Genomic DNA, 72089 nt, shown 5'->3' on the forward strand with positions numbered 1-72089 from the left:
TCACGTTGATTTTTGGTTAAATTTCACCCGAAATCCACAACAATTTGTCCAGATACTCCTGGATGAAAACAAAATTATCTGGTGATTTGTAGCTATCACAATCCCAGATCTTGCTACAGCCACTGTGTGTGTTTGTGTTTTCTGGACATTCTCTATGGACTTTATGGTTTTGAATGCATTTTAGCTTGTAAGTTTTTGTTTTTAGCTGCCAAACGCTAATTGGTTCCACCTGGAGTCAAATACTCCACACATTCCAGTTTTCTAGGAAGAAAGCTTCAGAAACCTGAGAAAACATGATATTTTTATTTGAAAACATGACATTGGAATCATTTGCTGAACAGGAAGATTGTGCTTTTCTCCAAAACCACTTTCACGGTGATTTTTTAGTTAAATTTCACTTCAAAACTACAACAATTTGTCCAGATACTCCTGGATGAAAACAAAACTATCTGGTGATTTGTAGCTATCTCAATCCCAGATCTTGCTACAGCCTCTGTGTGTTTGTGTTTTCTGGATATTCTCTATGGACTTTAAGGTTTTGAATGCATTTTAGCAGGACCCTTTTTGTTTTCTGCTAGCAAACGCTAATTGGTTCCACCTGGAATCAAACACTCCAAACATTCGAGTTTTCTAGGAAGAAAGCTTCAGAAACCTGAGAAAACATGATATTTCTTTCTGTAAACATGACATTGGATACATTTGCCGAAAACAGGAAGATTGTGCTTTTCTCCAAAACCTCTTTCATTGTGATTTTTATTTAAACTTCACCCGAAATCCACAACAATTTGTCCAGAAACTCCTGGATGAAAACAAAACTATCTGGTGATTTGTAGCTATCTCAATCCCAGATCTTGATACAGCCTCAGTGTGTATTTGTGTTTTCTGGATATTCTCTATGGACTTTAAGGTTTTGAAAGCATTTTAGCAGGACCCTTTTTGTTTTCTGCTGGCAAACGCTAATTGGTTCCACCTGGAGTCAAATCCTCCACACATTCGAGTTCTCTAGGAAGAAAGCTGCAGAAACCTGAGAAAACATGATATTTCTTTCTATAAACATGACATTGGATGCATTTTTCGAACAGGAAGATTGTGCTTTTCTCCAAAACCACTTTCACGGTGATTTTTTGGTGAAATTTCACTTCAAAACTACAACAATGTGTCCAGATACTCCTGGATGAAAACAAAACTATCTGGTGATTTGTAGCTATCTCAATCCCAGATCTTGCTACAGCCTCTGGTGTGTTTGTGTTTTCTGGATATTCTCTATGCACTTTAAGGTTTTGAATGCATTTTAGCAGGACCCCTTTTGTTTTCTGCTGGCAAAGGCTAATTGGTTCCACCTGGAGTCAAATCCTCCACACATTCGAGTTTTCTAGGAAGAAAGCTCCAGAAACCTGAGAAAACATGATATTTCTTTCTGTAAACATGATATTGGATGCATTTGCCGAACAGGAAGATTGTGATTTTCTCCAAAACCACTTTCACGGTGATTTTTGGTTAAATTTCACCCGAAATCCACAACAATTTGTCCAGATACTCCTGGATGAAAACAAAGCTATCTGGTGATTTGTAGCTATCTCAATCCCAGATCTTGCTACAGCCTCTGTATGTGTTTGTGTTTTCTGGATATTCTCTATGCACTTTAAGGTTTTGAATGCATTTTAGCAGGACCCCTTTTGTTTTCTGCTGGCAAACGCTAATTGGTTCCACCTGGAGTCAAATCCTCCACACATTCGAGTTTTCTAGGAAGAAAGCTCCAGAAACCTGAGAAAACATGATAATTTTATTTGTAAACATGACATTGGAATCATTTGCTGAACCGAAGATTGTGCTTTTCTCCAAAACCACTTTCACGGTGATTTTTTAGTTAAATTTCACTTCAAAACTACAACAATTTGTCCAGATACTCCTGGATGAAAACAAAGCTATCTGGTGATTTGTAGCTATCTCAATCCCAGATCTTGCTACAGCCTCTGTATGTGTTTGTGTTTTCTGGATATTCTCTATGCACTTTAAGGTTTTGAATGCATTTTAGCAGGACCCCTTTTGTTTTCTGCTGGCAAACGCTAATTGGTTCCACCTGGAGTCAAATCCTCCACACATTCGAGTTTTCTAGGAAGAAAGCTCCAGAAACCTGAGAAAACATGATAATTTTATTTGTAAACATGACATTGGAATCATTTGCTGAACCGAAGATTGTGCTTTTCTCCAAAACCACTTTCACGGTGATTTTTTAGTTAAATTTCACTTCAAAACTACAACAATTTGTCCAGATACTCCTGGATGAAAACAAAACTATCTGGTGAGTTGTAGCCATCTGAATCCCAGATCTTGCTACAGCCTCTGTGTGTGTTTGTGTTTTCTGGATATTCTCTATGGACTTTAAGGTTTTGAATGCATTTTAGCAGGACCCTTTTTGTTTTCTGCTGGCAAACGCTAATTGGTTCCACCTGGAGTCAAACACTCCACACATTCGAGTTTTCTAGGAAGAAAGCTTCAGAAACCTGAGAAAACATGATATTTCTTTCTGTAAACATGACATTGAATGCATTTGTCGAACAGGAAGATTGTGCTTTTCTCCAAAACCACTTTCATGGTGATCTTTGGTTAAATTTCACCTAAAATCTACAACAATTTGTGCAGATACTCCTGGATGAAAACAAAAAACTCTCTGGTGATTTGTAGCTATCTCAATCCCAGATCTTGACATGCCTCTGTGTGTGTTTGTGTTTTCTGGATATTCTCTATGGACTTTAAGGTTTTGAATGCATTTTAGCTTGTAAGTTTTTGTTTTCTGCTGGCAAACGCTAATTGGTTCCACCTGGAGTCAAATCCTCCACACATTCGAGTTTTCTAGGAAGAAAGCTCCAGAAACCTGAGAAAACATGATATTTGTATTTATAAACATGACCTTGGATTCATTTGATGAACAGAAAGATTGTGCTTTTCTCCAAAACGACTTTCATGGAGATTTTTGGTTAAATTTCACTTCAAAACTACAACAATTTGTCCAGATACTCCTGGATGAAAACAAAAGTATCTGGTGATTTGTAGCTATCTCAATCCCAGATCTTGCTACAGCCTCTGTGTGTGTTTGTGTTTTCTGGATATTCTCTATGGACTTTAAGGCTTTGAATGCATTTTAGCAGGACCCTTTTTGTTTTCTGCTGGCAAACGCTAATTGGTTCCACCTGGAGTCAAATCCTCCACACATTCGAGTTTTCTAGGAAGAAAGCTCCAGAAACTTGACAAAACATGATATTTGTATTTGTAAACAACATTGGAATCATTTGCTGAACCGAAACATTGTGCTTTTCTCCAAAACCACTTTCACGGTGATTTTTTAGTTAAATTTCACTTCAAAACTACAACATTTTGTGCAGATACTCCTGGATGAAAACAAAACTATCTGGTGATTTGTAGCCATCTGAATCCCAGATCTTGCTACAGCCTCTGTGTGTGTTTGTGTTTTCTGGATATTCTCTATGGACTTTGAGGTTTTGAATGCATTTTAGCTGGACCCTTTTTTTTTTCTGCTGGCAAACGCTAATGAGTTCCACCAGGAGTAAAATACTCCACACATTCGAGTTTTCTAGGAAGAAAGCTCCAGAAACCTGAGAAAACATGATATTTGTATTTATAAGGATTCCTTGGATTCATTTGCTGAACCGTAAGATTGCGCTTTTCTCCAAAACCACTTTCACGGTGATTTTTTGGTTAAATTTGACTTCAAAACTACAACAATTTGTCCAGATACTCCTGGATGAAAACAAAACTATCTGGTGATTTGTAGCTATCTCAATCCCAGATCTTGCTACAGCCTCTGTGTGTGTTTGTGTTTTCTGGATATTCTCTATGGACTTTAAGGTTTTGAATGCATTTTAGCAGGACGCTTTTTGTTTTCTGCTGGCAAACGCTAATTGGTTGCACCTGGAGTCAAATACTCCACACATTCGAGTTTTCTCGGAAGAAAGCTTCAGAAACCTGAGAAAACATGATATTTCTTTATGTAAACATGACATTGAATGCATTTGTCGAACAGAAAATTGTGCTTCACTCCAAAACCACTTTCACGGTGATTTTTGGTTAAATTTCACCTAAAATCCTCAATAATTTGTCCAGATACTGCTGGATGAAAACAAAAAATTATCTGGTGATTTGTAGCCATCTCAATCCCAGATCTAGCTACAGCCTCTGTGTGTGTTTGTGTTTTCTGGATATTCTCTATGGACTTTAAGATTCTGAATGCCATTTGGCAGGACCCTGTTTGTTTTCTGCTGGCAAATGCTAATTGGTTCCACCTGGAGTCAAATCCTCCACACATTTGAGTTTTCTTGGAAGAAAGCTTCAGAAACCTGAGAAAACATGATATTTTTATTTGAAAACATGACATTGGATACATTTGCAGAACAGGAAGAATGTGCATTTCTCCAAAACCACTTTCACGTTGATTTTTGGTTAAATTTCACCCGAAATCCACAACAATTTGTCCAGATACTCCTGGATGAAAACAAAACTATCTGGTGATTTGTAGCTATCACAATCCCAGATCTTGCTACAGCCACTGTGTGTGTTTGTGTTTTCTGGACATTCTCTATGGACTTTATGGTTTTGAATGCATTTTAGCTTGTAAGTTTTTGTTTTTAGCTGCCAAACGCTAATTGGTTCCACCTGGAGTCAAATACTCCACACATTCCAGTTTTCTAGGAAGAAAGCTTCAGAAACCTGAGAAAACATGATATTTTTATTTGAAAACATGACATTGGAATCATTTGCTGAACAGGAAGATTGTGCTTTTCTCCAAAACCACTTTCACGGTGATTTTTTAGTTAAATTTCACTTCAAAACTACAACAATTTGTCCAGATACTCCTGGATGAAAACAAAACTATCTGGTGATTTGTAGCTATCTCAATCCCAGATCTTGCTACAGCCTCTGTGTGTTTGTGTTTTCTGGATATTCTCTATGGACTTTAAGGTTTTGAATGCATTTTAGCAGGACCCTTTTTGTTTTCTGCTAGCAAACGCTAATTGGTTCCACCTGGAATCAAACACTCCAAACATTCGAGTTTTCTAGGAAGAAAGCTTCAGAAACCTGAGAAAACATGATATTTCTTTCTGTAAACATGACATTGGATACATTTGCCGAAAACAGGAAGATTGTGCTTTTCTCCAAAACCTCTTTCATTGTGATTTTTATTTAAACTTCACCCGAAATCCACAACAATTTGTCCAGAAACTCCTGGATGAAAACAAAACTATCTGGTGATTTGTAGCTATCTCAATCCCAGATCTTGATACAGCCTCAGTGTGTATTTGTGTTTTCTGGATATTCTCTATGGACTTTAAGGTTTTGAAAGCATTTTAGCAGGACCCTTTTTGTTTTCTGCTGGCAAACGCTAATTGGTTCCACCTGGAGTCAAATCCTCCACACATTCGAGTTCTCTAGGAAGAAAGCTGCAGAAACCTGAGAAAACATGATATTTCTTTCTATAAACATGACATTGGATGCATTTTTCGAACAGGAAGATTGTGCTTTTCTCCAAAACCACTTTCACGGTGATTTTTTGGTGAAATTTCACTTCAAAACTACAACAATGTGTCCAGATACTCCTGGATGAAAACAAAACTATCTGGTGATTTGTAGCTATCTCAATCCCAGATCTTGCTACAGCCTCTGGTGTGTTTGTGTTTTCTGGATATTCTCTATGCACTTTAAGGTTTTGAATGCATTTTAGCAGGACCCCTTTTGTTTTCTGCTGGCAAAGGCTAATTGGTTCCACCTGGAGTCAAATCCTCCACACATTCGAGTTTTCTAGGAAGAAAGCTCCAGAAACCTGAGAAAACATGATATTTCTTTCTGTAAACATGATATTGGATGCATTTGCCGAACAGGAAGATTGTGATTTTCTCCAAAACCACTTTCACGGTGATTTTTGGTTAAATTTCACCCGAAATCCACAACAATTTGTCCAGATACTCCTGGATGAAAACAAAGCTATCTGGTGATTTGTAGCTATCTCAATCCCAGATCTTGCTACAGCCTCTGTATGTGTTTGTGTTTTCTGGATATTCTCTATGCACTTTAAGGTTTTGAATGCATTTTAGCAGGACCCCTTTTGTTTTCTGCTGGCAAACGCTAATTGGTTCCACCTGGAGTCAAATCCTCCACACATTCGAGTTTTCTAGGAAGAAAGCTCCAGAAACCTGAGAAAACATGATAATTTTATTTGTAAACATGACATTGGAATCATTTGCTGAACCGAAGATTGTGCTTTTCTCCAAAACCACTTTCACGGTGATTTTTTAGTTAAATTTCACTTCAAAACTACAACAATTTGTCCAGATACTCCTGGATGAAAACAAAACTATCTGGTGAGTTGTAGCCATCTGAATCCCAGATCTTGCTACAGCCTCTGTGTGTGTTTGTGTTTTCTGGATATTCTCTATGGACTTTAAGGTTTTGAATGCATTTTAGCAGGACCCTTTTTGTTTTCTGCTGGCAAACGCTAATTGGTTCCACCTGGAGTCAAACACTCCACACATTCGAGTTTTCTAGGAAGAAAGCTTCAGAAACCTGAGAAAACATGATATTTCTTTCTGTAAACATGACATTGAATGCATTTGTCGAACAGGAAGATTGTGCTTTTCTCCAAAACCACTTTCATGGTGATCTTTGGTTAAATTTCACCTAAAATCTACAACAATTTGTGCAGATACTCCTGGATGAAAACAAAAAACTCTCTGGTGATTTGTAGCTATCTCAATCCCAGATCTTGACATGCCTCTGTGTGTGTTTGTGTTTTCTGGATATTCTCTATGGACTTTAAGGTTTTGAATGCATTTTAGCTTGTAAGTTTTTGTTTTCTGCTGGCAAACGCTAATTGGTTCCACCTGGAGTCAAATCCTCCACACATTCGAGTTTTCTAGGAAGAAAGCTCCAGAAACCTGAGAAAACATGATATTTGTATTTATAAACATGACCTTGGATTCATTTGATGAACAGAAAGATTGTGCTTTTCTCCAAAACGACTTTCATGGAGATTTTTGGTTAAATTTCACTTCAAAACTACAACAATTTGTCCAGATACTCCTGGATGAAAACAAAAGTATCTGGTGATTTGTAGCTATCTCAATCCCAGATCTTGCTACAGCCTCTGTGTGTGTTTGTGTTTTCTGGATATTCTCTATGGACTTTAAGGCTTTGAATGCATTTTAGCAGGACCCTTTTTGTTTTCTGCTGGCAAACGCTAATTGGTTCCACCTGGAGTCAAATCCTCCACACATTCGAGTTTTCTAGGAAGAAAGCTCCAGAAACTTGACAAAACATGATATTTGTATTTGTAAACAACATTGGAATCATTTGCTGAACCGAAACATTGTGCTTTTCTCCAAAACCACTTTCACGGTGATTTTTTAGTTAAATTTCACTTCAAAACTACAACATTTTGTGCAGATACTCCTGGATGAAAACAAAACTATCTGGTGATTTGTAGCCATCTGAATCCCAGATCTTGCTACAGCCTCTGTGTGTGTTTGTGTTTTCTGGATATTCTCTATGGACTTTGAGGTTTTGAATGCATTTTAGCTGGACCCTTTTTGTTTTCTGCTGGCAAACGCTAATGAGTTCCACCAGGAGTAAAATACTCCACACATTCGAGTTTTCTAGGAAGAAAGCTCCAGAAACCTGAGAAAACATGATATTTGTATTTATAAGGATTCCTTGGATTCATTTGCTGAACCGTAAGATTGCGCTTTTCTCCAAAACCACTTTCACGGTGATTTTTTGGTTAAATTTGACTTCAAAACTACAACAATTTGTCCAGATACTCCTGGATGAAAACAAAACTATCTGGTGATTTGTAGCTATCTCAATCCCAGATCTTGCTACAGCCTCTGTGTGTGTTTGTGTTTTCTGGATATTCTCTATGGACTTTAAGGTTTTGAATGCATTTTAGCAGGACGCTTTTTGTTTTCTGCTGGCAAACGCTAATTGGTTGCACCTGGAGTCAAATACTCCACACATTCGAGTTTTCTCGGAAGAAAGCTTCAGAAACCTGAGAAAACATGATATTTCTTTATGTAAACATGACATTGAATGCATTTGTCGAACAGAAAATTGTGTTTCACTCCAAAACCACTTTCACGGTGATTTTTGGTTAAATTTCACCTAAAATCCTCAATAATTTGTCCAGATACTGCTGGATGAAAACAAAAAATTATCTGGTGATTTGTAGCCATCTCAATCCCAGATCTAGCTACAGCCTCTGTGTGTGTTTGTGTTTTCTGGATATTCTCTATGGACTTTAAGATTCTGAATGCCATTTGGCAGGACCCTGTTTGTTTTCTGCTGGCAAATGCTAATTGGTTCCACCTGGAGTCAAATCCTCCACACATTTGAGTTTTCTTGGAAGAAAGCTTCAGAAACCTGAGAAAACATGATATTTTTATTTGAAAACATGACATTGGATACATTTGCTGAACAGGAAGAATGTGCATTTCTCCAAAACCACTTTCACGTTGATTTTTGGTTAAATTTCACCCGAAATCCACAACAATTTGTCCAGATACTCCTGGATGAAAACAAAACTATCTGGTGATTTGTAGCTATCACAATCCCAGATCTTGCTACAGCCACTGTGTGTGTTTGTGTTTTCTGGACATTCTCTATGGACTTTATGGTTTTGAATGCATTTTAGCTTGTAAGTTTTTGTTTTTAGCTGCCAAACGCTAATTGGTTCCACCTGGAGTCAAATACTCCACACATTCCAGTTTTCTAGGAAGAAAGCTTCAGAAACCTGAGAAAACATGATATTTTTATTTGAAAACATGACATTGGAATCATTTGCTGAACAGGAAGATTGTGCTTTTCTCCAAAACCACTTTCACGGTGATTTTTTAGTTAAATTTCACTTCAAAACTACAACAATTTGTCCAGATACTCCTGGATGAAAACAAAACTATCTGGTGATTTGTAGCTATCTCAATCCCAGATCTTGCTACAGCCTCTGTGTGTGTTTGTGTTTTCTGGATATTCTCTATGGACTTTAAGGTTTTGAATGCATTTTAGCAGGACCCTTTTTGTTTTCTGCTAGCAAACGCTAATTGGTTCCACCTGGAATCAAACACTCCAAACATTCGAGTTTTCTAGGAAGAAAGCTTCAGAAACCTGAGAAAACATGATATTTCTTTCTGTAAACATGACATTGGATACATTTGCCGAAAACAGGAAGATTGTGCTTTTCTCCAAAACCTCTTTCATTGTGATTTTTATTTAAACTTCACCCGAAATCCACAACAATTTGTCCAGAAACTCCTGGATGAAAACAAAACTATCTGGTGATTTGTAGCTATCTCAATCCCAGATCTTGATACAGCCTCAGTGTGTATTTGTGTTTTCTGGATATTCTCTATGGACTTTAAGGTTTTGAAAGCATTTTAGCAGGACCCTTTTTGTTTTCTGCTGGCAAACGCTAATTGGTTCCACCTGGAGTCAAATCCTCCACACATTCGAGTTCTCTAGGAAGAAAGCTGCAGAAACCTGAGAAAACATGATATTTCTTTCTATAAACATGACATTGGATGCATTTTTCGAACAGGAAGATGGTGCTTTTCTCCAAAACCACTTTCACGGTGATTTTTCGTTAAATTTCACCTAAAATCCACAACAATTTTTCCTGATACTCCTGGATGAAAACAAAAAACTATCTGGTGATTTGTAGCTATCTCAATCCCAAATCTTGCTACAGCCTCTGTGTGTGTTTGTGTTTTCTGGATATTCTCTATGCACTTTAAGGTTTTGAATGCATTTTAGCAGGACCCTTTTTGTTTTCTGCTGGCAAACGCTAATTGGTTCCACCTGGAGTCAAATCCTCCACACATTCGAGTTTTCTAGGAAGAAAGCTCCAGAAACCTGAGAAAACATGATATTTGTATTTATAAACATGACATTGGAATCATTTGCTGAACAGAAAGATTGTGCTTTTCTCCAAAACCATTTTCATGGTGATTTTTGGTTAAATTTCACTTCAAAACTACAACAATTTGCCCAGATACTCCTGGATGAAAACAAAAGTATCTGGTGATTTGTAGCTATCTCAATCCCTGATCTTGCTACAGCCTCTGTGTGTGTTTGTGTTTTCTGGATATTCTCTATGGACTTTAAGGTTTTGAATGCATTTTAGCAGGACCCTTTTTGTTTTCTGCTGGCAAACGCTAATTGGTTCCACCTGGAGTCAAATACTCCACACATTCGAGTTTTCCAGGAAGAAAGCTCCAGAAACCTGAGAAAACATGATATTTATATTTGTAAACAACATTGGAATCATTTGCTGAACCGAAAGATTGTGCTTTTCTCTAAAACCACTTTCACCTTGATTTTTTAGTTAAATTTCACTTCAAAACTACAACAATTTGTCCAGATACTCCTGGATGAAAACAAAACTATCTGGTGATTTGTAGCCATCTGAATCCCAGATCTTTCTGCAGCCTCTGTGTGTGTTTGTGTTTTCTGGATATTCTCTATGGATTTTAAGATTTTGAATGCATTTTAGCGTGTAAGTTTTTGTTTTCTGCTGGCAAACGCTAATTGGTTCCACCTGGAGTCAAATACTCCACACATTCGAGTTTTCTAGGAAGAAAGCTCCAGAAACCTGAGAAAACATGATATTTGTATTTGTAAACATGACATTGGAATCATTTGATGAACAGAAAGATTGTGCTTTTCTCCAAAACCACTTTCACGGTGATTTTTGGTTAAATTTCACCTAAAATCCACAACAATTTGTCCAGATATTCCTGGATGAAAACAAAACTATCTGGTGATTTGTAGCTATCTCAATCCCAGATCTTGCTACAGCCTCTGTGTGTGTTTGTGTTTTCTGGATATTCTCTATGGACTTTAAGGTTTGGAATGCATTTTAGCAGGACCCTTTTTGTTTTCTGCTGGCAAACGCTAATTGGTTCCACCTGGTGTCAAATACTCCACACATTCAAGTTTTCTAGGAAGAAAGCTCCAGAAACCTGGGAAAACATGATATTTCTTTCTGTAAACATGACATTGAATGCATTTGTCGAACAGAAAGATTGTGCTTTTCTCCAACACCATTTTCATGGTGATTTTTGGTTAAATTTCACTTCAAAACTACAACAATTTTCCCAGATACTCCTGGATGAAAACAAAAGTATCTGGTGATTTGTAGCTATCTCAATCCCTGATCTTGCTACAGCCTCTGTGTGTGTTTGTGTTTTCTGGATATTCTCTATGGACTTTAAGGTTTTGAATGCATTTTAGCAGGACCCTTTTTGTTTTCTGCTGGCAAACGCTAATTGGTTCCACCTGCAGTCAAATACTCCACACATTCGAGTTTTCTAGGAAGAAAGCTCCAGAAACCTGAGAAAACATGATATTTGTATTTGTAAACAACATTGGAATCATTTGCTGAACCGAAAGATTGTGCTTTTCTCCAAAACCACTTTCACGGTGATTTTTTAGTTAAATTTCACTTCAAAACTACAACAATTTGTCCAGATACTCCTGGATGAAAACAAAAGTATCTCGTGATTTGTAGCTATCTCAATCCCAGATCTTGCTACAGCCTCTGTGTGTGTTTGTGTTTTCTGGATATCCTCTATGGACTTTAAGGTTTTGAATGCATTTTCGCCGGACCCTTTTTGTTTTCTGCTGGCAAACGCTAATTGGTTCCACCTGGAGTCAAATCCTCCACACATTTGAGTTTTCTAGGAAGAAATCTCCAGAAACCTGAGAAAACATGATATTTGTATTTGTAAACATGACATTGGAATCATTTGCTGAAGCGAAAGATTTTGCTTTTCTCCAAAACCACTTTCACGGTGATTTTTTAGTTAAATTTCACTTCAAAACTACAACAATTTGTCCAGATACTCCTGGATGAAAACAAAATTATCTGGTGATTTGTAGCCATCTGAATCCCAGATCTTGTTGCAGCCTCTGTGTGTGTTTGTGTTTTCTGGATATTCTCTATGGATTTTAAGATTTTGAATGCATTTTAGCGTGTAAGTTTTTGTTTTCTGCTGGCAAACGCTAATTGGTTCCACCTGGAGTCAAATACTCCACACATTCGAGTTTTCTAGGAAGAAAGCTCCAGAAACCTGAGAAAACATGATATTTGTATTTGTAAACATGACATTGGAATCATTTGCTGAACAGAAAGATTGTGCTTTTCTCCAAAACCACTTTCACGGTGATTTTTGGTTAAATTTCACCTAAAATCCACAACAATTTGTCCAGATACTCCTGGATGAAAACAAAACTATCTGGTGATTTGTAGCTATCTCAATCCCAGATCTTGCTACAGCCTCTGTGTGTGTTTGTGTTTTCTGGATATTCTCTATGGACTTTAAGGTTTTGAATGCATTTTAGCTTGTAAGTTTTTGTTTTCTGCTGGCAAACGCTAATTGGTTCCACCTGGTGTCAAATACTCCACACATTCAAGTTTTCTAGGAAGAAAGCTCCAGAAACCTGGGAAAACATGATATTTCTTTCTGTAAACATGATATTGAATGCATTTGTCGAACAGAAAGATTGTGCTTTCCTCCATAACCACTTAAAGGTGATATTTGGTTAAATTTGACCTAAAATCCACAACATATTGTCCAGATATTCCAGGATGAAAACAAATCTAACTGGTGTGTTCTGGCTATCTCAATCCCATGTCTTATTACAGCCTCTGTGTGTGTTCGTGTTTTCTGGACATTCTCTATGGACTTTACGGTTTTGAATGCATTTTAGCTTGTAAGTTTTTGTTTTTAGCTGCCAAACGCTAATTGGTTCCACCTGGAGTCAAATCCTCCACACATTCGAGTTTTTAGCAAGAAACGTTCAGAAAGCTGAGAAAACATGATATTTGTATTTGTAAATATGACATTGGATGCATGTGCTGAACAGAAATATTGTGCTTTTCCCCAAAACCACTTTCACGGTGATTTTTTGGTGAAATTTCACTTCAAAACTACATCAACTTGTCCAGATACTCCTGGATGAAAACAAAAATATCTGGTGATTTGTAGCTATCTCAATCCCAGATCTTGCTACAGCTTCTATGTGTGTTTGTGTTTTCTGGATATTCTCTATGGACTTTAAGATTTTGAATGCATTTTAGCAGGACCCTTTTTGTTTTCTGCTGGCAAACCCTAATTGGTTCCACCTGGAGTCAAATCCTCCACACATTTGAGTTTTCTAGGAAGAAAGCTTCAGAAACCTGAGAAAACATGATATTTCTTTCTGTAAACATGACATTGGATGCATTTGTCGAACAGGAAGATTGTGCTTTTCTCCAAAACCACTTTCACGGTGATTTTTGGTTAAATTTCACCTAAAATCCACAACAATTTGTCCAGATACTCCTGGATGAAAACAAAAAACTATCTGGTGATTTGTAGCTATCTCAATCCCAGATCTTGCTACAGCCTCTGTGTGTGTTTGTGTTTTCTGGATATTCTCTATGGACTTTAAGGTTTTGAATGCATTTTAGCAGGACCCTTTTTGTTTTCTGCTGGCAAAAGCTAATTGGTTCCACCTGGAGTCAAATCCTCCACACATTTGAGTTTTCTAGGAAGAAAGCTCCAGAAACCTGAGAAAACATGATATTTGTATTTGTAAACATGACCTTAGATTCATTTGCTGAACCGAAAGATTGTGCTTTTCTCCAAAACCACTTTCACGGTGATTTTTTAGTTAAATTTCACTTCAAAACTACAAGAATTTGTCCAGATACTCCTGGATGAATACAAAACTATGTGGTGATTTGTAGCCATCTGAATCCCAGATCTTGCTACAGCCTCTGTGTGTGTTTGTGTTTTCTGGATATTCTCTATGGACTTTAAGGTTTGGAATGCATTTTAGCAGGACCCTTTTTGTTTTCTGCTGGCAAATGCTAATTAATTCCACCTGGAGTCAAATCCTCCACACATTCGAGTTTTCTAGGAAGAAAGCTTCAGAAACCTGAGAAAACATGATATTTGTATTTGTAAACAACACTGGAATCATTTGCTGAACCGAAAGATTGTGCTTTTCTCCAAAACAACTTTCACGGTGATTTTTTAGTTAAATTTCACTTCAAAACTACAACAATTTGTCCAGATACTCCTGGATGAAAACAAAAATATCTGGTGATTTCTAGCCATCTGAATCCCAGGTCTTGCTACAGCCTCTTTGTGTGTTTGTGTTTTCTGGATATTCTCTATGGACTTTAAGGTTTGGAATGCATTTTAGCAGGACCGTTTTTGTTTTCTGCTGGCAAACGCTAATTGGTTCCACCTGGAGACAAATCCTCCACACATTCGAGTTTTCTAGGAAGAAAGCTCCAGAAACCTGAGAAAACATGATATTTGTATTTGTAAACATGACCTTGGATTCACTTGCTGAACAGAAAGATTGTGCTTTTCTCCAAAACCACTTTCACGGTGATTTTTTGGTGAAATTTCACTTCAAATCTACAACAATTTGTCCAGATACTCCTGGATGAAAACAAAACTATCTGGTGATTTGTAGCTATCTCAATCCCAGGTCTTGCTACAGCCTCTGAGTGTGTTTGTGTTTTCTGGATATTCTCTATGGACTTTAAGGTTTGGAATGCATTTTAGCAGGACCCTTTTTGTTTTCTGCTGGCAAACGCTAATTGGTTCCACCTGGAGACAAATCCTCCACACATTCGAGTTTTCTAGGAAGAAAGCTCCAGAAACCTGAGACAAGATGATATTTCTTTCTGTAAACATGACATTGGATGCATTTGTCGAACAGGAAGATTGTGCTTATCTCCAAAACCACGTACACAGTGATTTTTGGTTAATTTTCACCTAAAATCCACAACAATTTGTCCAGATACTACTGGAATAAAACAAAAAACTATCTGGTGATTTGTGGCTATCTCAATCCCAGATCTTGCTGCAGCCTCTGTGTGTGTTTGTGTTTTCTGGATACTCTCTATGGACTTTAAGGTTTTGAATGCATTTTAGCAGGATCCTTTTTGTTTTCTGCTGGCAAAAGCTAATTGGCTCCACCTGGAGTCAAATACTCCACACATTTGAGTTTTCTAGAAAGAAAGCTTCAGAACCCTGAGAAAACATGATATTTGTATTTGTAAACATGACATTGGACGCATTTGCCGAACAGGAAGATTGTGCTTTTCTCCAAAACCACTTTCACGGTGATTTTTGGATAAATTTCACCCGAAATCCACAACAATTTGTCCAGATACACCTGGATGAAAACAAAAAACTACTGGTGATTTGTAGCTATCTCAATCCCAGATCTTGCTACAGCCTCTGTGTGTGTTTGTGTTTTCTTGATATTCTCTATGGACTTTAAGATTCTGAATGCACTGTAGCAGGACCCTTTTTGTTTTCTCCTGGCAAATGCTAGTTGGTTCTACCTGGAGTCAAATCCTCCACACATTCAAGATTTCTAGGAAGAAAGCTTCAGAAACCTGAGAAAACATGATATTTCTTTCTGTAAACATGACATTGGATACATTTACAGAACAGGAAGAACGTGCATTTCTCCAAAACCACTTTCAAGGTGATTTTTAGTTAAATTTCACCCGGAATCCACAACAATTTGTCCAGATACTCCTGGATGAAAACAAAACTATCTGGTGTGTTGTGGCTATCTCAATCCCATATCTTGCTACAGCCTCTGTGTGTGTTTGTGTTTTCTTGATATTCTCTATGGACTTTAAGATTCTGAATGCATTGTAGCAGGACCCTTTTTGTTATCTCCTGGCAAATGCTAGTTGGTTCTACCTGGAGTCAAATCCTCCACACATTCAAGATTTCTAGGAAGAAAGCTGCAGAAACCTGAGAAAACATGATATTTCTTTCTGTAAACATGACATTGGATGCATTTGACAAACAGGAAGATTGTGCTTTTCTCCCAAACCACTTTCACGGTGATTTTTGGTTAAATTGCACCTGAAATTCACAACAATTTGTCCAGATACTCCTGGATGAAAACAAAACTATCTGGTGTGTTGTGGCTATCTCAATCCCATATCTTGCTACAGCCTCTGTGTGTGTTTGTGTTTTCTGGACATTCTCTATGTACTTTAAGGTTTTGAAAGCATTTTAGCTTGTAAGTTTTGTTTTCTGCTGGCAAACGCTAATTGGTTCCACCTGGAGTCAAATCCTCCACACATTCGAGTTTTCTAGGAAGAAAGCTCCAGAAACCTGAGAAAACATGATATTTCTTTCTAATGAACATGACATTGGATACATTTGTCGAACAGGAAAATTTTGCTTTTCTCCAAAACCACTTTCACGGTGATTTTTGGTTAAATTTTACCCGAAATTCAAACAATTGGTCCAGATACACCTGGATGAAAACAAAACTATCTGGTGATTTGTAGCTATCTCAATCCCAGATCTTGCTACAGCCTCTGTGTGTGTTTGTGTTTTCTGGATATTTTCTATGGACTTTACGGTTTTTAATGCATTTTAGCAGGACCCTTTTTGTTTTCTGCTGGCAAACGCTAATTGGTTCCACCTGGAGTCAAATACTCCACACATTCGAGTTTTCTAGCAAGAAAGCTTCAGAAACCTGAGAAAACATGATATGTGTATTTGTAAAAATGACATTGGATACATTTGCGGAACAGGAAGATTGTGCTTTTCTCCAAAACCACGTTCACGGTGATTTTTTTGGTTAAATTTCACCCAAAATCCACAACAATTTGTCCAGATACTCCTGGATGAAAACAAAACGATCTCGTGATTTGTAGCTATCTCAATCCCAGATCTTGCTACAGCCTCTGTGTGTGTTTCTGTTTTCTGGATACTCTCTATGGACTTTAAGGTTTGGAATGCATTTTAGCAGGATCCTTTTTGTTTTCTGCTGGCAAACACTAATTGGCACCACCTGGAGTCCAATACTCCACACATTTGAGTTTTTTAGGAAGAAACCTTCAGAAACCTGAGAAAACATGATATTTGTATTAATAAACATGACCTTGGATTCATTTGATGAACAGAAAGATTGTGCTTTTCTCCAAAACCACTTTCACGGTGATTTTTTGGTGAAATTTCACTTCAAAACTACAACAATTTGTCCAGATACTCCTGGATGAAAACAAAACTATCTGGTGATTTGTAGCTATCTCAATCCCAGATCTTGCTACAGCCACTGTGTGTGTTCGTGTTTTCTGGATATTCTCTATGGACTTTAAGGTTTTGAATGCATTTTAGCAGGACCCTTTTTGTTTTCTGCTGGCAAACGCTAATAGGGTCCACCTGGAGTCAAATAGTCCACACATTCGAGTTTTCTAGGAAGAAAGCTCCAGAAACCTGAGAAAACATGATATTTGTATTTGTAAACATGACATTGGAATCCTTTGCTGAACCGAAGATTGTGCTTTTCTCCAAAACCACTTTCACGGTGATTTGTTAGTTAAATTTCACTTCAAAACTACAACAATTTGTCCAGATACTCCTGGATGAAAGCAAAACTGTCTGGTGATTTGTAGCCACCTGAATCCCAGATCTTGCTACAGCCTCTGTGTGTGTTTGTGTTTTCTGGATATTCTCTATGGACTTTAAATTTTGAATGCACTGTAGCAGGACCCTTTTTGTTTTCTGCTTGCAAACGCTAATTGGTTCCACCTGGAGTCAAATCCTCCACACATTCGAGTTTTCTAGGAAGAAAGCTCCAGAAACCTGAGAAAACATGATATTTGTATTTATAAACATGACCTTGGATTCATTTGCTGAACAGAAAGATTGTGCTTTTCGCCAAAACCACTTTCATGGTGATTTTTTGGTGAAATGTCAGTTCAAAACTACAACAATGTGTACAGATACTCCTGGATGAAAACAAAACTATCTGGTGATTTGTAGCTATCTCAATCCCAGATCTTGCTACAGCCTCTCTGTGTGTTTGTGTTTTCTGGATATTCTCTATGGACTTTAAGGTTTTGAATGCATTTTAGCAGGACCCTTTTTGTTTTCTGCTGGCAAACGCTAATTGGTTCCACCTGGTGTCAAATACTCCACACATTCAAGTTTTCTAGGAAGAAAGCTCCAGAAACCTGGGAAAACATGATATTTCTTTCTGTAAACATGACATTGAATGCATTTGTCGAACAGAAAGATTGTGCTTTTCTGCAAAACCACATTCACGGTGATTTTTGGTTAAATTTCACCTAAAATCCTCAATAATTTGTCCAGATACTCCTGGATAAAAACAAAAAAATTATCTGGTGATTTGTAGCTGTCTGAATCCCAGATCTTGCTACAGCCTCTGTGTGTGTTTGTGTTTTCTGGATATTCTCTATGCACTTTAAGGTTTTGAATGCATTTTAGCAGGACCCTTTTTGTTTTCTGCTGGCAAAAGCTAATTGGTTCCACCTGGAGTCAAATCCTCCACACATTCGAGTTTTCTAGGAAGAAAGCTCCAGAAACCTGGGAAAACATGATATTTGTATTTATAAACATGACCTTGGATTCATTTGATGAACAGAAACATTGTGCTTTTCTCCAACACCATTTTCATGGTGATTTTTGGTTAAATTTCACTTCAAAACTACAACAATTTTCCCAGATACTCCTGGATGAAAACAAAAGTATCTGGTGATTTGTAGCTATCTCAATCCCTGATCTTGCTACAGCCTCTGTGTGTGTTTGTGTTTTCTGGATATTCTCTATGGACTTTAAGGTTTTGAATGCATTTTAGCAGGACCCTTTTTGTTTTCTGCTGGCAAACGCTAATTGGTTCCACCTGCAGTCAAATACTCCACACATTCGAGTTTTCTAGGAAGAAAGCTCCAGAAACCTGAGAAAACATGATATTTGTATTTGTAAACAACATTGGAATCATTTGCTGAACCGAAAGATTGTGCTTTTCTCCAAAACCACTTTCACGGCGATTTTTTAGTTAAATTTCACTTCAAAACTACAACAATTTGTCCAGATACTCCTGGATGAAAACAAAAGTATCTCGTGATTTGTAGCTATCTCAATCCCAGATCTTGCTACAGCCTCTGTGTGTGTTTGTGTTTTCTGGATATCCTCTATGGACTTTAAGGTTTTGAATGCATTTTCGCCGGACCCTTTTTGTTTTCTGCTGGCAAACGCTAATTGGTTCCACCTGGAGTCAAATCCTCCACACATTTGAGTTTTCTAGGAAGAAATCTGCAGAAACCTGAGAAAACATGATATTTGTATTTGTAAACATGACATTGGAATCATTTGCTGAAGCGAAAGATTTTGCTTTTCTCCAAAACCACTTTCACGGTGATTTTTTAGTTAAATTTCACTTCAAAACTACAACAATTTGTCCAGATACTCCTGGATGAAAACAAAATTATCTGGTGATTTGTAGCCATCTGAATCCCAGATCTTGTTGCAGCCTCTGTGTGTGTTTGTGTTTTCTGGATATTCTCTATGGATTTTAAGATTTTGAATGCATTTTAGCGTGTAAGTTTTTGTTTTCTGCTGGCAAACGCTAATTGGTTCCACCTGGAGTCAAATACTCCACACATTCGAGTTTTCTAGGAAGAAAGCTCCAGAAACCTGAGAAAACATGATATTTGTATTTGTAAACATGACATTGGAATCATTTGCTGAACAGAAAGATTGTGCTTTTCTCCAAAACCACTTTCACGGTGATTTTTGGATAAATTTCACCTAAAATCCACAACAATTTGTCCAGATACTCCTGGATGAAAACAAAACTATCTGGTGATTTGTAGCTATCTCAATCCCAGATCTTGCTACAGCCTCTGTGTGTGTTTGTGTTTTCTGGATATTCTCTATGGACTTTAAGGTTTTGAATGCATTTTAGCAGGACCCTTTTTGTTTTCTGCTGGCAAACGCTAATTGGTTCCACCTGGTGTCAAATACTCCACACATTCAAGTTTTCTAGGAAGAAAGCTCCAGAAACCTGGGAAAACATGATATTTCTTTCTGTAAACATGATATTGAATGCATTTGTCGAACAGAAAGATTGTGCTTTCCTCCATAACCACTTAAAGGTGATATTTGGTTAAATTTGACCTAAAATCCACAACATATTGTCCAGATACTCCTGGATGAAAACAAAACTATCTGGTGTGTTCTGGCTATCTCAATCCCATATCTTATTACAGCCTCTGTGTGTGTTCGTGTTTTCTGGACATTCTCTATGGACTTTACGGTTTTGAATGCATTTTAGCTTGTAAGTTTTTGTTTTTAGCTGCCAAACGCTAATTGGTTCCACCTGGAGTCAAATCCTCCACACATTCGAGTTTTTAGGAAGAAACGTTCAGAAACCTGAGAAAACATGATATTTGTATTTGTAAACATGACATTGGATGCATGTGCTGAACAGAAATATTGTGCTTTTCTCCAAAACCACTTTCACGGTGATTTTTTGGTGAAATTTCACTTCAAAACTACAACAACTTGTCCAGATACTCCTGGATGAAAACAAAAATATCTGGTGATTTGTAGCTATCTCAATCCCAGATCTTGCTACAGCTTCTATGTGTGTTTGTGTTTTCTGGATATTCTCTATGGACTTTAAGATTTTGAATGCATTTTAGCAGGACCCTTTTTGTTTTCTGCTGGCAAACCCTAATTGGTTCCACCTGGAGTCAAATCCTCCACACATTTGAGTTTTCTAGGAAGAAAGCTTCAGAAACCTGAGAAAACATGATATTTCTTTCTGTAAACATGACATTGGATGCATTTGTCGAACAGGAAGATTGTGCTTTTCTCCAAAACCACTTTCACGGTGATTTTTGGTTAAATTTCACCTAAAATCCACAACAATTTGTCCAGATACTCCTGGATGAGAACAAAAAACTATCTGGTGATTTGTAGCTATCTCAATCCCAGATCTTGCTACAGCCTCTGTGTGTGTTTGTGTTTTCTGGATATTCTCTATGGACTTTAAGGTTTTGAATGCATTTTAGCAGGACCCTTTTTGTTTTCTGCTGGCAAAAGCTAATTGGTTCCACCTGGAGTCAAATCCTCCACACATTTGAGTTTTCTAGGAAGAAAGCTCCAGAAACCTGAGAAAACATGATATTTGTATTTGTAAACATGACCTTAGATTCATTTGCTGAACCGAAAGATTGTGCTTTTCTCCAAAACCACTTTCACGGTGATTTTTTAGTTAAATTTCACTTCAAAACTACAAGAATTTGTCCAGATACTCCTGGATGAATACAAAACTATCTGGTGATTTGTAGCCATCTGAATCCCAGATCTTGCTACAGCCTCTGTGTGTGTTTGTGTTTTCTGGATATTCTCTATGGACTTTAAGGTTTGGAATGCATTTTAGCAGGACCCTTTTTGTTTTCTGCTGGCAAATGCTAATTAATTCCACCTGGAGTCAAATCCTCCACACATTCGAGTTTTCTAGGAAGAAAGCTCCAGAAACCTGAGAAAACATGATATTTGTATTTGTAAACAACACTGGAATCATTTGCTGAACCGAAAGATTGTGCTTTTCTCCAAAACCACTTTCACGGTCATTTTTAGTTAAATTTCACCTAAAATCCACAACAATTTGTGCAGATACTCCTGGATGAAAACAAAAAATTATCTGGTGATTTGTAGCTATCTCAATCCCAGATCTTGCTGCAGCTTCTGTGTGTGTTTGTGTTTTCTGGATATTCTCTATGGACTTTAAGGTTTGGAATGCATTTTAGCAGGACCCTTTTTGTTTTCTGCTGGCAAACGCTAATTGGTTCCACCTGGAGTCAAATCCTCCACACATTCGAGTTTTCTAGGAAGAAAGCTCCAGAAACCTGAGAAAACATGATATTTGTATTTATAAACATGACCTTGGATTCATTTCCTGAACAGAAAGATTGTGCTTTTCTCCAAAACCACTTTCACGGTGATTTTTTAGTTCGATTTCACTTCAAAACTACAACAATTTGTCCAGATACTCCTGGATGAAAACAAAACTATCTGGTGATTTGTAGCTATCTCAATCCCAGATCTTGCTACAGCCTCTGTGTGTGTTTGTGTTTTCTGGATATTCTCTATGGACTTTAAGGTTTTGAATGCATTTTAGCAGGACCCTTTTTGTTTTCTGCTGGCAAACGCTAATTGGTTCCACCTGGAGTCAAATCCTCCACACATTCGAGTTTTCTAGGAAGAAAGCTTCAGAAACCTGAGAAAACATGATATTTCTTTCTGTAAACATGACATTGTATGCATTTGTCGAACAGGAAGATTGTGCTTTTCTCCAAAACCACTTTCACGGTGATTTTTGGTTAAATTTCACCTGAAATCCACAACAATTTGTGCAGATACTCCTTGATGAAAACAAAACTATCTGGTGATTTGTAGCTATCTCACTCCCACATCTTGCTACAGCCTCTGTGTGTGTTTGTGTTTTCTGGATATTCTCTATGGACTTTAAGGTTTTGAATGCATTTTAGCAGGACCCTTTTTGTTTTCTGCTGGCAAACGCTAATTGGTTCCACCTGGAGTCAAATCCTCCACACATTCGAGTTTTCTAGAAAGAAATCTCCATAAACCTGAGAAAACATGATATTTGTATTTGTAAACATGACATTGGAATCATTTGCTGAACCGAAGATTGTGCTTTTCTCCAAAACCACTTTCTCGGTGATTTTTTAGTTCAATTTCACTTCTAAACTACAACAATTTGTCCAGATACTCCTGGATGAAAGCAAAACTATCTGGTGATTTGTAGCCATCTGAATCCCAGATCTTGCTACAGCCTCTGTGTGTGTTTGTGTTTTCTGGATATTCTCTATGGACTTTAAGGTTTGGAATGCATTTTAGCTTGTAAGTTTTGTTTTCTGCTGGCAAACGCTAATTGGTTCCACCTGGAGTCAAATCCTCCACACATTCGAGTTTTCTAGGAAGAAAGCTTCAGAAACCTGAGAAAACATGATATTTCTTTCTGTAAACATGACATTGGATGCATTTGTCGAACAGGAAGATTGTGCTTTTCTCCAAAACCACTTTCACGGTGATTTTTGGTTAAATTTCACCTAAAATCCACAACAATTTGTGCAGATACTCCTGGATGAAAACAAAAAATTATCTGGTGATTTGTAGCTATCTCAATCCCAGATCTTGCTGCAGCTTCTGTGTGTGTTTGTGTTTTCTGGATATTCTCTATGGACTTTAAGGTTTTGAATGCATTTTAGCAGGACCCTTTTTGTTTTCTGCTGGCAAACGCTAATTGGTTCCACCTGGAGTCAAATCCTCCACACATTCGAGTTTTCTAGGAAGAAAGCTCCAGAAACCTGAGAAAACATGATATTTGTATTTATAAACATGACCTTAGATTCATTTGCTGAGCAGAAAGATTGTGCTTTTCTCCAAAACCACTTTCCCGGTGATTTTTGCTTAAATTTCAACTAAAATCCACAACAATTTGTGCAGATACTCCTGGATGAAAACAAAAAACTATCTGGTGATTTGTAGCTATCTCAATCCCAGATCTTGCTGCAGCCTCTGTGTGTGTTTGTGTTTTCTGGATATTCTCTATGGACTTTAAGGTTTTGAATGCATTTTAGCAGGACCCTTTTTGTTTTCTGCTGGCAAACGGTAATTGGTTCCACCTGGAGTCAAATCCTCCACACATTCGAGTTTTCTAGGAAGAAAGCTCCAGAAACCTGAGAAAACATGATATTTCTTTCTGTAAACATGACATTGGATGCATTTGTCGAACAGGAAGATTGTGCTTTTCTCCAAAACCACTTTCACGGTGATTTTTTAGTTCAATTTCACTTCTAAACTACAACAATTTGTCCAGATACTCCTGGATGAAAGCAAAACTATCTGGTGATTTGTAGCCATCTGAATCCCAGATCTTGCTACAGCCTCTGTGTGTGTTTGTGTTTTCTGAATATTCTCTATGGACTTTAAGGTTTGGAATGCATTTAGCTTGTAAATTTTGTTTTCTGCTGGCAAACGCTAATTGGTTCCACCTGGAGTCAAATCCTCCACACATTCGAGTTTTCTAGCAAGGAAGCTTCAGAAACCTGAGAAAACATGATATTTCTTTCTGTAAACATGACATTGGATGCATTTGTCAAACAGGAAGATTGTGCTTTTCTCCAAAACCACTTTCACGGTGATTTTTGGTTAAATTTCACCTGAAATCCACAACAATTTGTGCAGATACTCCTGGATGAAAACAAAACTATCTGGTGATTTGTAGCTATCTCACTCCCAGATCTTGCTACAGCCTCTGTGTGTGTTTGTGTTTTCTGGATATTCTCTATGGACTTGAAGGTTTTGAATGCATTTTAGCAGGACCCTTTTTGTTTTCTGCTGGCAAACGCTAATTGGTTCCACCTGGAGTCAAATCCTCCACACATTCGAGTTTTCTAGGAAGAAAGCTTCAGAAACCTGAGAAAACATGATATTTCTTTCTGTAAACATGACATTGGATTCATTTGTCGAACAGGAAGATTGTGCTTTTCTCCAAAACCACTTTCACGGTGATTTTTGGTTAAATTTCACCTAAAATCCACAACAATTTGTGCAGATACTCCTGGATGAAAACAAAAAATTATCTGGTGATTTGTAGCTATCTCAATCCCAGATCTTGCTGCAGCCTCTGTGTGTGTTTGTGTTTTCTGGATATTCTCTATGGACTTTAAGGTTTGGAATGCATTTTAGCAGGACCCTTTTTGTTTTCTGCTGGCAAACGCTAATTGGTTCCACCTGGAGTCAAATCCTCCACACATTCGAGTTTTCTAGGAAGAAAGCTCCAGAAACCTGAGAAAACATGATATTTGTATTTATAAACATGACCTTGGATTCATTTCCTGAACAGAAAGATTGTGCTTTTCTCCAAAACCACTTTCACGGTGATTTTTTAGTTCGATTTCACTTCAAAACTACAACAATTTGTCCAGATACTCCTGGATGAAAACAAAACTATCTGGTGATTTGTAGCCATCTGAATCCCAGATCTTGCTACAGCCTCTGTGTGTGTTTGTGTTTTCTGGATATTCTCTATGGACTTTAAGGTTTGGAATGCATTTTAGCAGGACCCTTTTTGTTTTCTGCTGGCAAATGCTAATTGGTTCCACCTGGAGTCAAATCCTCCACACATTCGAGTTTTCTAGGAAGAAAGCTTCAGAAACCTGAGAAAACATGATATTTCTTTCTGTAAACATGACATTGCATGCATTTGCAAAACAGGAAGATTGTGCTTTTCTCCAAAACCACTTTCACGGTGATTTTTGCTTAAATTTCACCTAAAATCCACAACAATTTGTGCAGATACTCCTGGATGAAAACAAAAAAACTATCTGGTGATTTGTAGCCATCTGAATCCCAGATCTTGCTACAGCCTCCGTGTGTGTTTGTGTTTTCTGAATATTCTCTATGGACTTTAAGGTTTGGAATGCATTTTAGCAGGACCCTTTTTGTTTTCTGCTGGCAAACGCTAATTGGTTCCACCTGGAGTCAAATCCTCCACACATTCGAGTTTTCTAGGAAGAAAGCTTCAGAAACCTGAGAAAACATGATATTTGTATTTATAAACATGACCTTGGATTCATTTGTCGAACAGGAAGATTGTGCTTTTCTCCAAAACCACTTTCACGGTGATTTTTGGTTAAATTTCACCTATAATCCACAACAATTTGTGCAGATACTCCTGGATGAAAACAAAACTATCTGGTGATTTGTAGCTATCTCACTCCCAGATCTTGCTACAGCCTCTGTGTGTGTTTGTGTTTTCTGGATATTCTCTATGGACTTTAAGGTTTGGAATGCATTTTAGCAGGACCCTTTTTGTTTTCTGCTGGCAAACGCTAATTGGTTCCACCTGGAGTCAAATCCTCCACACATTCGAGTTTTCTAGGAAGAAAGCTCCAGAAACCTGAGAAAACATGATATTTGTATTTATAAACATGACCTTGGATTCATTTGCTGAACAGAAAGATTGTGCTTTTCTCCAAAACCACTTTCACGGTGATTTTTGCTTAAATTTCACCTAAAATCCACAACAATTTGTGCAGATACTCCTGGATGAAAACAAAAAAACTATCTGGTGATTTGTAGCCATCTGAATCCCAGATCTTGCTACAGCCTCTGTGTGTGTTTGTGTTTTCTGAATATTCTCTATGGACTTTAAGATTTGGAATGCATTTAAGAAGGACCCTTTTTGTTCTCTGCTGGCAAACGCTAATTGGTTCCACCTGGAGTCAAATCCTCCACACATTCGAGTTTTCTAGGAAGAAAGCTTCAGAAACCTGAGAAAACATTATATTTCTTTCTGTAAACATGACATTGGATGCATTTGTCGAACAGGAAGATTGTGCTTTTCTCCAAAACCACTTTCACGGTGATTTTTGGTTAAATTTCACCTATAATCCACAACAATTTGTGCAGATACTCCTGGATGAAAACAAAACTATCTGGTGATTTGTAGCTATCTCAATCCCAGATCTTGCTGCAGCCTCTGTGTGTGTTTGTGTTTTCTGGATATTCTCTATGGACTTTAAGGTTTTGAATGCATTTTAGCAGGACCCTTTTTGTTTTCTGCTGGCAAACGCTAATTGTTTCCACCGGGAGTCAAATCCTCCACACATTCGAGTTTTCTAGGAAGAAAGCTCCAGAAACCTGAGAAAACATGATATTTGTATTTGTAAACATGACATTGGAATCATTTGCTGATCCGAAGATTGTGCTTTTCTCCAAAACCACTTTCATGGTGATTTTTCAGTTCAATTTCACTTCAAAACTACAACAATTTGTCCAGATACTCCTGGATGAAAGCAAAACTATCTGGTGATTTGTAGGCATCTGAATCCCAGATCTTGCTACAGCCTCTGTGTGTGTTTGTGTTTTCTGGATATTCTCTATGGACTTTAAGGTTTGGAATGCATTTTAGCTTGTAAGATTTGTTTTCTGCTGGCAAACGCTAATTGGTTCCACCTGGAGTCAAATCCTCCACACATTCGAGTTTTCTAGGAAGAAAGCTCCAGAAACCTGAGAAAACATGATATTTGTATTTATAAACATGACCTTGGATTCATTTGCTGAACAGAAAGATTGTGCTTTTCTCCAAAACCACTTTCACGGTGATTTTTGCTTAAATTTCACCTAAAATCCACAACAATTTGTGCAGATACTCCTGGATGAAAACAAAAAAACTATCTGGTGATTTGTAGCCATCTGAATCCCAGATCTTGCTACAGCCTCTGTGTGTGTTTGTGTTTTCTGAATATTCTCTATGGACTTTAAGGTTTGGAATGCATTTTAGCAGGACCCTTTTTGTTTTCTGCTGGCAAACGCTAATTGGTTCCACCTGGAGTCAAATCCTCCACACATTCGAGTTTTCCAGTAAGAAAGCTCCAGAAACCTGAGAAAACATGATATTTGTATTTGTAAACATGACATTGGATTCATTTGCTGAACCGAAGATTGTGCTTTTCTCCAAAACCACTTTCACGGTGATTTTTTAGTTCAATTTCACTTCAAAACTACAACAATTTGTCCAGATACTCCTGGATGAAAGCAAAACTATCTGGTGATTTGTTGCCATCTGAATCCCAGATCTTGCTACAGCCTCTGTGTGTGTTTGTGTTTTCTGGATATTCTCTATGGACTTTAAGGTTTGGAATGCATTTTATCTTGTAAGATTTGTTTTCTGCTGGCAAACGCTAATTGGTTCCACCTGGAGTCAAATCCTCCACACATTCGAGTTTTCTAGGAAGAAAGCTCCAGAAACCTGAGAAAACATGATATTTGTATTTATAAACATGACCTTGGATTCATTTGCTGAACAGAAAGATTGTGCTTTTCTCCAAAACCACTTTCACGGTGATTTTTGCTTAAATTTCACCTATAATCCACAACAATTTGTGCAGATACTCCTGGATGAAAACAAAAAAACTATCTGGTGATTTGTAGCCATCTGAATCCCAGATCTTGCTACAGCCTCTGTGTGTGTTTGTGTTTTCTGAATATTCTCTATGGACTTTAAGGTTTGGAATGCATTTTAGCAGGACCCTTTTTGTTTTCTGCTGGCAAACGCTAATTGGTTCCACCTGGAGTCAAATCCTCCACACATTCGAGTTTTCTAGGAAGAAAGCTTCAGAAACCTGAGAAAACATGATATTTCTTTCTGTAAACATGACATTGGGTGCATTTGTCGAACAGGAAGATTGTGCTTTTCTCCAAAACCACTTTCACGGTGATTTTTGGTTAAATTTCACCTATAATCCACAACAATTTGTGCAGATACTCCTGGATGAAAACAAAACTATCTGGTGATTTGTAGCTATCTCACTCCCAGATCTTGCTACAGCCTCTGTGTGTGTTTGTGTTTTCTGGATATTCTCTATGGACTTTAAGGTTTAGAATGCATTTTAGCAGGACCCTTTGTGTTTTCTGCTGGCAAACGCTAATTGGTTCCACCTGGAGTCAAATCCTCCACACATTCGAGTTTTCTAGGAAGAAAGCTCCAGAAACCTGAGAAAACATGATATTTGTATTTATAAGGATTCCTTGGATTCATTTGCTGAACCGTAAGATTGCGCTTTTCTCCAAAACCACTTTCACGGTGATTTTTTGGTGAAATTTCACTTCAAAACTACAACAATTTGTCCAGATACTCCTGGATGAAAACAAAACTATCTGGTGATTTGTAGCCATCTGAATCCCAGATCTTGCTACAGCCTCTGTGTGTGTTTGTGTTTTCTGGATATTCTCTATGGACTTTAAGGTTTGGAATGCATTTTAGCTTGTAAGATTTGTTTTCTGCTGGCAAACGCTAATTGGTTCCACCTGGAGTCAAATCCTCCACACATTCGAGTTTTCTAGGAAGAAAGCTCCAGAAACCTGAGAAAACATGATATTTGTATTTATAAACATGACCTTGGATTCATTTGCTGAACAGAAAGATTGTGCTTTTCTCCAAAACCACTTTCACGGTGATTTTTGGTTAAATTTCACCTAAAATCCACAACAATTTGTGCAGATACTCCTGGATGAAAACAAAAAAACTATCTGGTGATTTGTAGCCATCTGAATCCCAGATCTTGCTACAGCATCCGTGTGTGTTTGTGTTTTCTGAATATTCTCTATGGACTTTAAGGTTTGGAATGCATTTTAGCAGGACCCTTTTTGTTTTCTGCTGGCAAACGCTAATTGGTTCCACCTGGAGTCAAATCCTCCACACATTCGAGTTTTCTAGGAAGAAAGCTTCAGAAACCTGAGAAAACATGATATTTGTATTTATAAACATGACCTTGGATTCATTTGTCGAACAGGAAGATTGTGCTTTTCTCCAAAACCACTTTCACGGTGATTTTTGGTTAAATTTCACCTATAATCCACAACAATTTGTGCAGATACTCCTGGATGAAAACAAAACTATCTGGTGATTTGTAGCTATCTCACTCCCAGATCTTGCTACAGCCTCTGTGTGTGTTTGTGTTTTCTGGATATTCTCTATGGACTTTAAGGTTTTGAATGCATTTTAGCTTGTAAGATTTGTTTTCTGCTGGCAAACGCTAATTGGTTCCACCTGGAGTCAAATCCTCCACACATTCGAGTTTTCTAGGAAGAAAGCTCCAGAAACCTGAGAAAACATGATATTTGTATTTGTAAACATGACATTGGATTCATTTGCTGAACCGAAGATTGTGCTTTTCTTCAAAACCACTTTCACGGTGATTTTTGCTTAAATTTCACCTAAAATCCACAACAATTTGTGCAGATACTCCTGGATGAAAACAAAAAAACTATCTGGTGATTTGTAGCCATCTGAATCCCAGATCTTGCGACAGCCTCTGTGTGTGTTTGTGTTTTCTGAATATTCTCTATGGACTTTAAGGTTTGGAATGCATTTTAGCAGGACCCTTTTTGTTTTCTGCTGGCAAACGCTAATTGGTTCCACCTGGAGTCAAATACTCCACACATTCGAGTTTTCTAGGAAGAAAGCTTCAGAAACCTGAGAAAACATGATATTTCTTTCTGTAAACATGACATTGGGTGCATTTGTCGAACAGGAAGATTGTGCTTTTCTCCAAAACCACTTTCACGGTGATTTTTGGTTAAATTTCACCTATAATCCACAACAATTTGTGCAGATACTCCTGGATGAAAACAAAACTATCTGGTGATTTGTAGCTATCTCACTCCCAGATCTTGCTACAGCCTCTGTGTGTGTTTGTGTTTTCTAGATATTCTCTATGGACTTTAAGGTTTTGAATGCATTTTAGCAGGACCCTTTGTGTTTTCTGCTGGCAAACGCTAATTGGTTCCACCTGGAGTCAAATCCTCCACACATTCGAGTTTTCTAGGAAGAAAGCTCCAGAAACCTGAGAAAACATGATATTTGTATTTATAAGGATTCCTTGGATTCATTTGCTGAACCGTAAGATTGCGCTTTTCTCCAAAACCACTTTCACGGTGATTTTTTGGTGAAATTTCACTTCAAAACTACAACAATTTGTCCAGATACTCCTGGATGAAAGCAAAACTATCTGGTGATTTGTAGGCATCTGAATCCCAGATCTTGCTACAGCCTCTGTGTGTGTTTGTGTTTTCTGGATATTCTCTATGGACTTTAAGGTTTGGAATGCATTTTAGCTTGTAAGATTTGTTTTCTGCTGGCAAACGCTAATTGGTTCCAACTGGAGTCAAATCCTCCACACATTCGAGTTTTCTAGGAAGAAAGCTCCAGAAACCTGAGAAAACATGATATTTGTATTTATAAACATGACCTTGGATTCATTTGCTGAACAGAAAGATTGTGCTTTTCTCCAAAACCACTTTCACGGTGATTTTTGCTTAAATTTCACCTAAAATCCACAACAATTTGTGCAGATACTCCTGGATGAAAACAAAAAAACTATCTGGTGATTTGTAGCCATCTGAATCCCAGATCTTACTACAGCCTCTGTGTGTGTTTGTGTTTTCTGAATATTCTCTATGGACTTTAAGATTTGGAATGCATTTAAGAAGGACCCTTTTTGTTCTCTGCTGGCAAACGCTAATTGGTTCCACCTGGAGTCAAATCCTCCACACATTCGAGTTTTCTAGGAAGAAAGCTTCAGAAACCTGAGAAAACATTATATTTCTTTCTGTAAACATGACATTGGATGCATTTATCGAACAGGAAGATTGTGCTTTTCTCCAAAACCACTTTCACGGTGATTTTTGGTTAAATTTCACCTATAATCCACAACAATTTGTGCAGATACTCCTGGATGAAAACAAAACTATCTGGTGATTTGTAGCTATCTCAATCCCAGATCTTGCTGCAGCCTCTGTGTGTGTTTGTGTTTTCTGGATATTCTCTATGGACTTTAAGGTTTTGAATGCATTTTAGCAGGACCCTTTTTGTTTTCTGCTGGCAAACGCTAATTGTTTCCACCGGGAGTCAAATCCTCCACACATTCGAGTTTTCTAGGAAGAAAGCTCCAGAAACCTGAGAAAACATGATATTTGTATTTGTAAACATGACATTGGAATCATTTGCTGATCCGAAGATTGTGCTTTTCTCCAAAACCACTTTCATGGTGATTTTTCAGTTCAATTTCACTTCAAAACTACAACAATTTGTCCAGATACTCCTGGATGAAAGCAAAACTATCTGGTGATTTGTAGGCATCTGAATCCCAGATCTTGCTACAGCCTCTGTGTGTGTTTGTGTTTTCTGGATATTCTCTATGGACTTTAAGGTTTGGAATGCATTTTAGCTTGTAAGATTTGTTTTCTGCTGGCAAACGCTAATTGGTTCCACCTGGAGTCAAATCCTCCACACATTCGAGTTTTCTAGGAAGAAAGCTCCAGAAACCTGAGAAAACATGATATTTGTATTTATAAACATGACCTTGGATTCATTTGCTGAACAGAAAGATTGTGCTTTTCTCCAAAACCACTTTCACGGTGATTTTTGCTTAAATTTCACCTAAAATCCACAACAATTTGTGCAGATACTCCTGGATGAAAACAAAAAAACTATCTGGTGATTTGTAGCCATCTGAATCCCAGATCTTGCTACAGCCTCTGTGTGTGTTTGTGTTTTCTGAATATTCTCTATGGACTTTAAGTTTTGGAATGCATTTTAGCAGGACCCTTTTTGTTTTCTGCTGGCAAACGCTAATTGGTTCCACCTGGAGTCAAATCCTCCACACATTCGAGTTTTCCAGTAAGAAAGCTCCAGAAACCTGAGAAAACATGATATTTGTATTTGTAAACATGACATTGGATTCATTTGCTGAACCGAAGATTGTGCTTTTCTCCAAAACCACTTTCACGGTGATTTTTTAGTTCAATTTCACTTCAAAACTACAACAATTTGTCCAGATACTCCTGGATGAAAGCAAAACTATCTGGTGATTTGTTGCCATCTGAATCCCAGATCTTGCTACAGCCTCTGTGTGTGTTTGTGTTTTCTGGATATTCTCTATGGACTTTAAGGTTTGGAATGCATTTTATCTTGTAAGATTTGTTTTCTGCTGGCAAACGCTAATTGGTTCCACCTGGAGTCAAATCCTCCACACATTCGAGTTTTCTAGGAAGAAAGCTCCAGAAACCTGAGAAAACATGATATTTGTATTTATAAACATGACCTTGGATTCATTTGCTGAACAGAAAGATTGTGCTTTTCTCCAAAACCACTTTCACGGTGATTTTTGCTTAAATTTCACCTATAATCCACAACAATTTGTGCAGATACTCCTGGATGAAAACAAAAAAACTATCTGGTGATTTGTAGCCATCTGAATCCCAGATCTTGCTACAGCCTCTGTGTGTGTTTGTGTTTTCTGAATATTCTCTATGGACTTTAAGGTTTGGAATGCATTTTAGCAGGACCCTTTTTGTTTTCTGCTGGCAAACGCTAATTGGTTCCACCTGGAGTCAAATCCTCCACACATTCGAGTTTTCTAGGAAGAAAGCTTCAGAAACCTGAGAAAACATGATATTTCTTTCTGTAAACATGACATTGGGTGCATTTGTCGAACAGGAAGATTGTGCTTTTCTCCAAAACCACTTTCACGGTGATTTTTGGTTAAATTTCACCTATAATCCACAACAATTTGTGCAGATACTCCTGGATGAAAACAAAACTATCTGGTGATTTGTAGCTATCTCACTCCCAGATCTTGCTACAGCCTCTGTGTGTGTTTGTGTTTTCTGGATATTCTCTATGGACTTTAAGGTTTTGAATGCATTTTAGCAGGACCCTTTTTGTTTTCTGCTGGCAAACGCTAATTGGTTCCACCTGGAGTCAAATCCTCCACACATTCGAGTTTTCTAGGAAGAAAGCTCCAGAAACCTGAGAAAACATGATATTTGTATTTATAAGGATTCCTTGGATTCATTTGCTGAACCGTAAGATTGCGCTTTTCTCCAAAACCACTTTCACGGTGATTTTTTGGTGAAATTTCACTTCAAAACTACAACAATTTGTCCAGATACTCCTGGATGAAAACAAAACTATCTGGTGATTTGTAGCCATCTGAATCCCAGATCTTGCTACAGCCTCTGTGTGTGTTTGTGTTTTCTGGATATTCTCTATGGACTTTAAGGTTTGGAATGCATTTTAGCTTGTAAGATTTGTTTTCTGCTGGCAAACGCTAATTGGTTCCACCTGGAGTCAAATCCTCCACACATTCGAGTTTTCTAGGAAGAAAGCTCCAGAAACCTGAGAAAACATGATATTTGTATTTATAAACATGACCTTGGATTCACTTGCTGAACAGAAAGATTGTGCTTTTCTCCAAAACCACTTTCACGGTGATTTTTGGTTAAATTTCACCTAAAATCCACAACAATTTGTGCAGATACTCCTGGATGAAAACAAAAAAACTATCTGGTGATTTGTAGCCATCTGAATCCCAGATCTTGCTACAGCATCCGTGTGTGTTTGTGTTTTCTGAATATTCTCTATGGACTTTAAGGTTTGGAATGCATTTTAGCAGGACCCTTTTTGTTTTCTGCTGGCAAACGCTAATTGGTTCCACCTGGAGTCAAATCCTCCACACATTCGAGTTTTCTAGGAAGAAAGCTTCAGAAACCTGAGAAAACATGATATTTGTATTTATAAACATGACCTTGGATTCATTTGTCGAACAGGAAGATTGTGCTTTTCTCCAAAACCACTTTCACGGTGATTTTTGGTTAAATTTCACCTATAATCCACAACAATTTGTGCAGATACTCCTGGATGAAAACAAAACTATCTGGTGATTTGTAGCTATCTCACTCCCAGATCTTGCTACAGCCTCTGTGTGTGTTTGTGTTTTCTGGATATTCTCTATGGACTTTAAGGTTTTGAATGCATTTTAGCTTGTAAGATTTGTTTTCTGCTGGCAAACGCTAATTGGTTCCACCTGGAGTCAAATCCTCCACACATTCGAGTTTTCTAGGAAGAAAGCTCCAGAAACCTGAGAAAACATGATATTTGTATTTGTAAACATGACATTGGATTCATTTGCTGAACCGAAGATTGTGCTTTTCTTCAAAACCACTTTCACGGTGATTTTTGCTTAAATTTCACCTAAAATCCACAACAATTTGTGCAGATACTCCTGGATGAAAACAAAAAAACTATCTGGTGATTTGTAGCCATCTGAATCCCAGATCTTGCGACAGCCTCTGTGTGTGTTTGTGTTTTCTGAATATTCTCTATGGACTTTAAGGTTTGGAATGCATTTTAGCAGGACCCTTTTTGTTTTCTGCTGGCAAACGCTAATTGGTTCCACCTGGAGTCAAATACTCCACACATTCGAGTTTTCTAGGAAGAAAGCTTCAGAAACCTGAGAAAACATGATATTTCTTTCTGTAAACATGACATTGGGTGCATTTGTCGAACAGGAAGATTGTGCTTTTCTCCAAAACCACTTTCACGGTGATTTTTGGTTAAATTTCACCTATAATCCACAACAATTTGTGCAGATACTCCTGGATGAAAACAAAACTATCTGGTGATTTGTAGCTATCTCACTCCCAGATCTTGCTACAGCCTCTGTGTGTGTTTGTGTTTTCTAGATATTCTCTATGGACTTTAAGGTTTTGAATGCATTTTAGCAGGACCCTTTGTGTTTTCTGCTGGCAAACGCTAATTGGTTCCACCTGGAGTCAAATCCTCCACACATTCGAGTTTTCTAGGAAGAAAGCTCCAGAAACCTGAGAAAACATGATATTTGTATTTATAAGGATTCCTTGGATTCATTTGCTGAACCGTAAGATTGCGCTTTTCTCCAAAACCACTTTCACGGTGATTTTTTGGTGAAATTTCACTTCAAAACTACAACAATTTGTCCAGATACTCCTGGATGAAAGCAAAACTATCTGGTGATTTGTAGGCATCTGAATCCCAGATCTTGCTACAGCCTCTGTGTGTGTTTGTGTTTTCTGGATATTCTCTATGGACTTTAAGGTTTGGAATGCATTTTAGCTTGTAAGATTTGTTTTCTGCTGGCAAACGCTAATTGGTTCCAACTGGAGTCAAATCCTCCACACATTCGAGTTTTCTAGGAAGAAAGCTCCAGAAACCTGAGAAAACATGATATTTGTATTTATAAACATGACCTTGGATTCATTTGCTGAACAGAAAGATTGTGCTTTTCTCCAAAACCACTTTCACGGTGATTTTTGCTTAAATTTCACCTAAAATCCACAACAATTTGTGCAGATACTCCTGGATGAAAACAAAAAAACTATCTGGTGATTTGTAGCCATCTGAATCCCAGATCTTGCTACAGCCTCCGTGTGTGTTTGTGTTTTCTGAATATTCTCTATGGACTTTAAGGTTTGGAATGCATTTTAGCAGGACCCTTTTTGTTTTCTGCTGGCAAACGCTAATTGGTTCCACCTGGAGTCAAATCCTCCACACATTCGAGTTTTCTAGGAAGAAAGCTTCAGAAACCTGAGAAAACATGATATTTGTATTTATAAACATGACCTTGGATTCATTTGTCGAACAGGAAGATTGTGCTTTTCTCCAAAACCACTTTCACGGTGATTTTTGGTTAAATTTCACCTATAATCCACAACAATTTGTGCAGATACTCCTGGATGAAAACAAAACTATCTGGTGATTTGTAGCTATCTCACTCCCAGATCTTGCTACAGCCTCTGTGTGTGTTTGTGTTTTCTGGATATTCTCTATGGACTTTAAGGTTTTGAATGCATTTTAGCTTGTAAGATTTGTTTTCTGCTGGCAAACGCTAATTGGTTCCACCTGGAGTCAAATCCTCCACACATTCGAGTTTTCTAGGAAGAAAGCTCCAGAAACCTGAGAAAACATGATATTTGTATTTGTAAACATGACATTGGATTCATTTGCTGAACCGAAGATTGTGCTTTTCTCCAAAACCACTTTCACGGTGATTTTTGCTTAAATTTCACCTAAAATCCACAACAATTTGTGCAGATACTCCTGGATGAAAACAAAAAAACTATCTGGTGATTTGTAGCCATCTGAATCCCAGATCTTGCTACAGCCTCTGTGTGTGTTTGTGTTTTCTGAATATTCTCTATGGACTTTAAGGTTTGGAATGCATTTTAGCAGGACCCTTTTTGTTTTCTGCTGGCAAACGCTAATTGGTTCCACCTGGAGTCAAATACTCCACACTTTCGAGTTTTCTAGGAAGAAAGCTTCAGAAACCTGAGAAAATATGATATTTCTTTCTGTAAACATGACATTGGGTGCATTTGTCGAACAGGAAGATTGTGCTTTTCTCCAAAACCACTTTCACGGTGATTTTTGGTTAAATTTCACCTATAATCCACAACAATTTGTGCAGATACTCCTGGATGAAAACAAAACTATCTGGTGATTTGTAGCTATCTCACTCCCAGATCTTGCTACAGCCTCTGTGTGTGTTTGTGTTTTCTAGATATTCTCTATGGACTTTAAGGTTTTGAATGCATTTTAGCAGGACCCTTTGTGTTTTCTGCTGGCAAACGCTAATTGGTTCCACCTGGAGTCAAATCCTCCACACATTCGAGTTTTCTAGGAAGAAAGCTCCAGAAACCTGAGAAAACATGATATTTGTATTTATAAGGATTCCTTGGATTCATTTGCTGAACCGTAAGATTGCGCTTTTCTCCAAAACCACTTTCACGGTGATTTTTTGGTGAAATTTCACTTCAAAACTACAACAATTTGTCCAGATACTCCTGGATGAAAGCAAAACTATCTGGTGATTTGTAGCCATCTGAATCCCAGATCTTGCTACAGCCTCTGTGTGTGTTTGTGTTTTCTGGATATTCTCTATGGACTTTAAGGTTTGGAATGCATTTTAGCTTGTAAGATTTGTTTTCTGCTGGCAAACGCTAATTGGTTCCACCTGGAGTCAAATCCTCCACACATTCGAGTTTTCTAGGAAGAAAGCTCCAGAAACCTGAGAAAACATGATATTTGTATTTATAAACATGACCTTGGATTCATTTGCTGAACAGAAAGATTGTGCTTTTCTCCAAAACCACTTTCACGGTGATTTTTGCTTAAATTTCACCTAAAATCCACAACAATTTGTGCAGATACTCCTGGATGAAAACAAAAAAACTATCTGGTGATTTGTAGCCATCTGAATCCCAGATCTTGCTACAGCCTCCGTGTGTGTTTGTGTTTTCTGAATATTCTCTATGGACTTTAAGGTTTGGAATGCATTTTAGCAGGACCCTTTTTGTTTTCTGCTGGCAAACGCTAATTGGTTCCACCTGGAGTCAAATCCTCCACACATTCGAGTTTTCTAGGAAGAAAGCTTCAGAAACCTGAGAAAACATGATATTTGTATTTATAAACATGACCTTGGATTCATTTGTCGAACAGGAAGATTGTGCTTTTCTCCAAAACCACTTTCACGGTGATTTTTGGTTAAATTTCACCTATAATCCACAACAATTTGTGCAGATACTCCTGGATGAAAACAAAACTATCTGGTGATTTGTAGCTATCTCACTCCCAGATCTTGCTACAGCCTCTGTGTGTGTTTGTGTTTTCTGGATATTCTCTATGGACTTTAAGGTTTGGAATGCATTTTAGCAGGACCCTTTTTGTTTTCTGCTGGCAAACGCTAATTGGTTCCACCTGGAGTCAAATCCTCCACACATTCGAGTTTTCTAGGAAGAAAGCTCCAGAAACCTGAGAAAACATGATATTTGTATTTGTAAACATGACATTGGAATCATTTGCTGAACCGAAGATTGTGCTTTTCTCCAAAACCACTTTCACGGTGATTTTTTAGTTCAATTTCACTTCAAAACTACAACAATTTGTCCAGATACTCCTGGATGAAAGCAAAACTATCTGGTGATTTGTAGCCATCTGAATCCCAGATCTTGCTACAGCCTCTGTGTGTGTTTGTGTTTTCTGGATATTCTCTATGGACTTTAAGGTTTTGAATGCATTTTAGCAGGACCCTTTTTGTTTTCTGCTGGCAAACGCTAATTGGTTCCACCTGGAGTCAAATCCTCCACACATTCGAGTTTTCTAGGAAGAAAGCTCCAGAAACCTGAGAAAACATGATATTTGTATTTGTAAACATGACATTGGAATCATTTGCTGAACCGAAGATTGTGCTTTTCTCCAAAACCACTTTCACGGTGATTTTTTAGTTCAATTTCACTTCAAAACTACAACAATTTGTCCAGATACTCCTGGATGAAAACAAAACTATCTGGTGATTTGTAGCCATCTGAATCCCAGATCTTGCTACAGCCTCTGTGTGTGTTTGTGTTTTCTGGATATTCTCTATGGACTTTAAGGTTTGGAATGCATTTTAGCTTGTAAGTTTTGTTTTCTGCTGGCAAACGCTAATTGGTTCCACCTGGAGTCAAATCCTCCACACATTTGAGTTTTCTAGGAAGAAAGCTCCAGAAACCTGAGAAAACATGATATTTGTATTTATAAACATGACATTGGATTCATTTGCTGAACAGGAAGATTGTGCTTTTCTCCAAAACCACTTTCACTGTGATTTTATGGTTAAATTTCACCTAAAATCCACAACATTTTGTGCAGATACTCCTGGATGAAAACAAAACTCTCTGGTGATTTGTAGCTATCTCAATCCCAGATCTTGCTGCAGCCTCTGTGTGTGTTTGTGTTTTCTGGATATTCTCTATGGACTTTAGGATTTCAATGCATTTTAGCAGGACTCTTTTTGTTTTCTGCTGGCAAACGCTAATTGGTTCCACCTGGAGTCAAATCCTCCACACATTCGAGTTTTCTAGGAAGAAAGCTCCAGAAACCTGAGAAAACATGATATTTGTATTTATAAACATGACCTTGGATTCATTTGATGAACAGAAAGATTGTGCTTTTCTCCAAAACCACTTTCACGGTGATTTTTTAGTTCAATTTCACTTCAAAACTACAACAATTTGTCCAGATACTCCTGGATGAAAGCAAAACTATCTGGTGATTTGTAGCCATCTGAATCCCAGATCTTGCTACAGCCTCTGTGTGTGTTTGTGTTTTCTGGATATTCTCTATGGACTTTAAGGTTTTGAATGCATTTTAGCAGGACCCTTTTTGTTTTCTGCTGGCAAACGCTAATTGGTTCCACCTGGAGTCAAATCCTCCACACATTCGAGTTTTCTAGGAAGAAAGCTTCAGAAACCTGAGAAAACATGATATTTCTTTCTGTAAACATGACATTGGATGCATTTTTCGAACAGGAAGATTGTGCTTTTCTCCAAAACCACTTTCACGGTGATTTTTGGTTAAATTTCACCTAAAATCCACAACAATTTGTGCAGATACTCCTGGATGAAAACAAAATACTATCTGGTGATTTGTAGCTATCTCAATCCCAGATCTTGCTGCAGCCTCTGTGTGTGTTTGTGTTTTCTGGATATTCTCTATGGACTTTAAGGTTTGGAATGCATTTTAGCAGGACCCTTTTTGTTTTCTGCTGGCAAACGCTAATTGGTTCCACCTGGAGTCAAATACTCCACACATTCGAGTTTTCTAGGAAGAAAGCTCCAGAAACCTGAGAAAACATGACATTTGTATTTGTAAACATGACATTGGAATCATTTGCTGAACCGAAGATTGTGCTTTTCTCCAAAACCACTTTCACGGTGATTTTTTAGTTCAATTTCACTTCAAAACTACAACAATTTGTCCAGATACTCCTGGATGAAAACAAAACTATCTGGTGATTTGTAGCCATCTGAATCCCAGATCTTGCTACAGCCTGTGTGTGTTTTTGTTTTCTGTATATTCTCTATGGACTTTAAGGTTTGGAATGCATTTTAGCAGGACCCTTTTTGTTTTCTGCTGGCAAACGCTAATTGGTTCCACCTGGAGTCAAATCCTCCACACATTCGAGTTTTCTAGGAAGAAAGCTCCAGAAACCTGAGAAAACATGATATTTGTATTTATAAAGATGACCTTGGATTCATTTGATGAACAGAAAGATTGTGCTTTTCTCCAAAACCACTTTCACGGTGATTTTTTGGTGAAATTTCACTTCAAAACTACAACAATTTGTCCAGATACTCCTGGATGAAAACAAAACTATCTGGTGATTTGCAGCTATCTCAATCCCAGATCTTGCTGCAGCCTCTGTGTGTGTTTGTGTTTTCTGGATATTCTCTATGGACTTTAAGGTTTGGAATGCATTTTAGCAGGACCCTTTTTGTTTTCTGCTGGCAAACGCTAATTGGTTCCACCTGGAGTCAAATCCTCCACACATTCGAGTTTTCTAGGAAGAAAGCTTCAGAAACCTGAGAAAACATGATATTTCTTTCTGTAAACATGACATTGGATGAATTTGTCGAACAGGAAGATTGTGCTTTTCTCCAAAACCACTTTCACGGTGATTTTTGGTTAAATTTCACCTAAAATCCACAACAATTTGTGCAGATACTCCTGGATGAAAACAAAAAACTATCTGGTCATTTGTAGCTATCTCAATCCCAGATCTTGCTGCAGCCTCTGTGTGTGTTTGTGTTTTCTGGATATTCTCTATGGACTTTAAGGTTTTGAATGCTTTTTAGCAGGACCCTTTTTGTTTTCTGCTGGCAAACGCTAATTGGTTCCACCTGGAGTCAAATCCTCCACACATTCGAGTTTTCTAGGAAGAAAGCTCCAGAAACCTGAGAAAACATAATATTTGTATTTATAAACATGACCTTGGATTCATTTGCTGAACAGAAAGATTGTGCTTTTCTCCAAAACCACTTTCACGGTGATTTTGTGTTGAAATTTCACTTCAAATCTACAACAATTTGTACAGATACTCCTGGATGAAAACAAAATTATCTGGTGATTTGTAGCTATCTCAATCCCAGATCTTGCTACAGCCTCTGTGTGTGTTTGTGTTTTCTGGATATTCTCTATGGACTTTAAGGTTTTGAATGCATTTTAGCAGGACCCTTTTTGTTTTCTGCTGGCAAATGCTAATTAATTCCACCTGGAGTCAAATACTCCACACATTCGAGTTTTCTAGGAAGAAAGCTCCAGAAACCTGAGAAAACATGATATTTGTATTTGTAAACATGACATTGCAATCATTTGCTGAACCGAAAGATTGTGCTTTTCTCCAAAACCACTTTCACGGTGATTTTTTGGTGAAATTTCACTTCAAAACTACAACAATTTGTCCAGATACTCCTGGATGAAAACAAAACTATCTGGTGATTTCTAGCCATCTGAATCCCAGATCTAGCTAGAGCCTCTGTGTGTGTTTGTGTTTTCTGGATATTCTCTATGGAGTTTAAGGTTTGGAATGCATTTTAGCAGGACCCTTTTTGTTTTCTGCTGGCAAACGCTAATTGGTTCCACCTGGAGTCAAATCCTCCACACATTCGAGTTTTCTAGGAAGAAAGCTCCAGAAACCTGAGAAAACATGATATTTGTATTTATAAAGATGACCTTGGATTCATTTGCTGAACAGAAAGATGGTGCTTTTCTCCAAAACCACTTTTATGGTGATTTTTTGGTGAAATTTCACTTCAAACTACAACAATTTGTCCAGATACTCCTGGATGAAAACAAAACTATCTGGTGATTTCTAGCCATCTGAATCCCAGATCTTGCTACAGCCTCTGTGTGTGTTTGTGTTTTCTGGATATTCTCTATGGACTTTAAGGTTTTGAATGCATTTTAGCAGGACCCTTTTTGTTTTCTGCTGGCAAACACTAATTGGTTCCACCTGGAGTCAAATACTCCACACATTCGAGTTTTTAGGAAGAAAGCTTCAGAAACCTGAGAAAACATGATATTTGTATTTGTAAACATGATATTGGAATCATTTGCTGAACCGAAAGATTGTGCTTTTCTCCAAAACCACTTTCACGGTGATTTTTTAGTTAAATTTCACTTCAAAACTACAACCATTTGTGCAGATATTCCTGGATAAAAACAAAACTATCTGGTGATTTGTAGCCATCTGAATCCCAGATCTTGCTGCAGCCTCTGTGTGTGTTTGTGTTTTCTGGATATTCTCTATGGACTTTAAGGTTTTGAATGCATTTTAGCAGGACCCTTTTTGTTTTCTGCTGGCAAACGCTAATTGGTTCCACCTGGAGTCAAATCCTCCACACATTCGAGTTTTCTAGGAAGAAAGCTCCAGAAACCTGAGAAAACATGATATTTGTATTTATAAACATGACCTTGGATTCATGTGATGAACAGAAAGATTGTGCTTTTCTCCAAAACCACTTTCACGGTAATTTTTGGTTAAATTTCACCCGAAATCCACAACAATTTGTCCAGATACTCCTGGATGAAAACAAAACTCTCTGGTGATTTGTAGCTATCTCAATCCCAGATCTTGCTACAGCCTCTGTGTGTGTTTGTGTTTTCTGGATATTCTCTATGGACTTTAAGGTTTTGAATGCATTTTAGCAGGACACTTTTTATTTTCTACTGGCAAACGCTAATTGGTTCCACCTGGAGTCAAATCCTCCACACATTCGAGTTTTCTAGGAAGAAAGCTTCAGAAACCAGAGAAAACATGATATTTCTTTCTGTAAACATGACATTGCATGCATTTGTCGAACAGGAAGATTTCTCCAAAACCACTTTCACGGTGATTTTTGGTTAAATTTCACCCGAAATCCACAACAATTTGTCCAGATACTCCTGGATGAAAACAAAACTATCTGGTGATTTGTAGCTATCTCAATCCCAGATCTTGCTACAGCCTCTGTGTGTGTTTGTGTTTTCTGGATATTTTCTATGGACTTTAAGTTTTTCAATGCGTTTTAGCTTGTAAGTTTTTGTTTTCTGCTGGCAAACGCTAATTGGTTCCACCTGGAGTCAAATCCTCCACACATTCGAGTTTTCTAGGAAGAAAGCTCCAGTAACCTGAGAAAACATGATATTTGTATTTGTAAACATGACATTGGATGGATGTGCTGAACAGGAAGATTGTGATTTTCTCCGAAACCACTTTCACGGTGATTTTTGGTTAAATTTCACCTAAAATCCACAACAATTTGTCCAGATACTCCTGGATGAAAACAAAAAACTATCTGGTGATTTGTAGATATCTCAATCCCAGATCTTGCTACAGCCTCTGTGTGTGTTTGTGTTTTCTGGATATTCTCTATGGACTTTAAGGTTTGGAATGCATTTTAGCTTGTAAGTTTTTGTTTTCTGCTGGCAAACGCTAATTGGTTCCACCTGGAGTCAAATACTGCACACATTCGAGTTTTCAAGAAAGAAAGCTCCAGAAACCTGAGAAAACATGATATTTGTATTTATAAACATAACCTTGGATTCATCTAATGAACAGAAAGATTGTGCTTTTCTCCAAAACCACTTTCACGGTGATTTTTGGTTAAATTTCACTTCAAATCTACAACAATTTGTCCAGATATTCCTGGATGAAAACAAAACTATCTGGTGATTTGTAGCTATCTCAATCCCAGATCTTGCTACAGCCTCTGTGTGTGTTTGTGTTTTCTGGATATTCTCTATGGACTTTAAGGTTTTCAATGCATTTTAGCAGGACCCTATTTGTTTTCTGCTGGCAAACGCTAATTGGTTCCACCTGGAGTCAAATACTCCACACATTCGAGTTTTCTAGGAAGAAAGCTCCAAAAACCTGAGAAAACATGATATTTCTATTTATAAACATGACGTTTGATTCATTTGCTGAACAGAAAGATTGTGCTTTACTCCAAAACCACTTTCACGGTGATTTTTTGGTGAAATTTCCCTTCAAAACTACAACAATTTGCCCAGATACTCCTGGATGAAAACAAAACTATCTGGTGATTTGTAGCCATCTGAATCCCAGATCTTGCTACAGCCTCTGTGTGTGTTTGTGTTTTCTGGATATTCGCTATGGACTTTAAGATTTTCAATGCATTTTAGCAGGACACTTTTTATTTTCTACTGGCAAACGCTAATTGGTTCCACCTGGAGATAAATACTCCACAGATTCGAGTATTCTAGGAAGAAAGCTTCAGAAAACAGAGAAAACATGATATTTCTTTCTGTAAACATGACATTGGATGCATTTGTCGAACAGGAAGATTTCTCCAAAACGACTTTCACGGTGATTGTTGGTTAAATTTCATCCGAAATCCACAACAATTTGTCCAGATACTCCTGGATGAAAACAAAACTATCTGGTGATTTGTAGCTATCTCAATCCCAGATCTTGCTACAGCCTCTGTGTGTGTTTGCGTTTTCTGGATATTCTCTATGGACTTTAAGGTTTTGAATGCATTTTAGCCGGACCCTTTTTGTTTTCTGCTGGCAAACGCTAATTGGTTCCACCTGGAGTCAAATCCTCCACACATTCGAGTTTTCTAGGAAGAAAGCTCCAGAAACCTGAGAAAACATTATATTTGTATTTGTAAACATGACATGGGATGCATTTACCGAACAGGAAGATTGTGGTTTTCTCCAAAACCACTTTCACGCTGATTCTTGGTTAAACATCACCCGAAATCCACAACAATTTGTCCAGAAATTCCTGGATGAAAACAAAACTATCTGGTGATTTGTAGCTATCTCCATCCCAGATCTTGCTACAGCCTCTGTGTGTGTTTGTGTTTTCTGGATATTCTCTATGGACTTTAAGGTTTTGAATGCATTTTAGCAGGACCCTTTTTTTTTCTGCTGGCAAAGGCTAATTGGTTCCACCTGGAGTCAAACACTCCACACATTCGAGTTTTCTAGGAAGAAAGCTTCAGAAACCTGAGAAAACATGATATTTCTTTCTGTAAACATGACATTGCATGCATTTGCAAAACAGGAAGATTGTGCTTTTCTCCAAAACTACTTTCACGGTGATTTTTGGTTAAATTTCACCCGAAATCCACAACAATTTGTACAGATACTCCTGGATGAAAACAAAACTATCTGGTGATTTGTAGCTATCTCAATCCCAGATCTTGCTACAGCCTCTGTGTGTGTTTGTGTTTTCTGGATATTCTCTATGGACTTTAAGGTTTGGAATGCATTTTAGCAGGACCCTTTTTGTTTTCTGCTGGCAAACGCTAATTGGTTCCACCTGGAGTCAAATACTCCACACATTCGAGTTTTCAAGAAAGAAAGCTCCAGAAACCTGAGAAAACATGATATTTGTATTTATAAACATGACCTTGGATTCATCTACTGAACAGAAAGATTGTGCTTTTCTCCAAAACCACTTTCACGGTGATTTTTGGTTAAATTTCACTTCAAATCTACAACAATTTGTCCAGATACTCCTGGATGAAAACAAAACTATCTGGTGATTTGTAGCTATCTCAATCCCAGATCCTGCTACAGCCTCTGTGTGTGTTTGTGTTTTCTGGATATTCTCTATGGACTTTAAGGTTTTCAATGCATTTTAGCAGGACCCTAGTTGTTTTCTGCTGTCAAACGCTAATTGGTTCCACCTGGAGTCAAATACTCCACACATTCGAGTTTTCTAGGAAGAAAGCTCCAAAAACCTGAGAAAACATGATATTTCTATTTATAAACATGACGTTTGATTCATTTGCTGAACAGAAAGATTGTGCTTTACTCCAAAACCACTTTCACGGTGATTTTTTGGTGAAATTTCACTTCAAAACTACAACAATTTGCCCAGATACTCCTGGATGAAAACAAAACTATCTGGTGATTTGTAGCCATCTGAATCCCAGATCTTGCTACAGCCTCTGTGTGTGTTTGTGTTTTCTGGATATTCTCTATGGACTTTAAGATTTTCAATGCATTTTAGCAGGACCCTTTTTATTTTCTACTGGCAAACGCTAATTGGTTCCACCTGGAGATAAATACTCCACACATTCGAGTATTCTAGGAAGAAAGCTTCAGAAAACAGAGAAAACATGATATTTCTTTCTGTAAACATGACATTGGATGCATTTGTCGAACAGGAAGATTTCTCCAAAACGACTTTCACGGTGATTGTTGGTTAAATTTCATCCGAAATCCACAACAATTTGTCCAGATACTCCTGGATGAAAACAAAACTATCTGGTGATTTGTAGCTATCTCAATCCCAGATCTTGCTACTGCCTCTGTGTGTGTTTGTGTTTTCTGGATATTCTCTATGGACGTTAAGGTTTTGAATGCATTTTAGGAGGACCTTATTTGTTTTCTGCTTGTAAACGCTAATTGGTTCCACCTGGAGTCAAATACTCCACACATTCGAGTTTTCTAGGAAGAAAGCTCCAGAAACCTGAGAAAACATGATATTTGTATTTGTAAACATGACATGGGATGCATTTACCGAACAGGAAGATTGTGGTTTTCTCCAAAACCACTTTCACGCTGATTCTTGGTTAAACTTCACCCGAAATCCACAACAATTTGTCCAGAAATTCCTGGATGAAAACAAAACTATCTGGTGATTTGTAGCTATCTCAATCCCAGATCCTGCTACAGCCTCTGTGTGTGTTTGTGTTTTCTGGATATTCTCTATGGACTTTAAGGTTTTCAATGCATTTTAGCAGGACCCTAGTTGTTTTCTGCTGTCAAACGCTAATTGGTTCCACCTGGAGTCAAATACTCCACACATTCGAGTTTTCTAGGAAGAAAGCTCCAAAAACCTGAGAAAACATGATATTTCTATTTATAAACATGACGTTTGATTCATTTGCTGAACAGAAAGATTGTGCTTTACTCCAAAACCACTTTCACGGTGATTTTTTGGTGAAATTTCACTTCAAAACTACAACAATTTGCCCAGATACTCCTGGATGAAAACAAAACTATCTGGTGATTTGTAGCCATCTGAATCCCAGATCTTGCTACAGCCTCTGTGTGTGTTTGTGTTTTCTGGATATTCTCTATGGACTTTAAGATTTTCAATGCATTTTAGCAGGACCCTTTTTATTTTCTACTGGCAAACGCTAATTGGTTCCACCTGGAGATAAATACTCCACACATTCGAGTATTCTAGGAAGAAAGCTTCAGAAAACAGAGAAAACATGATATTTCTTTCTGTAAACATGACATTGGATGCATTTGTCGAACAGGAAGATTTCTCCAAAACGACTTTCACGGTGATTGTTGGTTAAATTTCATCCGAAATCCACAACAATTTGTCCAGATACTCCTGGATGAAAACAAAACTATCTGGTGATTTGTAGCTATCTCAATCCCAGATCTTGCTACTGCCTCTGTGTGTGTTTGTGTTTTCTGGATATTCTCTATGGACGTTAAGGTTTTGAATGCATTTTAGGAGGACCTTATTTGTTTTCTGCTTGTAAACGCTAATTGGTTCCACCTGGAGTCAAATACTCCACACATTCGAGTTTTCTAGGAAGAAAGCTCCAGAAACCTGAGAAAACATGATATTTGTATTTGTAAACATGACATGGGATGCATTTACCGAACAGGAAGATTGTGGTTTTCTCCAAAACCACTTTGACGCTGATTCTTGGTTAAACTTCACCCGAAATCCACAACAATTTGTCCAGAAATTCCTGGATGAAAACAAAACTATCTGGTGATTTGTAGCTATCTCCATCCCAGATCTTGCTACAGCCTCTGTGTGTGTTTGTGTTTTCTGGATATTCTCTATGGACTTTAAGGTTTGGAATGCATTTTAGCAGGACCCTTTTTTTTCTGCTGGCAAAGGCTAATTGGTTCCACCTGGAGTCAAACACTCCACACATTCGAGTTTTCTAGGAAGAAAGCTTCAGTAACCTGAGAAAACATGATATTTCTTTCTGTAAACATGACATTTCATGCATTTGCAAAACAGGAAGATTGTGCTTTTCTCCAAAACTACTTTCACGGTGATTTTTGGTTAAATTTCACCCGAAATCCACAACAATTTGTCCAGATACTCCTGGATGAAAACAAAACTATCTGGTGATTTGTAGCTATCTCAATCCCAGATCTTGCTACAGCCTCTGTGTGTGTTTGTGTTTTCTGGATATTCTCTATGGACTTTAAGGTTTGGAATGCATTTTAGCAGGACCCTTTTTGTTTTCTGCTGGCAAACGCTAATTGGTTCCACCTGGAGTCAAACACTCCACACATTCGAGTTTTCTAAGAAGAAAGCTCCAGAAACCTGAGAAAACATGATATTTGTATTTGTAAACATGACATTGGATTCATTTGCTGAACAGAAAGATTGTGCTTTTCTCCAAAACCACTTTCACGGTGATTTTTTGGTGAAATTTCACTTCAAAACTACAACAATTTGTCCAGATACTCCTGGATGAAAACAAAACTATCTGGTGATTTGTAGCTATGTCAATCCCAGATCTTGCTGCAGCCTCTGTGTGTGTTTGTGTTTTCTGGATATTCTCTATGGACTTTAAGGTTTGGAATGCATTTTAGCAGGACCCTTTTTGTTTTCTGCTGGCAAACGCTAATTGGTTCCACCTGGAGTCAAATACTCCACACATTCGAGTTTTCTAGGAAGAAAGCTTCAGAAACCTGAGAAAACATGATATTTCTTTCTGTAAACATGATATTGGATGCATTTGTCGAACAGGAAGATTGTGCTTTTCTCCAAAATCACTTTCACGGTGATTTTTGGTTAAACTTCACCAGAAATCCACAACAATTTGACCAGAAATTCCTAGATGAAAACTAAACTATCTGGTGATTTGTAGCTATCTCAATCCCAGATCTTGCTAGAGCCTCTGTGTGTGTTTGTGTTTTCTGGATATTCTCTATGGACTTTAAGCTTTTGAATGCACTTTAGCAGGACCCTTTTTGTTTTCTGCTGGCAAACGCTAATTGGTTCCACCTGAAATCAAATCCTCCACACATTCGAGTTTTCTAGGAAGAAAGCTTCAGAAACCTGACAAAACATCATATTTGTATTTGTAAACATGACATTGGATTCATTTGCTGAACAGAAAGATTGTGCTTTTCTCCAAAACCACTTTCACGGTGATTTTTTGGTGAAATTTCCCTTCAAAACTACAACAATTTGTCCAGATACTCCTTTATGAAAACAAAACTATCTGGTGATTTGTAGCTATCTCAATCCCAGATCTTGCTACAGCCTCTGTGTGTGCTTGTGTTTTCTGGATATTCTCTATGGACTTTAAGGTTTTGAATTTATTTTAGCAGGACCCTATTTGTATTCTGCTGGCAAACGCGAATTGTTTCCACCTGGAGTCAAATACTCCACACATTCGAGTTTTCTAGGAAGAAAGCTCCAGAAACCTGACAAAACATGATATTTGTATTTGTAAACATGACATTGGATTCATTTGCTGAACAGAAAGATTATGCTTTTCTCCAAAACCACTTTCACGGTGATTTTTTGGTGAAATTTCCCTTCCAAACTACAACAATTTGTCCAGATACTCCTGGATGAAAACAAAACTATCTGGTGATTTGTAGCTATCTGAATCCCAGATCTTGCTACAGCCTCTGTGTGTGTTTGTGTTTTCTGGTTATTCTCTATGGACTTTAAGGTTTTGAATGCATTTTGGTAGGACCCTTTTTGTTTTCTGCTGGCAAACGCTAATTGGTTGCACCTGGAGTCAAATACTCCACACATTCGAGTTTTCTAGGAAGAAAGCTCCAGAAATCTGAGAAAACATGATATTTGTATTTGTAAACATGACATTGGAGTCATTTGCTGAACAGAAAGTTTGTGCTTTTCTCCAAAACCACTATCACTGCGTTTTTTTGGTGAAATTTCCCTTCAAAACTACAACAATTTGTCCAGATACTCCTGGATGAAAACAAAACTATCTGGTGATTTGTAGCTATCTCAATCCCAGATCTTGCTACAGCCTCTGTGTGTGTTTGTGTTTTCTGGATATTCTCTATGGACTTTAAGGTTTTGAATGCATTTTAGCAGGACCCTTTTTGTTTTCTGCTGGCAAAGGCTAATTGGTTCCACCTGGTGTCAAACACTCCACACATTCGACTTTTCTAGGAAGAAAGCTTCAGAAACCTGAGAAAACATGATATTTCTTTCTGTAAACATGACATCGCATGCATTTGCAAAACAGGAAGATTGTGCTTTTCTCCAAAACTACTTTCACGATGATTTTTGATTGAATTTCACCGGAAATCCACAACAATTTGTCCAGATATTCCTGGATGAAAACAAAACTATCTGGTGATTTGTAGCTATCTCAATCCCAGATCTTGCTACAGCCTCTGTGTGTGTGTGTGTTTTCTGGATATTCTCTATGGACTTTAAGGTTTTGAATGCATTTTAGCAGGACCCTTTTTGTTTTCTGCTGGCAAACGCTAATTGGTTCCACCTGGAGTCAAATACTCCACACATTCGAGTTTTCTAGGAAGAAAGCTCCAGAAACCTGAGAAAACATGATATTTGTATTTGTAAACATGACATTGGATGCATGTGCTGAACAGAAAGATTGTGCTTTTCTCCAAAACCACTTTCACTGCGATTTTTTGGTGAAATTTCCCTTCAAACTACAACAATTTGTCCAGATACTCCTGGATGAAAACAAAACTATCTGGTGATTTGTAGCTATCTCAATCCCAGATCTTGCTACAGCCTCTGTGTGTGTTTGTGTTTTCTGGATATTCTCTATGGACTTTAAGGTTTTCAATGCATTTTAGTAGGACCCTTTTTGTTTTCTGCTGGCAAACGCTAATTGGTTCCACCTGGAGTCAAATACTCCACACATTCGAGTTTTCTAGGAAGAAAGCTCCAGAAATCTGAGAAAACATGATATTTGTATTTGTAAACATGACATTGGATTCATTTGGTGAACCGAAAGTTTGTGCTTTTCTCCAAAACCACTTTCACTGCGATTTTTTGGTGAAATTTCCCTTCAAAACTACACCAATTTGTCCAGATACTCCTGGATGAAAACAAAACTATCTGGAGATTTGTAGCTATCTCAATCCCAGATCTTGCTACAGCCTCTGTGTGTGTTTGTGTTTTCTGGATATTCTCTATGGACTCTAAGGTTTTGAATGCATTTCAGTAGGACCCTTTTTGTTTTCTGCTGCCAAACGCTAATTGGTTGCACCTGGATTCAAATACACCACACATTCGAGTTTTCTAGGAAGAAAGCTCCAGAAATCTGAGAAAACATGATATTTGTATTTGTAAACATGAAATTGGATTCATTTGCTGAACAGAAAGATTGTGCTTTTCTCCAAAACCACTTTCACTGCGTTTTTTTTGGTGAAATTTCCCTTCAAAACTACAACAATTTGTCCAGATACTCCTGGATGAAAACAAAACTATCTGGTGATTTGTAGCTATCTCAATACCAGATCTTGCTACAGTCTCTGTGTGTGTTTGTGTTTTCTGGATATTCTCTTTGGACTTAAAGGTTTCGAATGCATTTTAGCAGGACCCTTTTGTTTTCTGCTGGCAAACGCTAATTGGTTCCACCTGGAGTCAAATACTCCACACATTAGAGTTTTCTAGGAAGAAAGCTCCAGAAACCTGAGAAAACATGATATTTATATTTGTAAACATGACATTTGCTGAACAGAAAGATTGTGCTTTTCTCCAAAACCACTTTCACTGCGATTTTTTGTGAAATTTCCCTTCAAAACTACAACAATTTGTCCAGATACTCCTGGATGAAAACAAAACTATCTGGAGATTTGTAGCTATCTCAATCCCATATCTTGCTACAGCCTCTGTGTGTGTTTGTGTTTTCTGGATATTCTCTATGGACTTTAAGGTTTTGAATGCATTTTAGCAGGACCCTTTTTGTTTTCTGCTGGCAAAGGCTAATTGGTTCCACCTGGAGTCAAACACTCCACACATTCGACTTTTCTAGGAAGAAAGCTTCAGAAACCTGAGAAAACATGATATTTCTTTCTGTAAACATGACATCGCATGCATTTGCAAAACAGGAAGATTGTGCTTTTCTCCAAAACTACTTTCCCGGTGATTTTTGATTGAATTTCACCGGAAATCCACAACAATTTGTCCAGATACTCCTGGATGAAAACAAAACTATCTGGTGATTTGTAGCTATCTCAATCCCAGATCTTGCTACAGCCTCTGTGTGTGTGTGTGTTTTCTGGATATTCTCTATGGACTTTAAGGTTTTGAATGCATTTTAGCAGGACCCTTTTTGTTTTCTGCTGGCAAACGCTAATTGGTTCCACCTGGAGTCAAATCCTCCACACATTCGAGTTTTCTAGGAAGAAAGCTCCAGAAACCTGACAAAACATCATATTTTTATTTGTAAACATGACATTGGATTCATTTGCTGAACAGAAAGATTGTGCTTTTCTCCAAAACCACTTTCACGGTGATTTTTGGTTAAATTTCACTTCAAAACTACACCAATTTTCCAGATACTCCTGGATGAAAACAAAACTATCTGGTGATTTGTAGCTATCTCAATCCCAGATCTTGCTACAGCCTCTGTGTGTGTTTGTGTTTTCTGGATATTCTCTATGGACTTTAAGGTTTTCAATGCATTTTAGTAGGACCCTTTTTGTTTTCTGCTGGCAAACGCTAATTGGTTCCACCTGGAGTCAAATACTCCACACATTCGAGTTTTCTAGGAAGAAAGCTCCAGAAATCTGAGAAAACATGATATTTGTATTTGTAAACATGACATTGGATTCATTTGCTGAACAGAAAGTTTGTGCTTTTCTCCAAAACCACTTTCACTGCGATTTTTTGGTGAAATTTCCCTTCAAAACTACAACAATTTGTCCAGATACTCCTGGATGAAAACAAAACTATCTGGAGATTTGTAGCTATCTCAATCCCAGATCTTGCTACAGCCTCTGTGTGTGTTTGTGTTTTCTGGATATTCTCTATGGACTCTAAGGTTTTGAATGCATTTCAGTAGGACGCTTTTTGTTTTCTGCTGCCAAACGCTAATTGATTGCACCTGGATTCAAATACACCACACATTCGAGTTTTCTAGGAAGAAAGCTCCAGAAATCTGAGAAAACATGATATTTGTATTTGTAAACATGAAATTGGATTCATTTGCTGAACAGAAAGATTGTGCTTTTCTCCAAAACCACTTTCACTGCGTTTTTTTGGTGAAATTTCCCTTCAAAACTACAACAATTTGTCCAGATACTCCTGGATGAAAACAAAACTATCTGGTGATTTGTAGCTATCTCAATACCAGATCTTGCTACAGTCTCTGTGTGTGTTTGTGTTTTCTGGATATTCTCTTTGGACTTAAAGGTTTCGAATGCATTTTAGCAGGACCCTTTTGTTTTCTGCTGGCAAACGCTAATTGGTTCCACCTGGAGTCAAATACTCCACACATTAGAGTTTTCTAGGAAGAAAGCTCCAGAAACCTGAGAAAACATGATATTTATATTTGTAAACATGACATTTGCTGAACAGAAAGATTGTGCTTTTCTCCAAAACCACTTTCACTGCGATTTTTTGTGAAATTTCCCTTCAAAACTACAACAATTTGTCCAGATACTCCTGGATGAAAACAAAACTATCTGGAGATTTGTAGCTATCTCAATCCCATATCTTGCTACAGCCTCTGTGTGTGTTTGTGTTTTCTGGATATTCTCTATGGACTTTAAGGTTTTGAATGCATTTTAGCAGGACCCTTTTTGTTTTCTGCTGGCAAAGGCTAATTGGTTCCACCTGGAGTCAAACACTCCACACATTCGACTTTTCTAGGAAGAAAGCTTCAGAAACCTGAGAAAACATGATATTTCTTTCTGTAAACATGACATCGCATGCATTTGCAAAACAGGAAGATTGTGCTTTTCTCCAAAACTACTTTCCCGGTGATTTTTGATTGAATTTCACCGGAAATCCACAACAATTTGTCCAGATACTCCTGGATGAAAACAAAACTCTCTGGTGATTTGTAGCTATCTCAATCCCAGATCTTGCTACAGCCTCTGTGTGTGTGTGTGTTTTCTGGATATTCTCTATGGACTTTAAGGTTTTGAATGCATTTTAGCAGGACCCTTTTTGTTTTCTGCTGGCAAACGCTAATTGGTTCCACCTGGAGTCAAATCCTCCACACATTCGAGTTTTCTAGGAAGAAAGCTCCAGAAACCTGACAAAACATCATATTTTTATTTGTAAACATGACATTGGATTCATTTGCTGAACAGAAAGATTGTGCTTTTCTCCAAAACCACTTTCACGGTGATTTTTGGTTAAATTTCACTTCAAAACTACACCAATTTTCCAGATACTCCTGGATGAAAACAAAACTATCTGGTGATTTGTAGCTATCTCAATCCCAGATCTTGCTACAGCCTCTGTGTGTGTTTGTGTTTTCTGGATATTCTCTATGGACTCTAAGGTTTTGAATGCATTTCAGTAGGACGCTTTTTGTTTTCTGCTGCCAAACGCTAATTGGTTGCACCTGGATTCAAATACACCACACATTCGAGTTTTCTAGGAAGAAAGCTCCAGAAATCTGAGAAAACATGATATTTGTATTTGTAAACATGAAATTGGATTCATTTGCTGAACAGAAAGATTGTGCTTTTCTCCAAAACCACTTTCACTGCGTTTTTTTGGTGAAATTTCCCTTCAAAACTACAACAATTTGTCCAGATACTCCTGGATGAAAACAAAACTATCTGGTGATTTGTAGCTATCTCAATACCAGATCTTGCTACAGTCTCTGTGTGTGTTTGTGTTTTCTGGATATTCTCTTTGGACTTAAAGGTTTCGAATGCATTTTAGCAGGACCCTTTTGTTTTCTGCTGGCAAACGCTAATTGGTTCCACCTGGAGTCAAATACTCCACACATTAGAGTTTTCTAGGAAGAAAGCTCCAGAAACCTGAGAAAACATGATATTTATATTTGTAAACATGACATTTGCTGAACAGAAAGATTGTGCTTTTCTCCAAAACCACTTTCACTGCGATTTTTTGTGAAATTTCCCTTCAAAACTACAACAATTTGTCCAGATACTCCTGGATGAAAACAAAACTATCTGGAGATTTGTAGCTATCTCAATCCCATATCTTGCTACAGCCTCTGTGTGTGTTTGTGTTTTCTGGATATTCTCTATGGACTTTAAGGTTTTGAATGCATTTTAGCAGGACCCTTTTTGTTTTCTGCTGGCAAAGGCTAATTGGTTCCACCTGGAGTCAAACACTCCACACATTCGACTTTTCTAGGAAGAAAGCTTCAGAAACCTGAGAAAACATGATATTTCTTTCTGTAAACATGACATCGCATGCATTTGCAAAACAGGAAGATTGTGCTTTTCTCCAAAACTACTTTCCCGGTGATTTTTGATTGAATTTCACCGGAAATCCACAACAATTTGTCCAGATATTCCTGGATGAAAACAAAACTATCTGGTGATTTGTAGCTATCTCAATCCCAGATCTTGCTACAGCCTCTGTGTGTGTGTGTGTTTTCTGGATATTCTCTATGGACTTTAAGGTTTTGAATGCATTTTAGCAGGACCCTTTTTGTTTTCTGCTGGCAAACGCTAATTGGTTCCACCTGGAGTCAAATCCTCCACACATTCGAGTTTTCTAGGAAGAAAGCTCCAGAAACCTGACAAAACATCATATTTGTATTTGTAAACATGACATTGGATTCATTTGCTGAACAGAAAGATTGTGCTTTTCTCCAAAACCACTTTCACGGTGATTTTTGGTTAAATTTCACTTCAAAACTACACCAATTTTCCAGATACTCCTGGATGAAAACAAAACTATCTGGTGATTTGTAGCTATCTCAATCCCAGATCTTGCTACAGCCTCTGTGTGTGTTTGTGTTTTCTGGATATTCTCTATGGACTTTAAGGTTTTCAATGCATTTTAGTAGGACCCTTTTTGTTTTCTGCTGGCAAACGCTAATTGGTTCCACCTGGAGTCAAATACTCCACACATTCGAGTTTTCTAGGAAGAAAGCTCCAGAAATCTGAGAAAACATGATATTTGTATTTGTAAACATGACATTGGATTCATTTGCTGAACAGAAAGTTTGTGCTTTTCTCCAAAACCACTTTCACTGCGATTTTTTGGTGAAATTTCCCTTCAAAACTACAACAATTTGTCCAGATACTCCTGGATGAAAACAAAACTATCTGGAGATTTGTAGCTATCTCAATCCCAGATCTTGCTACAGCCTCTGTGTGTGTTTGTGTTTTCTGGATATTCTCTATGGACTCTAAGGTTTTGAATGCATTTCAGTAGGACGCTTTTTGTTTTCTGCTGCCAAACGCTAATTGGTTGCACCTGGATTCAAATACACCACACATTCGAGTTTTCTAGGAAGAAAGCTCCAGAAATCTGAGAAAACATGATATTTGTATTTGTAAACATGAAATTGGATTCATTTGCTGAACAGAAAGATTGTGCTTTTCTCCAAAACCACTTTCACTGCGTTTTTTTGGTGAAATTTCCCTTCAAAACTACAACAATTTGTCCAGATACTCCTGGATGAAAACAAAACTATCTGGTGATTTGTAGCTATCTCAATACCAGATCTTGCTACAGTCTCTGTGTGTGTTTGTGTTTTCTGGATATTCTCTTTGGACTTAAAGGTTTCGAATGCATTTTAGCAGGACCCTTTTGTTTTCTGCTGGCAAACGCTAATTGGTTCCACCTGGAGTCAAATACTCCACACATTAGAGTTTTCTAGGAAGAAAGCTCCAGAAACCTGAGAAAACATGATATTTATATTTGTAAACATGACATTTGCTGAACAGAAAGATTGTGCTTTTCTCCAAAACCACTTTCACTGCGATTTTTTGTGAAATTTCCCTTCAAAACTACAACAATTTGTCCAGATACTCCTGGATGAAAACAAAACTATCTGGAGATTTGTAGCTATCTCAATCCCATATCTTGCTACAGCCTCTGTGTGTGTTTGTGTTTTCTGGATATTCTCTATGGACTTTAAGGTTTTGAATGCATTTTAGCAGGACCCTTTTTGTTTTCTGCTGGCAAAGGCTAATTGGTTCCACCTGGAGTCAAACACTCCACACATTCGACTTTTCTAGGAAGAAAGCTTCAGAAACCTGAGAAAACATGATATTTCTTTCTGTAAACATGACATCGCATGCATTTGCAAAACAGGAAGATTGTGCTTTTCTCCAAAACTACTTTCCCGGTGATTTTTGATTGAATTTCACCGGAAATCCACAACAATTTGTCCAGATACTCCTGGATGAAAACAAAACTATCTGGTGATTTGTAGCTATCTCAATCCCAGATCTTGCTACAGCCTCTGTGTGTGTGTGTGTTTTCTGGATATTCTCTATGGACTTTAAGGTTTTGAATGCATTTTAGCAGGACCCTTTTTGTTTTCTGCTGGCAAACGCTAATTGGTTCCACCTGGAGTCAAATCCTCCACACATTCGAGTTTTCTAGGAAGAAAGCTCCAGAAACCTGACAAAACATCATATTTTTATTTGTAAACATGACATTGGATTCATTTGCTGAACAGAAAGATTGTGCTTTTCTCCAAAACCACTTTCACGGTGATTTTTGGTTAAATTTCACTTCAAAACTACACCAATTTTCCAGATACTCCTGGATGAAAACAAAACTATCTGGTGATTTGTAGCTATCTCAATCCCAGATCTTGCTACAGCCTCTGTGTGTGTTTGTGTTTTCTGGATATTCTCTATGGACTTTAAGGTTTTCAATGCATTTTAGTAGGACCCTTTTTGTTTTCTGCTGGCAAACGCTAATTGGTTCCACCTGGAGTCAAATACTCCACACATTCGAGTTTTCTAGGAAGAAAGCTCCAGAAATCTGAGAAAACATGATATTTGTATTTGTAAACATGACATTGGATTCATTTGCTGAACAGAAAGTTTGTGCTTTTCTCCAAAACCACTTTCACTGCGATTTTTTGGTGAAATTTCCCTTCAAAACTACAACAATTTGTCCAGATACTCCTGGATGAAAACAAAACTATCTGGAGATTTGTAGCTATCTCAATCCCAGATCTTGCTACAGCCTCTGTGTGTGTTTGTGTTTTCTGGATATTCTCTATGGACTCTAAGGTTTTGAATGCATTTCAGTAGGACGCTTTTTGTTTTCTGCTGCCAAACGCTAATTGGTTGCACCTGGATTCAAATACACCACACATTCGAGTTTTCTAGGAAGAAAGCTCCAGAAATCTGAGAAAACATGATATTTGTATTTGTAAACATGAAATTGGATTCATTTGCTGAACAGAAAGATTGTGCTTTTCTCCAAAACCACTTTCACTGCGTTTTTTTGGTGAAATTTCCCTTCAAAACTACAACAATTTGTCCAGATACTCCTGGATGAAAACAAAACTATCTGGTGATTTGTAGCTATCTCAATACCAGATCTTGCTACAGTCTCTGTGTGTGTTTGTGTTTTCTGGATATTCTCTTTGGACTTAAAGGTTTCGAATGCATTTTAGCAGGACCCTTTTGTTTTCTGCTGGCAAACGCTAATTGGTTCCACCTGGAGTCAAATACTCCACACATTAGAGTTTTCTAGGAAGAAAGCTCCAGAAACCTGAGAAAACATGATATTTATATTTGTAAACATGACATTTGCTGAACAGAAAGATTGTGCTTTTCTCCAAAACCACTTTCACTGCGATTTTTTGTGAAATTTCCCTTCAAAACTACAACAATTTGTCCAGATACTCCTGGATGAAAACAAAACTATCTGGAGATTTGTAGCTATCTCAATCCCATATCTTGCTACAGCCTCTGTGTGTGTTTGTGTTTTCTGGATATTCTCTATGGACTTTAAGGTTTTGAATGCATTTTAGCAGGACCCTTTTTGTTTTCTGCTGGCAAAGGCTAATTGGTTCCACCTGGAGTCAAACACTCCACACATTCGACTTTTCTAGGAAGAAAGCTTCAGAAACCTGAGAAAACATGATATTTCTTTCTGTAAACATGACATCGCATGCATTTGCAAAACAGGAAGATTGTGCTTTTCTCCAAAACTACTTTCCCGGTGATTTTTGATTGAATTTCACCGGAAATCCACAACAATTTGTCCAGATACTCCTGGATGAAAACAAAACTATCTGGTGATTTGTAGCTATCTCAATCCCAGATCTTGCTACAGCCTCTGTGTGTGTGTGTGTTTTCTGGATATTCTCTATGGACTTTAAGGTTTTGAATGCATTTTAGCAGGACCCTTTTTGTTTTCTGCTGGCAAACGCTAATTGGTTCCACCTGGAGTCAAATCCTCCACACATTCGAGTTTTCTAGGAAGAAAGCTCCAGAAACCTGACAAAACATCATATTTTTATTTGTAAACATGACATTGGATTCATTTGCTGAACAGAAAGATTGTGCTTTTCTCCAAAACCACTTTCACGGTGATTTTTGGTTAAATTTCACTTCAAAACTACACCAATTTTCCAGATACTCCTGGATGAAAACAAAACTATCTGGTGATTTGTAGCTATCTCAATCCCAGATCTTGCTACAGCCTCTGTGTGTGTTTGTGTTTTCTGGATATTCTCTATGGACTTTAAGGTTTTCAATGCATTTTAGTAGGACCCTTTTTGTTTTCTGCTGGCAAACGCTAATTGGTTCCACCTGGAGTCAAATACTCCACACATTCGAGTTTTCTAGGAAGAAAGCTCCAGAAATCTGAGAAAACATGATATTTGTATTTGTAAACATGACATTGGATTCATTTGCTGAACAGAAAGTTTGTGCTTTTCTCCAAAACCACTTTCACTGCGATTTTTTGGTGAAATTTCCCTTCAAAACTACAACAATTTGTCCAGATACTCCTGGATGAAAACAAAACTATCTGGAGATTTGTAGCTATCTCAATCCCAGATCTTGCTACAGCCTCTGTGTGTGTTTGTGTTTTCTGGATATTCTCTATGGACTCTAAGGTTTTGAATGCATTTCAGTAGGACGCTTTTTGTTTTCTGCTGCCAAACGCTAATTGGTTGCACCTGGATTCAAATACACCACACATTCGAGTTTTCTAGGAAGAAAGCTCCAGAAATCTGAGAAAACATGATATTTGTATTTGTAAACATGAAATTGGATTCATTTGCTGAACAGAAAGATTGTGCTTTTCTCCAAAACCACTTTCACTGCGTTTTTTTGGTGAAATTTCCCTTCAAAACTACAACAATTTGTCCAGATACTCCTGGATGAAAACAAAACTATCTGGTGATTTGTAGCTATCTCAATACCAGATCTTGCTACAGTCTCTGTGTGTGTTTGTGTTTTCTGGATATTCTCTTTGGACTTAAAGGTTTCGAATGCATTTTCGCAGGACCCTTTTGTTTTCTGCTGGCAAACGCTAATTGGTTCCACCTGGAGTCAAATACTCCACACATTCGAGTTTTCTAGGAAGAAAGCTCCAGAAACCTGAGAAAACATGATATTTATATTTGTAAACATGACATTTGCTGAACAGAAAGATTGTGCTTTTCTCCAAAACCACTTTCACTGCGATTTTTTGTGAAATTTCCCTTCAAAACTACAACAATTTGTCCAGATACTCCTGGATGAAAACAAAACTATCTGGTGATTTGTAGCTATGTCAATCCCAGATCTTGCTGCAGAATCTGTGCGTCTTTGTGTTTTCTGGATATTCTCTATGGACTTTAAGGTTTGGAATGCATTTTAGCAGGACCCTTTTTGTTTTCTGCTGGCAAACGCTAATTGGTTCCACCTGGAGTCAAATACTCCACACATTCGAGTTTTCTAGGAAGAAAGCTTCAGAAACCTGAGAAAACATGACATTTCTTTCTGTAAACATGACATTGGATGCATTTGTCGAACAGGAAGATTGTGCTTTTCTCCAAAACCACTTTCACGGTGATTTTTGGTTAAACTTCACCAGAAATCCACAACAATTTGACCAGAAATTCCTAGATGAAAACTAAACTATCTGGTGATTTGTAGCTATCTCAATCCCAGATCTTGCTAGAGCCTCTGTGTGTGTTTGTGTTTTCTGGATATTCTCTATGGACTTTAAGCTTTTGAATGCACTTTAGCAGGACCCTTTTTGTTTTCTGCTGGCAAACGCTAATTGGTTCCACCTGAAATCAAATCCTCCACACATTCGAGTTTTCTAGGAAGAAAGCTTCAGAAACCTGACAAAACATCATATTTGTATTTGTAAACATGAAATTGGATTCATTTGCTGAACAGAAAGATTGTGCTTTTCTCCAAAACCACTTTCACTGCGTTTTTTTGGTGAAATTTCCCTTCAAAACTACAACAATTTGTCCAGATACTCCTGGATGAAAACAAAACTATCTGGTGATTTGTAGCTATCTCAATACCAGATCTTGCTACAGTCTCTGTGTGTGTTTGTGTTTTCTGGATATTCTCTTTGGACTTAAAGGTTTCGAATGCATTTTCGCAGGACCCTTTTGTTTTCTGCTGGCAAACGCTAATTGGTTCCACCTGGAGTCAAATACTCCACACATTCGAGTTTTCTAGGAAGAAAGCTCCAGAAACCTGAGAAAACATGATATTTATATTTGTAAACATGACATTTGCTGAACAGAAAGATTGTGCTTTTCTCCAAAACCACTTTCACTGCGATTTTTTGTGAAATTTCCCTTCAAAACTACAACAATTTGTCCAGATACTCCTGGATGAAAACAAAACTATCTGGTGATTTGTAGCTATGTCAATCCCAGATCTTGCTGCAGAATCTGTGCGTCTTTGTGTTTTCTGGATATTCTCTATGGACTTTAAGGTTTGGAATGCATTTTAGCAGGACCCTTTTTGTTTTCTACTGGCAAACGCTAATTGGTTCCACCTGGAGTCAAATACTCCACACATTCGAGTTTTCTAGGAAGAAAGCTTCAGAAACCTGAGAAAACATGACATTTCTTTCTGTAAACATGACATTGGATGCATTTGTCGAACAGGAAGATTGTGCTTTTCTCCAAAACCACTTTCACGGTGATTTTTGGTTAAACTTCACCAGAAATCCACAACAATTTGACCAGAAATTCCTAGATGAAAACTAAACTATCTGGTGATTTGTAGCTATCTCAATCCCAGATCTTGCTAGAGCCTCTGTGTGTGTTTGTGTTTTCTGGATATTCTCTATGGACTTTAAGCTTTTGAATGCACTTTAGCAGGACCCTTTTTGTTTTCTGCTGGCAAACGCTAATTGGTTCCACCTGAAATCAAATCCTCCACACATTCGAGTTTTCTAGGAAGAAAGCTTCAGAAACCTGACAAAACATCATATTTGTATTTGTAAACATGAAATTGGATTCATTTGCTGAACAGAAAGATTGTGCTTTTCTCCAAAACCACTTTCACGGTGATTTTTTGGTGAAATTTCCCTTCAAAACTACAACAATTTGTCCAGATACTCCTTTATGAAAACAAAACTATCTGGTGATTTGTAGCTATCTCAAACCCAGATCTTGCTACAGCCTCTGTGTGTGCTTGTGTTTTCTGGATATTTTCTATGGACTTTAAGGTTTTGAATTTATTTTAGCAGGACCCTATTTGTATTCTGCTGGCAAACGCGAATTGTGTCCACCTGGAGTCAAATACTACACACATTCGAGTTTTCTAGGAAGAAAGCTCCAGAAACCTGACAAAACATGATATTTGTATTTGTAAACATGACATTGGATTCATTTGCTGAACAGAAAGATTGTGCTTTTCTCCAAAACCACTTTCACGGTGATTTTTTGGTGAAATTTCCCTTCCAAACTACAACAATTTGTCCAGATACTCCTGGATGAAAACAAAACTATCTGGTGATTTGTAGCTATCTCAATCCCAGATCTTGCTACAGCCTCTGTGTGTGTGTGTGTTTTCTGGTTATTCTCTATGGACTTTAAGGTTTTGAATGCATTTTGGTAGGACCCTTTTTGTTTTCTGCTGGCAAACGCTAATTGGTTGCACCTGGAGTCAAATACTCCACACATTCGAGTTTTCTAGGAAGAAAGCTCCAGAAATCTGAGAAAACATGATATTTGTATTTGTAAACATGACATTGGAGTCATTTGCTGAACAGAAAGTTTGTGCTTTTCTCCAAAACCACTATCACTGCGTTTTTTTGGTGAAATTTCCCTTCAAAACTACAACAATTTGTCCAGATACTCCTGGATGAAAACAAAACTATCTGGTGATTTGTAGCTATCTCAATCCCAGATCTTGCTACAGCCTCTGTGTGTGTTTGTGTTTTCTGGATATTCTCTATGGACTTTAAGGTTTTGAATGCATTTTAGCAGGACCCTTTTTGTTTTCTGCTGGCAAAGGCTAATTGGTTCCACCTGGTGTCAAACACTCCACACATTCGACTTTTCTAGGAAGAAAGCTTCAGAAACCTGAGAAAACATGATATTTCTTTCTGTAAACATGACATCGCATGCATTTGCAAAACAGGAAGATTGTGCTTTTCTCCAAAACTACTTTCACGGTGATTTTTGATTGAATTTCACCGGAAATCCACAACAATTTGTCCAGATATTCCTGGATGAAAACAAAACTATCTGGTGATTTGTAGCTATCTCAATCCCAGATCTTGCTACAGCCTCTGTGTGTGTGTGTGTTTTCTGGATATTCTCTATGGACTTTAAGGTTTTGAATGCATTTTAGCAGGACCCTTTTTGTTTTCTGCTGGCAAACGCTAATTGGTTCCACCTGGAGTCAAATACTCCACACATTCGAGTTTTCTAGGAAGAAAGCTCCAGAAACCTGAGAAAACATGATATTTGTATTTGTAAACATGACATTGGATGCATGTGCTGAACAGAAAGATTGTGCTTTTCGCCAAAACCACTTTCACTGCGATTTTTTGGTGAAATTTCCCTTCAAAACTACAACAATTTGTCCAGATACTCCTGGATGAAAACAAAACTATCTGGTGATTTGTAGCTATCTCAATCCCAGATCTTGCTACAGCCTCTGTGTGTGTTTGTGTTTTCTGGATATTCTCTATGGACTTTAAGGTTTTGAATGCATTTTAGCAGGACCCTTTTTGTTTTCTGCTGGCAAACGCTAATTGGTTACACCTGGAGTCAAACACTCCACACATTCGAGTTTTCTAGGAGGAAAGCTTCAGTAACCGGAGCAAACATGATATTTCTTTCTGTAAACATGACAGTGCATGCATTTGATGAACAGAAAGATTGTGCTTTTCTCCAAAACCAATTTCACGGTGATTTTTTGGTGAAATTTCACTTCAAAACTACAACAATTTGTCCAGATACTCCTGGATGAAAACAAAACTATCTGGTGATTTGTAGCTATCTCAATCCCAGATCTTGCTACAGCCTCTGTGTGTGTTTGTGTTTTCTGGATATTCTCTATGGACTTTAAGGTTTTGAATGCATTTTAGCAGGACCCTTTTTGTTTTCTGCTGGCAAACGCTAATTGGTTCCACCTGGAGTCAAATACTCCACACATTCGAGTTTTCTAGGAAGAAAGCTCCAGAAACCTGAGAAAACATGATATTTATATTTGTAAACATGACATTTGCTGAACAGAAAGATTGTGCTTTTCTCCAAAACCACTTTCACTGCGATTTTTTGTGAAATTTCCCTTCAAAACTACAACAATTTGTCCAGATACTCCTGGATGAAAACAAAACTATCTGGAGATTTGTAGCTATCTCAATCCCAGATCTTGCTACAGCCTCTGTGTGTGTTTGTGTTTTCTGGATATTCTCTATGGACTTTAAGGTTTTGAATGCATTTTAGCAGGACCCTTTTTGTTTTCTGCTGGCAAAGGCTAATTGGTTCCACCTGGAGTCAAACACTCCACACATTCGACTTTTCTAGGAAGAAAGCTTCAGAAACCTGAGAAAACATGATATTTCTTTCTGTAAACATGACATCGCATGCATTTGCAAAACAGGAAGATTGTGCTTTTCTCCAAAACTACTTTCCCGGTGATTTTTGATTGAATTTCACCGGAAATCCACAAAAATTTGTCCAGATATTCCTGGATGAAAACAAAACTATCTGGTGATTTGTAGCTATCTCAATCCCAGATCTTGCTACAGCCTCTGTGTGTGTGTGTGTTTTCTGGATATTCTCTATGGACTTTAAGGTTTTGAATGCATTTTAGCAGGACCCTTTTTGTTTTCTGCTGGCAAACGCTAATTGGTTCCACCTGGAGTGAAATCCTCCACACATTCGAGTTTTCTAGGAAGAAAGCTTCAGTAACATGAGAAAACATCATATTTGTATTTGTAAACATGACATTGGATTCATTTGCTGAACAGAAAGATTGTGCTTTTCTCCAAAACCACTTTCACGGTGATTTTTGGTTAAATTTCACTTCAAAACTACACCAATTTTCCAGATACTCCTGGATGAAAACAAAACTATCTGGTGATTTGTAGCTATCTCAATCCCAGATCTTGCTACAGCCTCTGTGTGTGTTTGTGTTTTCTGGATATTCTCTATGGACTTTAAGGTTTTCAATGCAATTTAGTAGGACCCTTTTTGTTTTCTGCTGGCAAACGCTAATTGGTTCCACCTGGAGTCAAATACTCCACACATTCGAGTTTTCTAGGAAGAAAGCTCCAGAAATCTGAGAAAACATGATATTTGTATTTGTAAACATGACATTGGATTCATTTGCTGAACAGAAAGTTTGTGCTTTTCTCCAAAACCACTTTCACTGCGATTTTTTGGTGAAATTTCCCTTCAAAACTACAACAATTTGTCCAGATACTCCTGGATGAAAACAAAACTATCTGGAGATTTGTAGCTATCTCAATCCCAGATCTTGCTACAGCCTCTGTGTGTGTTTGTGTTTTCTGGATATTCTCTATGGACTCTAAGGTTTTGAATGCATTTCAGTAGGACCCTTTTTGTTTTCTGCTGCCAAACGCTAATTGGTTGCACCTGGATTCAAATACACCACACATTCGAGTTTTCTAGGAAGAAAGCTCCAGAAATCTGAGAAAACATGATATTTGTATTTGTAAACATGAAATTGGATTCATTTGCTGAACAGAAAGATTGTGCTTTTCGCCAAAACCACTTTCACTGCGTTTTTTTGGTGAAATTTCCCTTCAAAACTACAACAATTTGTCCAGATACTCCTGGATGAAAACAAAATTATCTGGTGATTTGTAGCTATCTCAATACCAGATCTTGCTACAGTCTCTGTGTGTGTTTGTGTTTTCTGGATATTCTCTTTGGACTTAAAGGTTTCGAATGCATTTTAGCAGGACCCTTTTGTTTTCTGCTGGCAAACGCTAATTGGTTCCACCTGGAGTCAAATACTCCACACATTCGAGTTTTCTAGGAAGAAAGCTCCAGAAACCTGAGAAAACATGATATTTATATTTGTAAACATGACATTTGCTGAACAGAAAGATTGTGCTTTTCTCCAAAACCACTTTCACTGCGATTTTTTGTGAAATTTCCCTTCAAAACTACAACAATTTGTCCAGATACTCCTGGATGAAAACAAAACTATCTGGAGATTTGTAGCTATCTCAATCCCAGATCTTGCTACAGCCTCTGTGTGTGTTTGTGTTTTCTGGATATTCTCTATGGACTTTAAGGTTTTGAATGCATTTTAGCAGGACCCTTTTTGTTTTCTGCTGGCAAACGCTAATTGGTTCCACCTGGAGTCAAACACTCCACACATTCGAATTTTCTAGGAAGAAAGCTTCAGAAACCTGAGAAAACATGATATTTCTTTCTGTAAACATGACATTGCATGCATTTGCAAAACAGGAAGATTGTGCTTTTCTCCAAAACTACTTTCACGGTGATTTTTGATTGAATTTCACCCGAAATCCACAACAATTTGTCCAGATACTCCTGGATGAAAACGGAACTATCTGGTGATTTGTAGCTATCTCAATCCCAGATCTTGCTACAGCCTCTGTGTGTGTGTGTGTTTTCTGGATATTCTCTATGGACTTTAAGGTTTTGAATGCATTTTAGCAGGACCCTTTTTGTTTTCTGCTGGCAAACGCTAATTGGTTCCACCTGGAGTCAAATACTCCACACATTCGAGTTTTCTAGGAAGAAAGCTCCAGAAACCTGAGAAAACATGATATTTGTATTTGTAAATATGACATTGGATGCATGTGCTGAACAGAAAGATTGTGCTTTTCTCCAAAACCACTTTCACTACGATTTTTTGGTGAAATTTCCCTTCAAAACTACAACAATTTGTCCAGATACTCCTGGATGAAAACAAAACTATCTGGTGATTTGTAGCTATCTCAATCCCAGATCTTGCTACAGCCTCTGTGTGTGTTTGTGTTTTCTGGATATTCTCTATGGACTTTAAGGTTTTGAATGCATTTTAGCAGGACCCTTTTTGTTTTCTGCTGGCAAACGCTAATTGGTTCCACCTGGAGTCAAATCCTCCACACATTTGAGTTTTCTAGGAAGAAAGCTCCAGAAACCTGAGAAAACATGATATTTGTATATGTAAACATGACATTGGATTCATTTGCTGAACAGAAAGATTGTGCTTTTCTCCAAAACCACTTTCACTGCGATTTTTTGGTGAAATTTCCCTTCAAAACTACAACAATTTGTCCAGATACTCCTGGATGAAAACAAAACTATCTGGAGATTTGTAGCTATCTCAATCCCAGATCTTGCTACAGCCTCTGTGTGTGTTTGTGTTTTCTGGATATTCTCTATGGACTTTAAGGTTTGGAATGCATTTTAGCAGGACCCTTTTTGTTTTCTGCTGGCAAACGTTAATTGATTCCACCTGGAGTCAAACACTCCACACATTCGAGTTTTCTAGGAAGAAAGCTTCAGAAACCAGAGAAAACATGATATTTCTTTCTGTAAACATGACATTGCATGCATTTGCAAAAGAGGAAGATTGTGCTTTTCTCCAAAACCACTTTCACGGTGATTTTTGGTTAAATTTCACCCGAAATCCACAACAATTTGTCCAGATACTCCTGGATGAAAACAAAACTATCTGGTGATTTGTAGCTATCTCAATCCCAGATCTTGCTGCAGCCTCTGTGTGTGTTTGTGTTTTCTGGATATTCTCTATGGACTTTAAGGTTTTGAATGCATTTTAGCAGGACCCTTTGTTTTCTGCTGGCAAACGCTATTTGGTTCCACCTGGAGTCAAATTCTCCACACATTCGAGTTTTCTAGGAAGAAAGCTCCAGAAATCTGAGAAAACATGATATTTGTATTTGTAAACATGACATTGGATTCATTTGCTGAACAGAAAGATTGTGCTTTTCTCCAAAACCACTTTCACGGTAATTTTTTCGTTAAATTTCACTTCAAAACAACAACAAATGTCCAGATACTCCTGGATGAAAACAAAACTATCTGGTGATTTGTAGCTATCTCAATCCCAGATCTTGCTACAGCATCTGTTTGTTTGTGTTTTCTGGATATTCTCTATGGACTTTAAGGTTTTGAATGCCTTTTCGCAGGACCCTTTTTGTTTTCCACTGGCAACGCTAATTGGTTCCACCTGGAGTCAAATCCTCCACACATTTGAGTTTTCTAGGAAGAAAGCTCCAGAAATCTGAGAAAACATGATATATCTTTCTGTAAACATGACATTGGATATATTTGCCAAACAGGAAGATTGTGCTTTTCTCCAAAACCACTTTCACGGTGATTTTTTAGTTAAATTTCACTTCAAAACTACAACAATTTGTCCAGATACTCCTGGATGAAAACAAAACTATCTGGTGATTTGTAGCTATCTCAATCCCAGATCTTGCTACAGCCTCTGTGTGTGTTTGTGTTTTCTGGATAGTCTCTATGGACTTTAAGGTTTTGAATGCATCTTAGCAGGACCCTTTTTGTTTTCTGCTGGCAAACGCTAATTGGTTCCACCTGGAGTCAAATACTCCACACATTTGAGTTTTCTAGGAAGAAAGCTCCAGAAACCTGAGAAAACATGATATTTGTATTTGTAAACATTCCATTGGAATCATTTGCTTAACCGAAAGATTGTGCTTTTCTCCAAAACCACTTTTACGGTGATTGTTTGGTTAAATTTCACTTCAAAACTACAACAATTTGTCCAGATACTCCTGGATGAAAACAAAACTATCTGGTGATTTGTAGCTATCTCAATCCCAGATCTTGCTACAGCCTCTGTGTGTGTTTGTGTTTTCTGGATATTCTCTATGGACTTTAAGTTTTTGAATGCATTTTAGCATGTAAGTTTTTGTTTTCTGCTGGCAAACGCTAATTGGTTCCACCTGGAGTCAAATACTCCACACATTCGAGTTTTCTAGGAAGAAAGCTCCAGAAACCTGAGAAAACATGATATATCTTTCTGTAAACATGACATTGGATATATTTGCCAAACAGGAAGATTGTGCTTTTCTCCAAAACCACTTTCACGGTGATTTTTTAGTTAAATTTCACTTCAAAACAACAACAATTTGTCCAGATACTCCTGGATGAAAACAAAACTATCTGGTGATTTGTAGCTATCTCAATCCCAGATCTTGCTACAGCCTCTGTGTGTGTTTGTGTTTTCTGTATAGTCTCTATGGACTTTAAGGTTTGGAATGCATTTTAGCAGGACCCTTTTGTTTTCTGCTGGCAAACGCTAATTGGTTCCACCTGGAGTCAAATACTCCACACATTCGAGTTTTCTAGGAAGAAAGCTTCAGAAATCTGAGAAAACATGATATTTGTATTTGTAAACATGACATTGGATGCATTTGATGAACAGAAAGATTTTGCTTTTCTCCAAAGCCACTTTCACGGTGATTTTTTGGTGAAATTTCACTTCAAAACTACAACAATTTGTCCAGATACTCCTGGATGAAAACAAAACTATCTGGTGATTTGTAGCTATCTCAATCCCAGATCTTGCTGCAGCCTCTCTGTGTGTTTGTGTTTTCTGGATATTCTCTATGGACTTTAAGGGTTTGAATGCATCTTAGCAGGACCCTTTTTGTTTTCTGCTGGCAAACGCTAATTGGTTCCACCTGGAGTCAATTCCTCCGCACATTCGAGTTTTCTAGGAAGAAAGCTCCAGAAACCTGAGAAAACATGATATTTGTATTTGTAAACATTCCATTGGAATCATTTGCTGAACCGAAAGATTGTGCTTTTCTCCAAAACCACTTTTACGGTGATTGTTTGGTTAAATTTCACTTCAAAACTACAACAATTTGTCCAGATACTCCTGGATGAAAACAAAACTATCTGGTGATTTGTAGCCATCTCAATCCCAGATCTTGCTACAGCCTCTATGTGTGTTTGTGTTTTCTGGATATTCTCTATGGATTTTAAGGTTTGGAATGCATTTTAGCAGGACCCTATTTTTTTCTAGTGGCAAACGATAATTGGTTCCACCTGCAGTCAAATACTCCACACATTCGAGTTTTCTAGGAAGAAAGCTCCAGAAACCTGAGAAAACATGATATTTGTATTTGTAATCAACATTGGAATCATTTGCTGAACCGAAAGATTGTGCTTTTCTCCAAATCCACTTTCACGGTGATTTCTTAGTTAAATTTCACTTCAAAACTACAACAATTTGTCCAGATACTCCTGGATGAAAACAAAACTATCTGGTGATTTGTAGCTATCTCAATCCCAGATCTTGCTACAGCCTCTGTGTGTGTTTGTGTTTTCTGGATATTCTCTATGGACTTTAAGGTTTTGAATGCATTTTAGCTTCTAAGTTTTTGTTTTCTGCTGGCAAACGCTAATTGGTTCCACCTGGAGTCAAATACTCCACACATTCGAGTTTTCTAGGAAGAAAGCTCCAGAAACCTGAGAAAACATGATACTTTTATTTAAAAACATGACCTTGGATTCATTTGCTGAACAGATAGATTGTGCTTTTCTCCAAAACCACTTTCATGGTGATTTTTTGTTGAAATTTCACTTCAAAACTACAACAATTTGTCCAGATACTCCTGGATGAAAACAAAAGTATCTGGTGATTTGTAGCTATCACAATCCCAGATCTTGCTACAGCCTCTGTGTGTGTTTGTGTTTTCTGGATATTCTCTATGGACTTTAAGGTTTTGAATGCATTTTAGCAGGACCCTTTTGTTTTCTGCTGGCAAACGCTAATTGGTTCCACCTGGAGTCAAATACTCCACACATTCGAGTTTTCTAGGAAGAAAGCTGCAGAAACCTGAGAAAACATGATATTTGTATTTGTAAACATGAGATTGGATGCCTGTGCTGAACAGGAAGATTGTGCTTTTCTCCGAAACCACTTTCACGGTGATTTTTTAGTTAAATTTCACTTCAAAACTACAACGATTTGTCCAGATACTCCTGGATGAAAATAAAAGTATCTGGTGATTTGTAGCTATCTCAATCCCAGATCTTGCTGCAGCCTCTCTGTGTGTTTGTGTTTTCTGGATATGCTCCTTGGACTTTAAGGTTTTGAATGCATTTTAGCAGGACCCTTTTTGTTTTCTGCTGGCAAACGCTAATTGGTTCCACCTGGAGTGAAATACCCCACACATTAGAGTTTTCTAGGAAGAAAGCCCTACAAACCTGAGAAAACATGATATTTGTATTTGTAAACATGAGATTGGATGCCTGTGCTGAACAGGAAGATTGTGCTTTTCTCCGAAACCACTTTCACGGTGATTTTCAGTTAAATTTCACCTAAAATCCACAACAATTTGTCCAGATACTCCTGGATGAAAACAAAAAACTATCTGGTGATTTGTAGCTATCTCAACCGAGATCTTGCTGCAGCCTCTGTGTGTGTTTGTGTTTTCTGGATATTCTCTATGGACTTTACGGTTTTCAATGTGTTTTAGCTTGTAAGTTTTTGTTTTCTGCTGGCAAACGATAATTGGTTCCACCTGGAGTCAAATACTCCACACATTCGAGCTTTCTAGGAAGAAAGCTCCAGAAACCTGAGAAAACATGATATTTGTATTTGTAAACATGACAGTGCATGGATTTGATGAACAGAAAGAT

Source organism: Oryctolagus cuniculus, chromosome 20 (genome assembly GCF_051225735.1).
Source record: "Oryctolagus cuniculus isolate XC-2025 breed Fujian yellow rabbit chromosome 20, ASM5122573v1, whole genome shotgun sequence".
Lineage (NCBI taxonomy): Eukaryota > Metazoa > Chordata > Mammalia > Lagomorpha > Leporidae > Oryctolagus > Oryctolagus cuniculus.